At 42.4% G+C, this 72,089-nt stretch overlaps 1 protein-coding gene across 1 annotated transcript; it reads left to right on the top strand.

Annotated features, from left to right (window-relative positions):
* Positions 1 to 16,052: 16,052 nt before the first annotated feature.
* On the top strand, positions 16,053 to 49,511 carry LOC124805541. The gene is made up of 4 exons (XM_047266109.1): positions 16,053 to 16,135; positions 28,850 to 29,102; positions 38,550 to 38,661; positions 49,441 to 49,511. Exons 1-4 carry the CDS (start codon positions 16,053 to 16,055, stop codon positions 49,509 to 49,511), a joined length of 519 nt encoding a protein of 172 aa, XP_047122065.1.
* The last annotated feature ends 22,578 nt before the right edge of the window (positions 49,512 to 72,089 follow it).

Raw genomic sequence — 72,089 nt, 5'->3', positions numbered from 1 at the left:
TTTACCCTCCATGCTGCCATCAAATACTAAATTGGTGATCCCTTGATGCCTCAGAACATGTCCTACCAACCGATCCCTTCTTCTAGTCAAATTGTGCCACAAATTTCTGTTCTCCCTAGTTCTATTCAATACCTCCTCATTAGTTATGTGATCTACCCATCTTATCCTCAGCATACTTCTGTAGCACCACATTTCGAAAGCTTCTATTCTCTCCTTGTCTAAACTATTTATCGTCCACGTTTCACTTGCATACATGGCTACACTCCATATAAATACTTTCAGAAAGGACTTCCTGACACTTAAATCTATACTCGATGTTAACATATTTCTCTTCTTCAGAAACGCTTTCCTTGCCATTGCCAGTCTACATTTTATATCCTCTCTGCTTCGACCAATATGAGTTATTTTGCTCCCCAAATAGCAAAACTCCTTTACTACTTTAAGCGTCTCATTTTCTAATCTAATTCCCTCAGCATCACCCGATTTAATTCGACTACATTCCATTATCCTCGTTTTGCTTTTGTTGATGTTCATCTTATATCCTCAAGACACTGTCAATTCCGTTAATCTGCTCTTCCAGGTCCTTTGCTGTCTCTGACAGAATTACAATGTCATCGGCGAACCTCAAAGTTTTTATTTCTTCTCCATGGATTTTAATACCTACTCCGAATTTTTCTTTTACTTCCTTTACTGCTTGCTCAATATACAGATTGAATAACATCGGGGAGAGGCTACAACCCTGTCTCACTCCCTTCCCAACCACGGCTTCCCTTTCATGCCCCTCGACTGTTGTTAACTGCCATCTGGTTTCTGTACAAATTGTAGATAGCCTTTCGCTCCCTGTGTTTTACACCTGCCACCTTCAGAATTTGAAAGAGAGTATTCCAGTTAACATTGGGTAAATAAAATAACTCATAATGGTCGAAGCAGAGAGGATATAAAATGTAGACTGGCAATGGCAAGGAAAGCGTTTCTGAAGAAGAGAAATATGTTAACATCGAGTATAGATTTAAGTGTCAGGAAGTCGTTTCTGAAAGTATTTATATGGAGTGTAGCCATGTATGGAAGTGAAACGTGGACGATAAATAGTTTAGACAAGGAGAGAACAGAAGAGATATTGAATTTAATTGATGAAAGAAGAAAATACAAAAATGCAGTAAATGAAGCAGGCAAAAAGGAATACAAACATCTCAAGGATGAGATCGACAGGAAGTGCAAAATGTCTAAGCAGGGACCTTCCTTTAGTCCTAGATCACTAAAGGGGGGAACACGTTTCATTCCTGCTAAACCATCGTAAAGTTTCCTACTCCACATTTTTTTTCAGAGAAAGTCATAATTTATAGGTTATGCATCAGTTAATTTAAATCGCTTATGATCTGTTACATTACAAATTAAGTACAGAAGTCCTGTTTTTTACCCTACTGGAATCCAAAATTTTACGAGAGTTCAGTTATCTAGCGTTAAAGGCACTAAACAATTTCTTAGCTGCGTTCAGGAGTTATTAGTGTACGTTGAGTCCACGGTACGCCAGCAGCGTCTACAGTTTCCTGTGCTCTAACTTTTGACGGCTCACGCTAGAACACATTACTTTAGAATACATACCTGAACGCACCGGCTACTGCAACTGCTTTAGAATTGCGTTAAATCGAAACAACTGCCTTTAGTTTTCTATTGGTAAAACACGTACTTTAAAAACTCTAGCACGTCGAAATAGAATTTCTCTTAATGCTAAAGCATGGCCATAACCTACTTTTATCAGAATGTTCAGGTTTTATAGTCACGACTCACCCACTTTTCTTACCGTATTTATTGGAAGCATCAGTCTTAAATCTCTCCGACTTTTGCCCTCGTAATCTTTTGACTTCACTTTTATTCAGTACAATGTAAGCTATACGTTTCTTTTTTCTGTGCTAATACTGTACGTGAGTAGACTTAATGCTTTTTCATGTCGAAACTTCTCCATTCCTGTTATGTAAATTATTTAAACACTGGTTACTTCATTACGTCCAAAGTTTGCTTGCATTTACAATGACGGTTTCAGATTCCACCAGAAAATGGCTGCAACATAAAAGCTGAAGCCGGCAGAAAAATAACGAACTTTTTAGCAACAGAAGCGGCTATTCATCAGCTCTGGAAGTGACACATTCCGCAGCAACGTGGTTTACTGAGAAGATGGCCACGGTCAGTGTAAATTAACTTACGCTCGGTGGTCCCGCAGCAAGTTGCACAGCAGGCAGGAGGCGGCATTTCAGTCATCCACAGGTAAACAGCAACGTCTCGAATGGTGTATGAGATAATCACGTCGTTGTCTTCATATACGCTACAGCCCTGTTGTGGTGCCGTGTGCAACCTGCACTTGCAGACTTACGTCACACAGTTGCGTGATGCAGCAGTCGCCACTTTTGCAGCCGCACTTGCACTGATATCGTGCGTTGTGGAACGTTCGAGGCGCGTAGGGAAGTATAGGTGTCGCGTATCAGGGAGAGGCTGTTTCCTTACGCGACATTGTCGTTAGCGAATCTATTATGCAATACAGAATCATGTTCTTTTGTTTACTTTTGTAAAAACTCTTGAACGATGGGCTAACGTATGAGTATCTTGAGAAAAATAAAAGGACTCGTTTTAATCACTGTTAGTAGTAGTAGTAGTAGTAGCAGCTTTATTCATCCGTAGATCTCTTTTTACAAGGATAGAGGACCTGTCAAAGTATTTACAAATTTAGATCAATGTAAAATAAGCTAATTCGTATACACATATACTTCTAGACTTCTAGTTAGAGACAATTATTAGGTTTGCTCCTGGTATACAATACTTTTTTACAAATAACTTATTGAATAATGTAATGCCACATTGTTCACTCGTATCCAACTATCAGTCACTGCACACCTATACACACATATTTTCAGAACACTACACACACACACACACACACACACACACACACACACACATACACACTAGTGATCTCTGGGCCATTTTCTGTACCGCAACTTCCCATTTGCTGTCCTGAAAAACTGAGTCAGTATCCCTCGATAATGAGTGAGATGTTGAGCTGAGAAAGAGGAAGAGGTGTTAGTACTGTGCCATGCATAGCTTGGGGGTAGGTATTTCTAGAAAGGAAAAAAAGAAGGAAAAACATAAAGTGAAGGTGTTATGTGGAATGTTGGATATGTTATAATCATTATTACTATTATTTATTTGTATAACATTTTTTATCAAACCCCTACTCTGTTTTAGCTAAGTAATCATTCAATGTATAAAATGTATTGCATAACAGGTACTTTTTAGCTGTCTTTTTAAATAAGTGTATTTTTGCAATTTCTTTAATCTCTTTTGGTAATTTATTGTACAGTTTTATTCCTTGGTAGAAAATGCCGTTTTGAGTTTTATGTTTATTTTTTCTTGGTAAATGTAAGTTGAGTCTATTTCTTATTGCACGGCCATGGACAGAGCTGTTTGTGCAGTAATTACCAATGCTATTTTTGATGTGTACAACTGACTGGTAAATGTATTCACATGGAGCAGTTAAAATCCCGTGTTCTGAACAGATCTTTACAATGAGCTCGACCATTATTTTTGGTTATTATTCTTATGGCTCTTTTATGGAGTTTGAAAATTGTGTTCATATTTTGTGCATTTGTTCATATCACAGTTCATATGATGACAAACCTAAAGATTGAAAAGTCGAAACCTGAGCAGTTCTGTAAAGTGCAGCGTTGTATTTCGTTGACTGTGTTCGGTATAACGATTCATGTGCAGCAGTCTAGATACAGAACGACTACCAGAAGTCAGAAAGTCATACAAAGTGATAGAAAGTTTTCAGTTCATCTGGGATTAGAGCCTGGAAAATTTGGATTGTACCTCGCTACGAATCAACAAATAGCAGCCTCCCCAGTTATGTCGGTGGTGGCTAGAGATGGGCAAACTCGTTCATCCTTGGGAACTAGTTCACTGCTGATCGTTCTTTTTTGGGAACCGCTCATTTTTTACTCGTTCACCGTTCATTTGTGCTTGGTATACGGTTCTTAAGAAAAACTGAAACCTAGTAGTGTAGGTGACTGAAGGATGGAGGGCACCAAGAGGGGGCACTTGCCTCCCCCCTGGAGTATAGAGTTTTTATTCATTACAGAATTCTTACACACTTTTAGAAGTAATTTCTGTGATTCTGCAGAACCTCTCGTTTAGCCAACCGTAGCCTTATGTGGCTGATCGCAGGGAAATAATATAGGGTGGCGCACGGAAAACCGGGCCCGAATACAGACTGCTCGCCAATTCCGGACGATGTGTTGCCCGTTACGAGCAGATATAACAAACAGACAAACGTGTCATAGCTAGGCAGTGAAGAAATAACAATCTAATGCAAGCAACAATTTCGAAACAATCGATGACGATGTGTAGAGAGCTGGAGAAGAGAACACGAAAATCTCACGCGACGAGCGTGGGCTATAGCACATGTAGTCTTGTAAACCTGTTGGTGGCTGTTTCCAACTTAGACCACAATTGTCTTGTATAAAATTCTTCGTTTCGACTTCCACTACATAGCTATGCCACGTTGTAAATAATAATCGTTTACACCCTATATATACTTCACGTTGTCTCTGAGTTCGTAGGCGAAGTAGAGAGTTTATGGAAGCATAAAATAAAATGTGGTTTTCTCACACTTGCGTCACACGCTTAGTAAAAATTAAGTTTTTATGTTGCATTATTAAAGTTAATGCAGCAATAATAATAATAATTAAGTTCGCAGTAATAAAGTTTTTGGTTTGAAAGCTCCTTCTGAACAAATGTTTTTGAGATAATAAGTAAATACGATTTTTGGCAATCTATCTCTTTTCAGTCCGCCGCTCGTGGTCTCGCGGTAGCGTTCTCGCTTCCCGAGCACGGGGTCCCGGGTTCGATTCCCGGCGGGGTCAGGGATTTTCACCTGCCTCGACATGACTGGGTGTTTGTGTTGTTCTCATCATTTCATCATCATCCAGGAAAGTGGCGAAATTGGACTGAGCAAAGATTGGATAATTGTACGGGCGCTGATAACCACGCAGTTGAGCGCCCCACAAACCAAACATCATCATCTATCTCTTTTCAAATGGAGAGGCACCGCTTTTTCTACTGAGCCAAAATGACTCACAACCAACTTTTTTTTTCTTCAAAGAAACCTAACTAGCAGCTTATGCAAATTGTAAACAACCAAACTTAAAAATAATTAGAGCCTTCCTAAATGTTATGTTTTGTATATGAAAGATACACGAAAATCGTTTTATACGAATTATCTTACACTAAAAATTAAGCAAATTATTGAAAGTTAGCTGCTAAATCAAGTCGATGAAACCAAACAAATATATGAATAACAAAAAAACTTGCCTTGTTATAAGTATGTCTTCTGCTGTTCATCGATATAATGAAGTGAGCTGATATGCCCTTTCGTTACCTGAAAAGACGTACCTATTACATACAACGTAATTTTTATGTAATTCACGTAACTATAAAATACTTTTTGTTTACTGGTCGTGGACGCTGAATAGCCAGAACAAAGTGCAAGAACAGTTTGGAACACATGTAAAATGGGCGAGCGCAGTGAACGAAACGAACAACTGGATACTGAACTAACTAGGAGCAGTCGGTGTGGAACTGAGACAGGTGGTCATGCGAAGAACGACGAGTGCGGCCGAGGGAGACCGAGATTGAGACGAGCACGCGTCCGAGGCTGGAACGAGAACTGCCGAAGTGACCGCCGCGACCGAAGTGCACTAGTGAACTATGAACCGATCGTTCATCGTTCCCGGGAACTATAAGTAGACCGCCGGCACCGAAGTGAACTATGAACCGATCGTTCCTCGTTCCCGGGAACTATAAGTAGACCGCCGGCACCGAAGTGAACTATGAACCGATCGTTCCTCGTTCCCGGGAACTATAAGTAGACCGCCACGACCGAAGTGAACTATGAACCGATCGTTCCTTGGAATTCGTTCCTCGGTCCTTTCGTTCATCTTGGTGAACCGTTCCTTTGCACCCGTTCGTTCGCGAACTACCCATCTTTAATGGTGACTGTTTTGGAATCTAGAATATGGCAGAGGGAGCAAGGAGGGCTGGTAAAAGGTTACTGATTATCACGTGTTCTGCCGAGATCCTCGACAGCGAGTGTTCATCAGAGAGAGGGGTGTCGTCAGGAGTGCCCCAGGGAAGTGTGATAGCACCGCTATTATTTTCTACACACATAAATGATTTGGCGGACAGGGTAGGCAGCAATCTGCAGTTGTTTGCTGTGGCGTACGGGAAGATTTCGAAGTTGAGTGACTGAAGTAGGGTACAAGATGATTTAGACAAAATTTCTAATTGGTGTGATGAATGGCAACTAGCCGTAAAATAGAAAACGTAAGTTAGCGCGGATGAATAGGAAAAACATATGCGTAATGTTCAAATAAATCGTTACTAGCGCGCTGCTTGATAACCCACGTCATTTAAATATCTGGGTATAATGTTGCAGTGCGAAATAAAATGAATCGAGGATGTGAGGATTGTGGAAGGGAATGCGAATGGTCGACTACGGTTTATTGGGAGAATTTTGGGAAAGCGTGGTTCATCTGTAAAGGAGATCGCATATAAGACGCTAGTGCGACCTATTCTTGAGTATTGCTGGAGTGTTTGGGATCCGCAACAGGTCGGATTAAAGGAACATAGCGAAGCAACTCAGATGCGGGCTGCTAGATTTGTTACTGGTACTTTCGACCAACATGCAAGTGTTACGGAGATGCTTCAGGATCTGAAACAGGAATCGATAGAGGGAAGCCGACGTTCTTTTCGAGGAACACTGCTGAGAGAATTTAAAGAACCGGCATTTGAAGCTGGCTGCAGATTGATTCTATTGCCGCCAACATACATTTCTCGTAAGGGCCACCAAAAATTTCCTTTTAGGTGCCAATGCCATCTACAAAGAATAAATACAATAATCAGATACACTTCGTAAAGGACTTCAACTTCTATGATTTTATTTGTTACATTATTTTTTATAAGTACTCTGAACGGAGTACTTTGGATTTGGAGTAATATTGATCAACTTCTGAGAAAAATACTGCCTTGAAAGAAAGTTCCAGAAAACATTCCAGTTTCTGGTTATATGAATAGTCAAAGTAATCCCTGTTTATGATAATTTAATCGAATTAAAATAAACGCAGTTGCCAAAATTGTACTACAATAAATGATAAAATATTGTTATCTCATGATAGTATTGCGTAAATTACATATAACAAATCGTGGGAGAACGAGTTCCCCCAATATGCGGTAGGTATCGTAATATGCGACACAATGTCGCGTATTTGGATCCCCATATTATCGCATATTAGGAATTTCGCCATCTTACACAAAGAATCACGCACTTGCTAACAACGTTCGTTGGAAAATGAACCTAATTGTCAGTAATTACAGGTAATACCGTCACAAATAACAACAAGAAAAGAGTGCAGTAATATCCACTTACCCTTAAGCTGAAATATTGTCTTAACATCGATGTCGCAAAAACTCCAAATACAAGAAATTACGTACAGTGTCCGGCTCAACTATGGCGTCCTACTCGCTGTGTCGTCGTCTGGCACGCAGTAGACGTGTTTAAGAAACTGTCCACCAGAGAGCAACCCCTAACATGAACACAGTTGGGGTGTCTCATATTAGGGAACTATCGCATAATAGGCACCCTCCGTCGAGCACCGTACTGTGGTTTGCAGAGTATGTAAGTAGACGTAGGCGTAGAATGTGATGTGTTAAATCCTGTACCGACCAACACTGTCTTAGAAGTGAGAGGATTGGAGCCTATACAGCTGTTGATGAAATGTGTATGAGATTCAGTATTAAGTTTGCCAGTTCTCTTATACTTGCGGGAAGTAATTATCTATGAGGTGTTGGGAGTGGGTTTGTCTTTTTCTTTCTTTTCATTCCATACAAGAACTCAGTCGCACTACCGTGTTTCACGATCAATAAGGTCAACCACATTATTATGTTCCAAATCATACAGATAACCCAAAGTACGAAGTATGGTGATGGTAAAATATATCTGCTGAGGTCTTACAAAGAAAACAAAACACGATTTGTTCATTTGTTCCTAAGGCTCGTTATCGACTACTGGACTTTCTCTTAAAGAGTGTCGTTCTTTAAATACGAATAATAGTGTGTAACGTGAAAAAACTCAATTAAGCATTATCAGAAACAACGAGAAAGAATATAGAACCACATCTTCGTGTTTTTTCTCTGATCACCAAGCCTGATCGAAGTAAATTTACTCAAGTTTTATTATATGAAGGAAGATTCACAAAAAAAATTATAAAGCGATTAGTCCCTTGTCAAGAAAATTAAGCAACGTGTACGACATATAAATGAAAGAGGAAAAGACAGTTCAATAAAAATAATTTGTGTCCACATGTAGAGTATTTCAAACTGCGGAAAATGGGTGTGTAGTGTGCACACAAGTGCGAACAATATGAGGTGTGATTACCCAGTGGGCATTACAGCTATGGCGTCCGAAAGGGGAAAGGGGGGGGGGGGGGCAAGAAGGCGCATTTGCTCTCACCCACTCTGGAATCTGGAATAAGGTGTTTTTATTTATATACTGAGGGCATAATCATCAATTTTCTGGGGCATAAGTTTCTTGTGTCACCTATAAAATGTAGTTCTTATAGCACGACATGTCTCGAAACTGACGAAGCCATTTATATGAAAAATGACAATTTTTGAGCATCCCCCCCCCCGTCTCTTCCCGGATAAATCTCTGCGGATGCCCATGATCAGAGCCTAGTGACAGGAAAACGGGAGTGTGTCAAACAGATATTTGTATCACCTTTAGCCAGTTACAGTTTCAGGAATTAGCAGAAGCCTCAAGAAAAACTAAAGGATGAATAATTACAAGTATGGGTAACTTGGGGTTTCTAAACGTTCTCCAGTAGAAGAGAAACATAGATTTCAAGATATTGGGTTGGTGTATGAGTTCTTAGCGTTTTCCATAAATTTAAAGACACAACAGATACACGTAACAGAGACTTCAGTCTTCAATAATATACTTTACTTCGTTATTTAATAGTCTGCCAATGCTGGGGTAACTTTTCTATTCCGCGACTGTAGAGATCACGTGGTTCTGAGGCGAAGAACTCGTTCAGCCATGCTCGGAACGCATTTTCATCCGGAAAGGAAGTCCCTTGGAGGTTGTGCGATAGTGAGCCGGAAAGATGAAAGTCCTAGAGCACAAGATCAGATAAATACGGTGGATGCGGAATGACTTCCCAACCCAACTCCTGTATAGTGTTTTTTGTCAGTGTAGCCGAATGGGGGCTGGCGTTATCGCGGAGTAGCATCACAGCCTTCCCGATTGTTACTCTTGCCGGCCACTGTGACTGAGCGGTTCTAGGCGCTTCAGTCCGGAACCGCGTGACTGCTACGGTCGCAGGTTCGAATGCTGCCTCGGGCATGGATGTGTGTGATGTCCTTAGGTTAGTTAGGTTTAAGTAGTTCTAAGTTATAGGAGACTGATGACCTCAGGTGTTAAGTCCCATAGTGCTCAGAGGCATTTGAACCATTTTTGAACCATTTTCTAGCGTCCGCAACTCCAAATGACAAAATGAAAATATGTAAACTCAGACAGTAACAGTGAACCACAAATAAAAGATGACAATCCGTAAATAACCCCATAGCGTAAAAAAAGACAAAAGAAAACCGCTATGAACTTCTGAACTAACCTAATACTATGAACCAACGACAGTTCTTGAGACAGTGCTTATTCGCATCTCTGAGGAAGACGACAGAGAGTTGTCTGATAACTGCAGTGAAATAAGTGTACAAAATATGCAGTATAAAATGTATGTCAAGATGGTAAAAGGAAGATTAAGAAATATCGTAGCTCGTAGACTGTAATGTTAGGCAAGGGTGATGTTTCACAGAAAATGTTTTATTCCAGGACAGACCACTGAAGGGCCTGACGAGTCTTTGGTTTCAGAGCAGTTGAAGATAACTGTTGTGTGGAGAGGAGAAGAAACACACAGATGGAGTGCTTTTGGTACACGAAGATCCCAAATGTCTGCAGTTTATTATCAGTGTGTAATATGCTTTGATTTTTGTCAATGATATGTGAACTTTCAATGTTAAAACTATACCAAAACTGGGGGTTGCTCAGAAAGCAATAACAGTCGCACGGGGTAGCCGACCGGCTCCCCCCGTCCGAGGTTCGAGTCCTCCCTTGGGCATGTGTGTGTGTGTGTGTGTGTGTGTGTTAGTTTAAGTTAGAGTAAGTAGTGTGTAAGCCTAGCGAACCGATGATCTCCGCAGTTTGGTCCCATAGGAACTTACCACCACTTCAGGATGCAACAGAAAGATTGCGGTGTTACACCAAACCTGCTCCCCACTTCCACTAGCTAGTGGAACCCGTAGCGATTATGTTGTGTCGTGTGGTCGTGGTTGCATGTGGCTCGATTCTACAAACAGGCATAAATCTAGCAGTCAATTTGAACATCGATTAAAGAAGAGGAAGGGACTTACCACAATCATGGGAAGTCCCTATACTGACTTATTAACTAAAACGTATTCTACATTCACGATTTACAAACGAACAGTCAATAAAATAAACTCTGGATCATGCACGCAAAAAAACTGTTATTGTGACGCTGCCGGTATGCCGATTCGTTTTTTTTTGTTTTATTGACTGGACGAATGATGTGGAAGCGCAAAGACACTGTTACAGGGGAAGTGACGACGAAATTTTAATATTTATATTTTTGTCTTTATCACATTTAAGATGCTTGTGCAATAATTCTGCTGACGAAGGCTTGCGCCTTGGAAACGCGTCAAAAGATTTAGTGCTTGTGCTCTGAGACGGGTGGTTGAGCCTACATTTTAACATCATATGTCATTTATGTGTAACACGATAGGTGTTTCACCAGTATTAGTTCGGCCGAAGATGTCTCCATCTCACTTTTCAAACAGCCCATTGTTTTATCCAGATGAGTTGTAGCCTCTGTAGGTGTAATTATGTCTTCATAATGAGCGCCAACTTAGTCCGATAATCCATCATCACTATCGTCACTGCCTACAGATGAACAAATGGCGGTAATTTCGTAAGAAAGCAGCACTTTAAAACAAAAGTCTCCAATTATTTCCGGTTATTCTTCCAATCGGACACCATTGAAGTTCCAATTTAAATTCAGAAACATTTTTTTCCAATAATACACCTTTATTTATGCAATGCATCAACTTTTTGCCCTAGACACAACCACCTTCTTTATTTTTTATGTAATTTCATACAGGCCACAGACGGGGCAATTCCTGGATAGCTGTGCGAATGAACGCACTGCTTCCGGCATTCGGAGAGGTGAGGCTGCCAGTCTGGTTGTCTCTTTTAGACGCTTTTACACATGCAACTTGGTGAATACTGGGCCAGTACCTAAGTCCTCCACAAAAAACGTTCTCACACTTGAGATTTACTCTAGACGCAGACAGGTGAGGCACGCAAATTCCGCCACGGGTAGGGTTGCCATATCTAATTGGGACCTTGTCGGGACACAGTGAGATGAGCATGTAGAAATGAAATAAAAAATTATTTAATATAATTACTTTTCACATGGCAGACGCTCTATCCATCTGAGCCACCGAGGACACAGAGGATAGCAGGAGATCCCGGGTTCGAGTCCCAGTCGGGGCACTCATTTTCACCTGTCCCCGTTGACGTATGTCAACGCCTGTAAGCAGCTAAGGGTGTTCATTTCATTGTAATTTCATTCCAACGAGCTGTATGGTCACCGATGATATCTATTCTTTCGGACATGTCCGAAAGAACAGATACCTTCTTAGTATATATATAGTTCAGGCTCACCGGCCACTTGACCATCTTCTTCTTCTGTGCGAATGCACAAACAGTGCCCGAACTCTTACGGGAATCGGCAACGCGCCGCGAGTAATGAGTATAATGGGCGGGGGCACTACGAATGTAGTGCGGGACAACACGTTGAGAATGTGGGTTTCGCGGGAGGCGTGCCAGAGATAAATCCCTGCAGTCACGCTATCGTCTGTGCCCTCGGTGGCTCAGATGGATGAGCAAAATTTTCTCAGCGTGCTCGGTCAGAGGGTTAGCTACCCTCTGTAATAAAAAACTGAGTGAACGGATCGACAAAGAACTTGAACGGGTTTCATCGGACGTCCGCCACGAACAAATCCAACGAATAATATAGAACAAAATGAGATTTAAAAAAAATTAAAAATTAAAAAAAAAGATGAATAGAGCGTCTGCCACGTAAGCAGGAGATCCCGGGTTGGAGTCCCGGTCGGGGCACACATTTTTATCTGTCCCCGTTGACATATGTCAACGCCTGTAAGCAGCTAAGGGCGTTCATTTCATTGTAATTTCATTCCAACGAGCTGCATGGTCACCGATGATATCTGTTCTTTCGGACACTTTCGGACATGTCCGAAAGAACAGATACCATCTTAGTATATATATATAATTACTTTTTATTTAGAACACAATGAAATGGAAAATGATGAGGCAGAAGCAGCTGGTATACAACTTTTTCTGAATATTTCGCTTTTTCCAGCAAGTGTTTTTCGCTTTTTCATGTTTATAAAAATCCGTGCAAGTCAGCTCGTAGTTAAACTGGCAACGTAAGTGTTGTAACCTGTTGTGACCGCGACCGGAACGGTGACGGGGTGGCCGAGAAAGCGCGGCGGGGCCAAACGGAGAGCGGCCCGGGAACAAACAAACCAACGGAAAGGACGGACACAAAACAACGATGGGCGATGGAGGGAGCCCTTACGACGACAACACGAAAGAAGCAACGGAGTGACAGAGACAACCAAACGAACCCCAGACGTCGACGAGTAATGAAAACAAAGAACGGTAAACACGTTGTCTGATGTCGAGACGATGTGTCGAGACCCACGCAACGATTAGACTCGCTGGCTGAGCGGGTAAAGGTAAAGTAAAGGATGGGGCCTCTCCACGCCCACACCAACGTGGTGACCAAACCAAAAGTTCTACTGTCACCTCCGTATAACATATTAGTTTTTGAATCAGGAGTCACAGGATGCGGGCTGTGACGTTGTCCATGCGTCTGGGTAAGACTACTCATTAACGTGATCCATCAGGAGAGGGTTGCCATATCTAATTGGGACCTTCTCGGGACACAGTGAGATGAGCATGTAGAAATGAAATAAAAAATTATTTAATATCATTACTTTTCACATGGCAGACGCTCTATCCATCTGAACGCTTCACGCATAGTCCTCCTTACGCTAACTTTGACATCGTTTAGCTTCTGTTTGTCTGAGAGGTTTTGGCTGCGTTTACACTTGGCGTGAAGCTCTCTTTGCTTTCGCAGTAGTTTCCTAACTTTGTTGTTGAACCACGGTGGGTTTTTTCCCGTTCCTCACAGTTTTACTCGACACGTACCTGTCTAAAACGCATTTTACGATTGCCTTGAACTTTTTCCATAAACACTCAACATTGTCAGTGTCGGAACAGAAATTTTCGTTTTGATCTGTCAGGTAGTCTGAAATCTGCCTTCTATTACTCTTGCTAAACAGATAAACCTTCCTCCATTTTTTTGTATTCCTATTAACTTCCATATTCAGGGATGCTGCAACGGCCTTATGATCACTGATTCTCTGTTCTGCACTTACAGAGTCGAAAAGTTCGGGTCTGTTTGTTATCAGTAGGTCCAAGATGTTATCTCCACGAGTTGGTTCTCTGTTTAATTGCTCGAAGTAATTTTCGGACAGTGCACTCAGTATAATGTCACTCGATGCTCTGTCCCTACCACCCGTCCTAAACATCTGAGTGTCCCAGTCTATATCTGGTAAATTGAAATCTCCACCTAAGACTATAACATGCTGAGAAAATTTATGTGAAATGTATTCCAAATTTCCTCTCAGTTGTTCTGCCACTAATGCTGCTGAGTCGGGAGGTCGGTAAAAGGAGCCAACTATTAACCTAGCCCGGTTGTTGAGTGTAACCTCCACCCATAATAATTCACAGGAAAAACACGCCACCACCGGTTGCATGCAATCTATCCTTTCTAAACACCGTCTGTGCCTTAGTAAAAATTTCGGCAGAATTTATCTCTGGTTTCAGCCAGCTTTCTGTACCTATAACGATTTCAGCTTCGGTGCTTTCTATCAGCGCTTGAAGTTCCGGTACTTTACCAATGCAGCTTCGACAGTTTACAATTACAATACCGATTGCTGCTTGGCCCCCGCATGTCCTGACTTTGCCCCGCACCCTTTGAGGCTGCTGCCCTTTCTGTACTTGCCTGAGGCCATCTAACCTAAAAAACCGCCCAGTCCACGCCACACAACCCCTGCTACCCGTGTAGCCGCTTGCTGCGTGTAGTGGACTCCTGACTTATCCAGCGGAACCCGAAACCGCACCACCCTATGGCGCAAGTCGAGGAATCTGCAGCCCACACGGTCGCAGAACCGTCTCAGCCTCTGATTCAGACCCTCCACTCGGCTCTGTACCAAAGGTCCGCAGTCAGTCCTGTCGACGATGCTGCAGATGGTGAACTCTGCTTTCATCCCGCTAGCGAGACTGGCTGTCTTCATCAAATCAGATAGCCGCCGGAAGCCAGAGAGGATTTCCTCCGATCCATAGCGACACACATCATTGGTGCCGACATGAGCGACCACCTGCAGATGGGTGCACCCTGTAACCCTTCATGGCATCCAGAAGGACCCTTTCCACATCTGGAATGACTCCCCCCGGTATGCACACGGAGTGCACATTGGTTTTCTTCCCCTCTCTTGCTGCCATATCTCTAAGGGGCCCCATTACGCGCCTGACGTTGGAGCTCCCAACTACCAGTAAGTCCACCCTCTGCGACCACCCGGATCTTGCAGACTGAGGGGCAACCTCTGGAACAGGACAAGCAGCCATGTCAGGCCGAAGATCAGTATCAGCCTGAGACAGAGCCTGAAACCGGTTCGTCAGACAAACTGGAGAGGCCTTCCGTTCAGCCCTCTGGAATGTCTTTCGCCCCCTGCCGCACCTTGAGACGACCTCCCACTCTACCACAGGTGAGGGATCAGCCTCAATGCGGGCAGTATCCCGGGCAACCACAGTCGTAGTCCGATCAGGGGATGCGTGGGACGAGCTGGCCGTCCCCGACAAACCCCCATCCGGACCCCCACAGTGATGCCCATTGGCAACAGCCTCAAGCTGTGTGACCAAAGCCAACACTGCCTGAAGCTGGGAGCGAAGGGATGCCAACTCAGCCTGCATCCGAACACAGGAGTTGCAGTCCCTATCCGTGCTAAAAACTGTTGTGCAAAGAACGTCTGACCTAATCTACAGAGAGCAAAAAAATTCGACACAAAATTTAAACGGTTATTAAAATAGAAGATTGCCTAGTAAATGCAGTAATGCTGCTACTTGAGCACTGCTGACACACTGCTCGGCGGCGGAAGGAGACTACGCGATTTTACACAATTCAGGTACCAAAACGCGATGCTACAACTCTCAAATACTACAAAACGCCCGAAATATATGAATTAAACAATGCAAATACCAAAAACACGCAAAGAAATTAGGAATTAAACTATGTAACAAATAAGTGAGCTAAGAGTATACGACTTGCTGCTGCAGCTGCTTATCCAACGGCGGCAGGGAGATGAGGGAAAGAAAGTGGGGAGGAGAGTCCACTGGGCCGACATCAGCAAAAATACTCTTTCCACAGTGGCGTTGTGTGCGGGAATAAAAAGCAAATACATGATTTTAACAGTTGGTATTTGCATTCAGGATTTTTGGTTTCCTTAAGAACTTAAAGCCGCCTTTCTTCCACGGAGTGTATAGACTTCCATCCATTCTTCCAAGTCATGCTTAGTTTTTAAAAAGCTGTTCAGATACGTATATATCTGAAAACAATTGTCTCCTGAAAAGAAACTAGCTGAGGCTGTTTTCACATATTGCGCTGACAGGTGACGTTACTTCAATACTTGAGCCAAGCTCGTAAAAGTATTTTGCAAAATCAGGACAAAATTTGGTCTTATCGGAATGTCGGGACAAGAAGGTCCATAACGGTGTCGGTCCCGATATGTCGGTACGGATGGCAACCCTAGTCATAGGGGAAGTGGTGGAGTCAGGCCACCAACTGTCACTAAAATTGTCTCAACACATGTAACAATGGCGACACCGTAGTGAAACGGAAAAAGGCAGAACCAGAAGAATAACAACAAATGGGGCAATACACTACTGCTGTATAACTCAATGTTAACTTGTTAGCTGACATCGTGCCAGGAACGATGTACGGCGGTTGGTCGAATTTAATGGTTGTCGCCTTCCGTTGTTGCTGCTATTACACCCAGCGTATCGGTACGCATGCGATAGCGTGAGCTACCTTATACAGTGAAGGAAAAAGAAATCGCAACACCAAGTAGAGCTTGTGCGACGTAAACTAAAAATGGTAGGCGTGTTCGTATACCTGAACGAAGATATACAGGGCGGTCCATTGATAGTGACCGGGCGAAATATCTCACGAAATAAGCAGCAAACGAAAAAACTACAAAGAACGAAACTCGTCTAGCTTGAAGGGGGAAACCAAATGGCGCTATGGTTGGCCCGTTAGATGGGGCTGCCATAGGTTAAACGGAAATCAACTGTTTTTTTTTTAATAGGAACCCCCATTTTTCATTACATATTCGTGTAGTACGTAAAGAAACATGAATGTTTTAGTTGGACCACTTTTTTCGCTTTGTGATAGATGGCGCTGTACTAGTCACAAACGTATAAGTACGTGGTATCACGTAACATTCCGCCAGTGCGGATGGTATTTGCTTCGTGATAGATTACCCGTGTTAAATGGACCGTTTGCCAATCGCGGATAAATGTCGACATCGTGTTGATGTATGGCTATTGTGATCAAAATGCCCAACGGGCGTGTGCCATGTATGCTGCTCGGGCGTGTGCTATGTATGCTGCTAGGTATTCTGGTAGACATCATCCAACTGTCCGGACCGTTCGCCGGATAGATAAGTTATTTAAGGAAACAGGAAGTGTTCAGCCACATGTGAAACAACAACCACCCAGGTAGGTGTGTTAGCTGCTGTCGCAGCTAATCCGCACGTTAGTAGCAGACAAATTGCGCGAGAATCGGGAATCTCAAAAGCGTCGGTGTTGAGAATGCTACATCAACATCGATTGCACCCGTACTATATTTCTATGCATCAGGAATTGCATGGCGACGACTTTGAACGTCGTGTACAGTTCTGATAATGAGCACAAGAGAAATTACGGGACGATGACAGATTTTTTGCACGCGTTCTATTTAGCGAAGAAGCGTGATTCACCAACAGCGGTAACGTAAACCGGCATAATATGCACTATTGGGCAACGGAAAATCCACGATGGTTGCGACAAGTGGAACATCAGCGACCTTGGAAGGTTAATGTATGGTGCGGCATTATGGGAGGAAGGATAATTGGCCCCCATTTTATCGATGGCAATCTAAATGGTGCAATGTATGCTGATTTCCTACGTAATGTTCTACTGGTGTTACTACAGGATGTTTCATCGCATGACAGAATGGCGATGTACTTCCAACATGATGGATGTCCGGCACATAGCTCGCGTGCGGTTGAAGCGGTATTGAATAGCATATTTCATGACAGAGGGATTGGTCGTCGGAGCACCATACCATGGCCCGCACGTTCACCGGATCTGACGTCCCCGAATTTCTTTCTGTGGGGAAAGTTGAAGGATATTTGCCATCGTGATCCGCCGACAATGCCTGACAACATGCGTCAGCGCATTGTCAGTGCATGTGATGTGCGAACATTACGGAAGGCGAACTACTCGCTGTTGAGAGGAATGTCATTACACGTATTGCCAAATGCATTGAGGTTGACGGACGTCATTTTGAGCATTTATTGCATTAATGTGCTTTTTACAGGTAATCACGCTGTAACAGAAATGATAAGTTCACAAAGGTACATGTATCACATTGGAACAACCGAAATAAAATGTTCAAACGTACCTACGTTTTGAAACTTCCTGGCAGATTAAAATTGTGTGCCGGACCGAGACTCGAACTCAGGACATTTGCGTTTCGCGGGCGAGTGCTCTGCAAGGTTCGCAGGAGAGTTTCCGTAAAGTTTGGAAGGTAGGAGACGAGATACTGGCAGAAGTACAGCTGTGAGGACGGGGCGCGAGTCGTGCTTGGGTAGCTTTGTTGGCAGAGCACTTGCCTGCGAACGGCAAGGTCTCGAGTTCGAGCCTCGGTCCGGTACACAGTTTTGATCTGCCAGGAAGTTTCATATCAGCGCACACTCCGCTGCAGAGTGAAAATCTCATTTTGGTACCTACGTTTTGTATTTTAATTTTAAAAACCTACCTGTTACCAACTGTTCGTCTAAAATTGTGAGCCATATGTTTGTGACTATTACAGCGCCATCTATCACAAAGCGAAAAAAGTGGTCCAACTAAAACATTCATATTTCTTTATGTACTAAACGAATATGTAATAAAATGGGTGTTCCTATTTTAAAAAATGCAGTTAATATCCTTTTGACCTATGGCAGCACCATCTAGCGGGTCAACCATAGCGCCATCTGGTTTCCCCCTTGAAGCTAGACGAGTTTCGTTCTTTGTAGTATTTTCGTTTGGCGCTTATTTCGTCAGATATGTGTCCCGGTCACGATCAGTGGACCACCCTGTATATTCAAATTTCGCGCCAGTGGCGTGAGAGTGGCGCTAGTAGCTCTGCGCCACTATGAGGACGCAAATCCGGTCTGCATTAAATACCCGCTCTAACGGCCGTGAGGGTTAGTTACCTCTGAGACTGGACGTGGCGAGTTGATGTCAAGAAAGTTTTTAAGGCGACAAAGGCGTCATTATCAACACGTCACTGAGTTTGATCGAGGTCATGTAACAGGGTTACGAGAAACTGGATGTTCCGTCTACGATATTGCAGAAATACTTGGCAGGAATGTAACCACTATACATGATTGCTGGCAGCGGTGGTCACGAGAGTGTACGGTCGCAAGTATTGGGAAGACCATCGTGTTCGGCGTGTGGCTCTGGCGCGTCGTACTACGAGGGCCTCTCCAAAAGAAATTCACACTATTTTTTTAATTCCATCTTTTATTCTACATGTTTGAAGTTTTACAGCGTGTAGATATATCCTTTAGGAACAGTATTTTCATTTCTCCACATAATTTCCATCCCTCTCAACTGCCTTACGCCATCTTGGGACCAGCGACTGTATACCTGCACGGTAAAATTCTGGACCAACCTGTTGGAGCCACTGTTTGGCAGCGTGCACAAGGGAGTCATCATCTTCAAACCTTGTTCCACGAAGAGAGTCTTTCAGTTCCCCAAAGAGATGATAGTCACATGGAGCCAGGTCAGGACTGTAATGTGGGTGTTTCAGTGTTCCCCATCCGACTTTTGTGATCGCTTCCATGGTTTTTTGACTGACATGTGGCCGTGCATTGCCGGGCAACAGCAAAACATCCTGCTTTTGCCGATGTGGTCGAACACGACTCAGTCGAGCTTGAAGTTTCTTCAGTGTCGTCACATATGCATCAGAGTTTATGGTTGTTCCACTTGGCATGATGTCCACAAGCAATAGTCCTTCAGAATCGAAAAACACCGTAGCCATAACTTTTCCAGCAGAAGGTGTAGTTTCGATTTTTTTTTTCTTGGATGAATTTGCATGATACCACTCCATTGATTGCCTCTTCGTCTCTGGTGAAAAATGGTGGAGTCATGTTTCATCACCTGTCACAATTCTTCCTAGAAATTCATTTCCACCATTCTCGTACTGTTCCAAAAGTTTGCTGCATACCGGAACCGTTTTTCTTGTTTTTTTTGTGAGCCATTGTCAACATCCTGGGAACCCACCTGGCACAAACCTTTTTTAACGTCAACACTTTCAGTATTCTGGGAACACTTCCTACCCCTGTACCAACGTAGCGTGACAATTCGATCACTGTGATGTGCCTGTCAGCAGTCATCAATTCGTTAACTCTCTGCACATTGTCTGGAGTGTGTGCAGTACGCGGCCTGCCGCTGCGAGGATAATCCTCGATATTGCCGTGCCCGCTTTCATCTCGTAACCTGCTTGCCCACCGACTAACTGTACTGCGATCGACAGCAGCATCACCATACACCCTTTTCAACCTCTTGTGGATGTTTCTCACTGTCTAGTTTTCACAGCACAGGAATTCTATGACAGCACGTTGCTTCTGACGAACGTCTAGTGTAGCAGCCATCTTGAAGACATGCTGTGACGGACCACTCACGGGAACAGGTTGCACTAAGTTTGAAAACAGGCGGGAAGGATGTATCTACACACTGTAAAAGTTTCACACATGCAGAATGAAAACTGTATTTTTACAAAAATAGTGTGCATTTCTTTTGGAGTGACCCTCGTACATCTGCTGCAGCAATCTGAGCTGCAGTTGGCACCACAGTGACACAACGAACTGTTACAAGTCGGTATTCAAGGACAGATCCTAACCAGTCGCCTTGTAGCGTGCATTCTGCTGACTCTAAACCACCGCCATTTGCGACTTCATTGGTGTCAAGTGAGAGCTCATTGAGAGGCAGGGTGGAGGTCTGCTGCGTTTTCTGATGAAAGTTGGTTCTGTCTCGGTGCCAGTAATGGTCCTGTTGGTTAGGAAGAGGCCAGTTGAGGGCCTACAACCAACATATCTGCGTGCTAGACACACTGGTCCGGGGTGCGATTTCGTATGATAGTAGGAGCAGTTTCGTGGTTATCCCACGTGCTCTGACTGCAAATTTGTTCGTCAATCTGCCGATTCGATCAGTTGGGCTGCCATTCGTGAACAGCATTCCAGGGGGTGTTTTTCAACAGGATATCGCTCGCCCACATACTGCTGTTGTAAACCAACATGCTGTGCAGCGTGTCGACATGCTTTCTTGTCCTGCTCGATCACTAGGTCTGTCTCCAATCGAGAACATATGGGACATCATCGGACGACGACTCCAACGTCATCCACAAAGAGCATTATCCGTCGCTCTTCAATACAGAGGAAGTCCTTAATAATGACGTTGAAATACTATACAATTATTTCAAGAAATGGAGACTCAAGCCAAATCCTAACAAAACTGAAGTATCTACATTTCATCTTAATAACAAAATGGCAAATGAAATTATTAACATAAAACTCGGAAACACCAACCTCAAACATTATAAGTTTCCAAAGTACTTAGGTATAACATTGGACCGCACTCTTTCTTACCGAAAACATCTGGAGAACACCACTGCAAAAATTGGAACACGGAATAACATCATCCAAAAACTTAGTAGCGGTACTACTTGTGGAGCTAACGCAAAAACATTACGCACCTCATCTATCGCCTTAGTGTTCTCTGTGGCTGAGCACTGCACTCCAGTCTGGATTAATAGCTGTCACACCAAACTTATTGACAGGCAATTAAATAACACAATGAGGTTGATTTCTGGAACTGTTAAATCAACGCCCACGTACTGGTTACCGGTGCTATGTAATATCCTGCCCCCGGACCTGCGTAGAAAAGCGGCCCTACTGCACGAATTCAGAAAGATTGAGACAAAACCAGAACTACCAATTAAAGAAGAATTCTCACAACTGCGACACACTCGATTGAAATCAAGAAAGCCACCAATACGCACAGCTGAGCAGCTTCAAAATAATAACTATGACCACATGAAACAATGGAGACTAGATTGGAACCAAAAGACAAATGACCAACTACAGACCTGGTTTGAGAGCTATAACTGCAACATCTCTGGAATGGAACTAACACGGAAAACATGGTCCGCATTAAATCGAATACGTACTGGACATGGCAGGTGTGCGGATTCACTACACAAATGGGGAAGAGCGATGTCACCAGAATGCGACTGCGGTGCCCCTAGACAGACGATCCAACACATCCATGGTGAATGCTCCTTGCGAGCATATGCAGGGAACTGGTCCGACTTCCTGGAGGCATCCCCACCGGCGCTAGAATGGATCTAAAACCTCGATATAACCTTTTAACTGACCAATATAAACATAAATTATATTTATGATTGTTATAAGATTTTAATGTCTAACACTTGATGTATTAATGTTGCATGTATAGCCATACGCTAAATAAATAAATAAAATTGACCGGCCAAGCGCAACCGGAATGTAACTCCATCCCACAAACTGACATGCGACACCTTACAACAAAATGCATGCACTTTTGCTTCCTTGCATTCAAATTCTGGCTTTTACACCGGTTATTGGTGTATCAGCATTTCACATTTGCAATGGCGTATCTAGTGCTTAAATTAACCTGTGATCTTGCAAGTTTATCGCTCAAATATGTTACCTAGACAAATGTACTCACGAAATTTCAGTACGCTACATTAATTATTTTATGGTGTTGTGGTTTTTTTCCGGCAGTGAATGTCCCAAAACGCTGCTCATAAAAACAGGTGTATTTCGGTACTCATACTTCAGTTTCTAATGGTGATGGAAAGGTGGGGTTACGTGTTTTGGATTACCACTGGGGTAGGGGTCATTTGTATACCCACAGATGGATCGTCTTACTGTAACTATTGTGGAATACGTTGTCAGGTTTTGAATATTACACACTTCATCCAACTTGAACAAATGGATACGCAAATAGAGTAAGTCGATTGGTTCTTTCTGCTTTATATGTCTTCCATGGTGTGCCTTGGGGGGCTGTTTAAGCACCATTTAGTTCATGGGCGGTTCTAGAGAAAATTCGAAGAAACTTGGTTTTTGGGGTACTTAAACCGAGGATGAAACTTTTACGATATATTCCTAAGCTCCTGATCTCGAACAAGCTTGAAAATTTCTTGATATCGTTATCCGTTCGAAGTTATCCTATTTGCACACGTAAAATACGCACGTAAATTGCGGTGTGAGGCGAAATCTAAATAATAAACAACCGCATTAAATTGTTCAAATTCTAGGCGTTTATCTAGAAGTGCCATCTTATTGTTTTAAAAGAAATATTTATCCGTTATAGAGAAACACTTCAAAAGCACGGTTTTTGGTTATCAAAACCGAGCCGCGGATTCCAAGATGGCTATGTTGTAATTTTACGATGTTTTCCTAATACCTCGATCTCGAACAGCCTTGAAAATTTTGTTGATATCTTTATCCGTTTCTCAGATACGGAGATGCAAATTTGCCCTACTTGTAATGTGAGCACGTATTATTCAGTGTGAGGCGAGATTGTAGTTTATAAATTAGTACCGAGTTTATAAAGTAGTACCGAGAAATATCCTATGAAGTTGGTCCATCATATTTCGGGCTTGCAGCCGGATCACGTTGACATCTTGGCACGATATTTCGGCTAACAAACATGCAGCCATCTTCAGGTGAGTACGCGACTGAAGATTACTGGTGCGCGTCGTACTATATATACCGAAAATTGGCGCGGCGGCTCCTGCACAGTGGAGAAGGCTAATACCGCGCCCCCTATCTAATTTGGCGCGCTCTGCAGCAGAAGCGGGCCGCGCATGCGTAGTGGTGTGCCTACAATTGCGCTATCTGTCGTAAAGCGCCTTCGCGCAGATGAGGCGCGGTAGTCGAAAGTATAATATCAATTTTCGTCAGCCGTCGCACTAGATGCAGACCCATGTCTCTGCGAAGCGATTAAAGAAATTACAGGATCCCATGCTTTATCCATCTGAAAGCCACCGTCTCGATTAATAAGATCTTTTGCCAATCGTATCTCTACGGACTCCTTGATAATGGATTCCCAAAAAGATCTAGTTGTCGCTAAAATTTTTGTTCCACAATAATCCATGGAGTGTCCCGTCGAAATACAGTGTTCTGCTATGGCTGATTTGTTGGGCTGTAGTAGACGTGTGTGGCGCTCATGCTCCACGCATCTTTCCCGTACTGTGCGAGTAGTTTGGCCAATGTAGGATTTGCCACATTGACAAGGGATCTTATAAATACCCGCCTTCTTCAGACCCAGATCGTCCTTCACAGAGCCAAGCAAAGCCGATATTTTCGTAGGTGGTCGGAAGATCACTTTAACACAATGCTTCTTTAAAAGCCCGAAATACACTCCTGGAAATGGAAAAAAGAACACATTGACACCGGTGTGTCAGACCCACCATACTTGCTCCGGACACTGCGAGAGGGCTGTACAAGCAATGATCACACGCACGGCACAGCGGACACACCAGGAACCGCGGTGTTGGCCGTCGAATGGTGCTAGCTGCGCAGCATTTGTGCGCCGCCGCCGTCAGTGTCAGCCAGTTTGCCGTGGCATACGGAGCTTTAACACTGGTAGCATGCCGCGACAGCGTGGACGTGAACCGTATGTGCAGTTGACGGACTTTGAGCGAGGGCGTATAGTGGGCATGCGGGAGGCCGGGTGGACGTACCGCCGAATTGCTCAACACGTGGGGCGTGAGGTCTCCACAGTACATCGATGTTGTCGCCAGTGGTCGGCGGAAGGTGCACGTGCCCGTCGACCTGGGACCGGACCGCAGCGACGCACGGATGCACGCCAAGACCGTAGGATCCTACGCAGTGCCGTAGGGGACCGCACCGCCACTTCCCAGCAAATTAGGGACACTGTTGCTCCTGGGGTATCGGCGAGGACCATTCGCAACCGTCTCCATGACGCTGGGCTACGGTCCCGCACACCGTTAGGCCGTCTTCCGCTCACGCCCCAACATCGTGCAGCCCGCCTCCAGTGGTGTCGCGACAGGCGTGAATGGAGGGACGAATGGAGACGTGTCGTCTTCAGCGATGAGAGTCGCTTCTGCCTTGGTGCCAATGATGGTCGTATGCGTGTTTGGCGCCGTGCAGGTGAGCGCCACAATCAGGACTGCATACGACCGAGGCACACGGGGCCAACACCCGGCATCATGGTGTGGGGAGCGATCTCCTACACTGGCCGTACACCACTGGTGATCGTCGAGGGGACACTGAATAGTGCACGGTACATCCAAACCGTCATCGAACCCATCGTTCTACCATTCCTAGACCGGCAAGGGAACTTGCTGTTCCAACAGGACAATGCACGTCCGCATGTATCCCGTGCCACCCAACGTGCTCTAGAAGGTGTAAGTCAACTACCCTGGCCAGCAAGATCTCCGGATCTGTCCCCCATTGAGCATGTTTGGGACTGGATGAAGCGTCGTCTCACGCGGTCTGCACGTCCAGCACGAACGCTGGTCCAACTGAGGCGCCAGGTGGAAATGGCATGGCAAGCCGTTCCACAGGACTACATCCAGCATCTCTACGATCGTCTCCATGGGAGAATAGCAGCCTGCATTGCTGCGAAAGGTGGATATACACTGTACTAGTGCCGACATTGTGCATGCTCTGTTGCCTGTGTCTATGTGCCTGTGGTTCTGTCAGTGTGATCATGTGATGTATCTGACCCCAGGAATGTGTCAATAAAGTTTCCCCTTCCTGGGACAATGAATTCACGGTGTTCTTATTTCAATTTCCAGGAGTGTATGATGGACCAATCAATACGCCGGGAAAACTTCAAGATACACATCCTATGAAGTGTTTCCGTTATCATCAGAAGGGTCCTGGTATCCCCAAGTTGTAGTACTGAAGCACGTAAAATCTGTTCTGGGGTGTAAAATTATTATTTTTTTTCAATATCAGATAAGTAAACCATCAAAATTTTCCTGACCGATGAAGTTCTTTTCATATGACTGACATGCCTTGCTGTAGCAAGGAAAAGAAAGGAACCAGCGGAAAAATGCACCTATCGGAGCACAGAGAAGGGCAATATGCTCCTGTTTTAAAAGACTGACTGTAAATTGGGGTACCAAGTGCCTCATTCTATTTCCTCAGTACCTTTCAAAATTTTGGCATATTTGCGCTTTTTTATGCTGAGAGAGGAGACAGCAGTGGGAGGGAGACGGAAAAGTAAAAATACTGGAAGATAGCAGACAGTGACTATGGAGTAGAAAGAACGAAGGAGACAAGGGTAATGTGAGAGAAAGAGAGGAACACAGTGTCAGCGGAACATGCAGGGGGACAATTATTTAACCATATGAAATAAAATCGTCATAGCTTCTGAATGGTTTACATTAGGACCTTCAAACTGCACAGTTTGCCGCGATACACGATGGAAATCAGCATGCGCATGCATGGTTTGGTTTAGCGACGAAGCCCACTTTCATTTGGATGGATTCGTCAAAAAACAAAATTGGCGCATTTGTGGGACTGAGAATACGCATTTCGCGAGCGAGAAGTCTCTTCACCCTCAACGGACGACGTTGTGGTGTGCGTGTCGGATCATAGAATAATCGGTGCGATATTCTCCTATTATCTAAAATTACCCTAGTTTCGACAAGATGTTGTTTGTGTAAGACGGAGCTCGACCCCATCGGAGCAGGAGTGTGTTTGATGTCCTGGAGGAGCACTTTGGGGACCGCATTCTGAATCTGGGGTACCCAGAGGCCACTGGTACGGGTCTCGATTGGCCGCCATATTCTCCGGACTTGAACACATGCGACTCCTTTTTGTGGGAGTATGTTGAAGACAAGGTGTACAGCAGTAACCCCAAAACCATCGCTGAGCTGTAAACATCCATTCAGGGGGTCATCGACAGCATCGATGTTCCGACACTTAAGCGGGTCATGCAAAACTTCGCCATTCGTCTGCGCCACATCATCACCAACGATGGCAGGCACATCAAACATGTCATAACCTACATCCGAGTATCTGTAGTGACGTTTACGTATTGAATAAAGTGTGTGCACGCCGTAGTTTGTAACTAATTTTCGTTTTTTTATGTAGTTCAATAATTCTCACCCTGTAGTTGACAGTGACAGAACAGCGCCACGAAAAGATGATGACAATGAGTTGGCTGAATGTGTGAGTGACAAAGGGCAAGTTGGATTGGATGGACGAACGAATTAATAGCGATGGACAAGGCGGCGTGATTGAGTTACAGTTAGGGGTTCGTGTGCGAGTGAAATGTGACTTGCACGTTAAAAAGAGCGCGAACATATTGGCATGCCAAATTTTTTGGGAAAATTTTTAAAGGTGCTGAGGAAGGTAGAATGAGGCAACTGGTACCTCACTTTCCAGTCAGAGTCTTGTAAAACGGGAGTGAATTAGCGTTTTTTGTGCCCCAATAGAGGTATCTATCCACTGGTCGAATACTACACTTAAAAAAAAACTTTCCGGACAACCGGAGATCTGGGTTAATGAGGGCCTTATAAGCAAGGTTTCACTCTAGTATCCTGTATTCGACCCTCAGTAATATGTTGCGAGTTCATCTTTGCATCAGTACCAATACACAAGTTAATCGTTTTAAGTTTCTATCTTGTTGGACATAATACATTCAAGAAGTAGATAGTCATTGTTATCTGGATGATTTCAACCGCAATCCTTAGAAGAACAACGGACGAAATAATTAAGAAAGATGCAATAACGAAAGCCTAATAAACATTCGATGTAACTAGTTGTTTATATGACAGATTTTTTTACGTGGGGTTTGTGGAAGACTCTATCTACGACCCTTCCCTTCCAACTTTGGGTGGAATACAACCCAGCTTAGCAACAGCAGTGAATGCAGTTAATTCTATACATGTTTGCAAAATTAGTGGATATTGATGTGTAGCCTGTAGCTCGTCCAGAGGTATATGTTCCACCTATTCCTCGATGTTAGAAAAAAAATAAAATCGTATGCAGCTCAGTAGTAGGTAGGAGCATCCCACCGTTGGAAGTTGTTAAAATTTGTAGGTAAAATCTGTGAAACGGGACGCATACAGAATGTCTACAAGGCGCGGCGGCACGCTAACAGATCTACTTGCTGTGTGGGTCTTTAATTATGCCGTGCCGTCCCTACATGGAGTATTTTGGACGTCTCAGAGAAGAAGTGCCGCCAATAACTGAAAAACAAAGGAGGACAGAAAAACGATTTGTTCATTCATCACTAAGTTGAACTGTCGCTGGACGTGACCGATATATTTAGATATGTATTGGTGTAATGACTTGGAAATTCGAGACAGGTTACACTGTATTGTAAGATTATTCAAGATGACTTAAAACACAACAGTTGTGTGAGAGAATGTTGAGCTATAATTTTTCGTAGCTTTTGGACGTATTTAGAAGTCTCTTACAGAATCGTAAAAGAACCGTGCATGGTAACGAGTAGCTTTGATTAGCAAGTCCACAACATCAAGAAATCATCAGAAAACGAATGTAATTGAGAATAATTCGAAGTAAAACTTGCGCAAGCTACCTAAAAAGAGACAGAACCGTAACACCATTATCAGCATTAATATTATACGTTGCAAAGAGAAACAACACACTAACGTCTGGAGGTTTGTCATGCTTCCGGTGGAGGGCACATTAAACTTTTGAGAAGGGCAAATGAAGACTTTTATCGTAACGAAACTGTAAAAGTTACCCAATCGTTGAACTTACATGCATGTAAAAGATATATCCTTATAAAATCGTATGGTTCTTTTGAAAATAAAAACTTCTAATCCTGAGCGTAAGTTGAAACTTACCCCAAGCTTCTATCTTCATTCGTGTAGAACAGTCTTCTGAAATCGAGTGAATCTTTTTGTAACACCTTTGGTCCCAGACATTTTTACTCTCTCCCCTCAAACAAAGCACCCCAGATGTCGCCTAAGTCTTAAGTGATTTAATGAAACGACACGTAGGCCTAATCTCAATTTGCACATCCCGCCAATAGTTTGAACCTCGTCCATCGCAAATGGAATTGCAGTGCCTTGACTACTGTACACTCTCGTTCGATCTTGAGCCTGAAGTCAGAAGTTAAGTTAAACATTGAATCTTCAGATATCGATGAGATTGCAATATTAAGCACATGTCTTTAGGTGTGGATATACTAGTGGTGATAAAGTGTTTTTCCCTTTAGCACTGTTGTGTCAGAATCATTGGAAAACGTCAGAGTGGTACTGAGTGCAACCGTGCAACGTGACGACCGGTTAGGCTGGGCTGCACACGGCACCACAGCTGGGCTGTGCCATATATCAAGACTGAAGGCGGCGCCTATCATCGACACATCAAGAGTCGCTATTATCGATCTGTCGCAGATAACCAGAGTCCCTTCCAAACAGGAGACATGCCTCCTCCGTCGTGCTGCGCCAGTTGCTGCGGAACTACCGAACGTGAGTCACTTACCTGAACCATCAAACTTTCGGTATACTGTGAACGTGTAAACTGAGCCGTATTCATACGAGACTCATATTTAATTTGTGTATTTAACGAAATATGAGAGCTGTCGACCTCGGTAGCTGCGTGGTCAGCGCGTCAGATTGCTAACCGACTTGGCCCGGGTTCGTTTCCCGGCTGGGTCGGATATTTTCTCCTCTCCTGGACTGGGTGTTGTGTTGTCCTTACGTTCATATCGTCTAATTGACTATCCACTATTGACACGGCTATATGGACGTGTACTGAAATCCAATACATTAAAAAGTGTGATCATTTAATTCTCTCAGCGCCAAGCCCGTAGATTCTATGGGCCGCGCTCCCTTCCAAAAACGCCAAGCCCGTAGGTTCTACGGGCCAACATATTTTGTTGATTACAAAGCGCTACGCTTTGTTTTTGCACCCCTGACTATCGATGCACGATGTTCATACCGTTATTTATCAGCTGCACTGATAGATTGCGTGAATGTGCGTCTTGTTTTCGTTCGTTATGAGTCATTGTTATCGCCTGCGGATCGAGCACGTTATTCGTATTTTGTGTAAGAGAAATGGTGCACCGTGTTTTACCTGAATAAGAAACTGTCGATCTACCGAATTTTGGAGACATCGTGTAGAATAGTCTTCTGAAATCGAATGAAACTTTTCGTAACATCTTTGTTTCCAAACATTTTTACTCTCTCCCCTCAAACAAAGCACCCTAGATGTCGTCTAAGTCTTAAGTGATGCTCTAGATAATGAAGATGATTTGGACGCCACAGGTGTCTTTGAAGACGACTACAGTACAATGAGTTCAGACACGGAACTGTAAAATGGTGGAGGAAACTTTTTTCATTTGTCTTAGTACAAGTATCGAATGCATTTTGGTCACACGGTTCCCTTCAGACCAAGAAAGTGACAATAACTGATTTCACTGTCAATCTTGCCGACAGTTCCAAAAAACCAAAACGGACCTGCAGGCTGACTGACACACAGACATTTCCTGCAATATTTACCACCCACAAGCAAAGAATATGCCTCCCATATATGTTATGTTTATTCTTCAAAATCAAAGAAAGAAAGTGAGGAAGCATCTCGCAAGGAGACATGTTATCAGTGCGATCAGTGCTGTGTGCCTTTGTATATGCAAGCCTGTTTTAAAATATTTCATACGAAAATGCAGTATAAATCCACGTAGAAAGTGCTATTGTATTTAAAAACGATATTCAGCATTTTAATTATGTATTTATGAACGCATTTTCTCTCCCTATAGGAATTTATGACTTTTTTAATTTTACGAAAGCGATGTCATGTATAATAATATAATTTGTCCATGTTTTATCAGACAGGATTCTGTTCATACCTGCTTCTTAAAGAAGACAAAATGCCTTAAATTGGTGTCGATCTTTGGACACAGCTGAAATTGTCTGGATTCTTCGGACATGGACAAGTATTGCGCCGGTACTGACAGCGTTAACATAGTAATGTTTGATAAGTGCTGATTTTGTCCCCAAAGCGATTCATAACAAAATGGATTGAAATGAATGTATATGAGGATACCACGTTCAGTCAAAAAATAATGTTTTGTGATTCGTGCATTCTTCCATTTCACCCACTAGGTATCCATTGTCAGGTTTTTCTTTTTGCAGCGTCAACACTTACCCTTTTAAATGGTTTGGTAAATTTGGATATTATTACACTGAGGTGGCACAAGTCATGGGATGCCTCTTAATATCGTATTGCGCCTTCTTGTGCCGGCATAGTGCAGCAGCTCGACTGGGCATAGACCCAACAAGTCGTTGCCTCTACAGCGATCCACAACTGCGAAAGTGTTGCTGGTGCAGTATTTCGTGTACGAAATGACCTCTCGATTAAGTCCTATAAATGTCCAACAGGATCCACGTCAGGCGAACTTGGTGACCAAATCATTCGCTCGAAATGTCCAGAATGTTCTTCAAACCAGTCGCGAACAACTGTGGCTCGGTGATGTGGCGAATTGTCATCCATAAAAATACTATCGTTGTTTGGGAACATGAAGTCCATGGATGGCTGCAAATGGTCACCAAGTAGTTAAACAATCATCGGTTCAGTTGGACCAGAGGACCCAGCCCACTCTACATCTACATCTATATCTATATCTACATCTACATCCATACTCCGCAAGCCACCTGACGGTGTGTGGCGGAGGGTACGTTGAGTACCTCTATCGGTTCTCCCTTCTATTCCAGTCTCGTATTGTTCATGGAAAGAAAGGTTGTCGGTATGCCTCTGTGTGGGCTCTAATCTCTCTGATTTTATCCGCATGGTCTCTTCGCGAGATATACGTAGGAGGGAGCAATATACTGCTTGACTCTTCGGTGAAGGTATGTTCTCGAAACTTCACCAAAAGCCCGTACCGAGCTACTGAGCGTCTCTCTTGCAGAGTCTTCCACTGGAGTTCATCTGTCATCCCCGTAACGCTTTCGCGATTACTAAATGATCCTATAACGAAGCGCGCTGCTCTCCGTTGGATCTTCTCTATCTCTTCTATCAACCCTATCTGGTACGGATCCCACACTGGTGAGCAATATTCAAGCAGTTGGCGAACAAGTGAACTGTAACCTACTTCTTTTTCTCCAGACTGCATTTCCTTAGGATTCTTTCAATGAATCTCAGTCTGGCATCTGCTTTACCGACGATTAAGTTTATATGGTCATTTCATTTTAAATCACTCTTAATGCCTACTTCCAGATAATTATTGGAATTAACTGCTTCCAGTTGCTGACCTGCTGTATTGTAGCTAAATGGTAAAGGATCTTTCTTTCTTTGTATTCGCAACACATTACACTTGTCTACATTGAGATTCAATTGCCATTCCCTGCACCATGCATGAATTCGTTGCAGATCCTCTTGCATTTCAGTACAATTTTCCGTTGTTACACCCTCTCGATATACTACAGCATCATCCGCAAAGAGCCTCAGTGAACTTCCGATGTTATCCACAAGGTCATTTATATACACTCCTGGAAATTGAAATAAGAACACCGTGAATTCATTGTCCCAGGAAGGGGAAACTTTATTGACACATTCCTGGGGTCATATACATCACATGATCACACTGACAGACCCACAGGCACATAGACACAGGCAACAGAGCATGCACAATGTCGGCACTAGTACAGTGTATATCCACCTTTCGCAGCAATGCAGGCTGCTATTCTCCCATGGAGACGATCGTAGAGATGCTGGATGTAGTCCTGTGGAACGGCTTGCCATGCCATTTCCACCTGGCGCCTCAGTTGGACCAGCGTTCGTGCTGGACGTGCAGACCGCGTGAGACGACGCTTCATCCAGTCTCAAACATGCTCAATGGGGGACAGATCCGGAGATCTTGCTGGCCAGGGTAGTTGACTTACACCTTCTAGAACACGTTGGGTGGCACGGGATACATGCGGACGTGCATTGTCCTGTTGGAACAGCAATTTCCCTTGCCGGTCTAGGAATGGTAGAACGATGGGTTCGATGACGGTTTGGATGCACCGTGCACTATTCAGTGTCCCCTCGACGATCATCAGTGGTGTACGGCCAGTGTAGGAGATCGCTCCCCACACCATGATGCCGGGTGTTGGCCCTGTGTGCCTCGGTCGTATGCAGTCCTGATTGTGGCGCTCACCTACACGGCGCCAAACACGCATACGGCCATCATTGGCACCAAGGCAGAAGCGACTCTCATCGCTGAAGACGACACGTCTCCATTCGTCCCTCCATTCACGCCTGTCGCGACACCACTGGAGGCGGGCTGCACGATGTTGGGGCGTGAGCGGAAGACGGCCTAACGGTGTGCGGGACCGTAGCCCAGCTTCATGGAGACGGTTGCGAATGGTCCTCGCCGATACCCCAGGAGCAACAGTGTCCCTAATTTGCTGGGAAGTGGTGGTGCGGTCCCCTACGGCACTGCGTAGGATCCTACGGTCTTGGCGTGCATCCGTGCGTCGCTGCGGTCCGGTCCCAGGTCGACGGGCACGTGCACCTTCCGCCGACCACTGGCGACAACATCAATGTACTGTGGAGACCTCACGCCCCACGTGTTGAGCAATTCGGCGGTACGTCCACCCGGCCTCCCGCATGCCCACTATACGCCCTCGCTCAAAGTCCGTCAACTGCACATACGGTTCACGTCCACGCTGTCGCGGCATGCTACCAGTGTTAAAGACTGCGATGGAGCTCCGTATGCCACGGCAAACTGGCTGACACTGACGGCGGCGGTGCACAAATGCTGCGCAGCTAGCGCCATTCGACGGCCAACACCGCGGTTCCTGGTGTGTCCGCTGTGCCGTGCGTGTGATCATTGCTTGTACAGCCCTCTCGCAGTGTCCGGAGCAAGTATGGTGGGTCTGACACACCGGTGTCAATGTGTTCTTTTTTCCATTTCCAGGAGTGTATATTGTGAATAGCAACGGTCCTACGACACTCCCCTGCGGAACACTTGAAATTACTCTTACTTCGGAAGACTTCTCTCCATTGAGAATGACATGCTGCGTTCTGTTATCTAGGAACTCTTCAATCCAATCACACAATTGGTCTGATAGTCCATATGCTCTTACTTTGTTCATTAAACGACTGTGGGGAACTGTATCAAACGCCTTGCGGGAGGCCGGCCGGAGTGGCCGAGCGGTTCTAGGCGCTTCAGTCTGGAACCGCTCGACCGCTACCGTCGCAGCTTCGAATCCTGCCTCGGGCATGGCTGTGTGATGTCCTTAGATTAATTAAGTTTAAGTAGTTCTAAGTTCTAGGGGACTGATGACCTCAGATGTTAAGTCCCATAGTGCGCAGAGCCATTTGAACCTTGTGGAAGTCAAAAACACGGCATCTACCTGGGAATCCGTGTCTTCCATTTCACACACTATGTATCCATTGTCAGATTTTTCTTATTGCAGTGTCAAGATATTGCCCACACCATTATGGAGCTACCACAGTTTGCATAGTGCCTTGGTAACAAATTTGGACGCTGGCTTCGTGGGGTCTACACCACACTCGAACCCTACCATTTGTTCTTACTAACTGAAATCGGGAGTTATCTGACCAGGCCATGGTTTTCCAGCCGTTTAGGTTCCTACCGATATCACGAGTCCAGGAAAGGGGCTGCAGGCGATGTCGTGTTGTTAGCGTAGCACTCGCGTCGGTCAACTGTTGCCATAGTTCATTAAGGCTAAAATTCGCCGAACTGTGTTAACAGGTACCTTCATCGTACGTCCCACATTGATTTCTGCCATTATTTCACTGAGTTTTGCTTGTCTTTTAGCTCTGACAACTCTACGTGAATGCCGCTGCAATCGGTCGTTAAGTGAAGGCCGCTGGAAACTCCGTTGTTCGTAGTGAGAGTTAATGCCTGAAACGTGGTATTCTCGGCACACTCTCGACACTGTGGATCTCGGAATATTGAATTCCTTGACGATTTCCGAAATGGAATGTCCCATGCGTCTAGCTCCAACTGTCATATCTCGTTTAAAGTCTGTTAATTCCCGTCGTGCAACCATAATCACGTCAGAAACCTCTTCACGTGAAACACCTAAGTACAAATGAAAGCTCCGCCAGTGCACTTTCCTTTTATACCTTGTCTACGCGATACTATTACCACCTATATACATACTTATATGCATATTGCCCTCCCACGACTTTTTGTCACCTCAGTGTATGATAAAAATAGCTTATTGTTACATATATGTACTATCACATCAGTTTTTGTCAACTCTAGGGTAAAAATGTATTTACATAAGAGACATGTTGGCAAATGTAAGAAAAGATGTATCATGAGGTGAATTTAAAGGATCTAAAGTGGAATGGCGCATGGTTTAAATAGTGATTTTTGACTGAACATGGTATCTACATATTCAGGTGGATTACTAGTCGCGATCTTTTGCATCCAAATGAATCAGATTAAGTTACAAACGGATTGACGGCAAAATAAAAAATGTGTTGAAAAGATAGTTGTTTTTCTCCAGGTAACTTAGTCTTTGTATTTTAGTCTTCAATATACATCTGTACTGTCATACCAAATGCAACGGAGTAGTAGTTCAACGACTGAAAAGATTTTGCCAAACTATTTTGTGAATATGCATTCATCTGCTGTGTCAATTGATTGAATATTTGGAATCGTTATCTCCTTAATATACGTCGTGATTATTTTGACATGAAAAAAGATCCGCTAGTGAGAAATTGGATACTGAGGTTGGATGGGAGAAAAATTATATAGCCATACAACTCGTTCACATCAACCTGCTTAACCCATAGTGGTACAGAATCTCACTATGCAAGTCTAAGCAAATACAAATGATTACAGACAACAGAAGCAGAATGTAATGGACACACCCTGAAGGAGGATCCATGTGTGAAGATCCTAGACATCTAGATGGAAAGTAAACTGAAGTGCCACCACCATGTGGATAAGTTAATGGCAAAGCTCAGTTCAGCATGATTTGCTCTTATTTTTGTCCTGCTTACTTCTACTCAGATCTGTCCTGTGGTATAATCACCCACAGCCGTAACCGAGCTCACTAACGCACGCCTGTGCCATGGTACTGGGCTTAAAGGTGTTGTTGTTGTGGTCTTCAGTCCAGAGACTGGTTTGATGCAGTTCTCCATGCTCTTCTATCCCGTGCAAGCTACTTAATCTCCCAGTAGCTACTGCTTAGTGTATTCATCTCTTGGTCTCCCTCTACGATTTTTACCCTCCACGTTGCCCTCCAATACTAAATTGGTGATCCCTTGATGACTCAGAATATGTGCTACCAAGCGATCCCTTCTCCTAGTCAAGTTGTGCCACAAATTTCTCTTCTCCCCAATTCTATTCAATACCTCCTCATTAGTTACGTGATCTACCCATATAATCTTCAGTATTCTTCTGTAGCACCACATTTCGAAAGCTTATATTCTCTTCTTGTCTAAACTATTTATCGTCCACGTTTCACTTCCATACATGGCTACTTTCCATACAAATACTTTCAGAAACGACTTCCTGACACTTAAATCTATACTCGATGTTAACAAATTTCTCTTCTTCAGAAACACTTTCCTTGCCATTGCCGGTCTACATTTTATATCCGCTCTACTTCGACCATCATCAGTTATTTTGCTCCCCAAATGGCAAAACCCATTTACTACATTAAGCGTCTCATTTCCTAATCTAATTCCCTCAGCATCACCCGACTCAATCCTACTACATTCCGTTATCCTCGTTTTTCTTTTGTTGATATTCCTCTTATATCCTCCTTTCAAGACACTGTCCATTCCGTTCAACTGCTCTTCCAGGCCCTTTGCTGCCTCTGACACAATTACAATGTCATCGGCGAACCTCAAAGTTTTAATTTCTTTTCTATCGATTTTAATTCCTACTCCGAATTTTTCTTTTGTTTCCTTTACTGCTTGCTCAGTATACAGATTGAATAACATCGGGGATAGGCTACAAACCTGACTCACTCCCTTCCCAACCACTACTTCCCTTTCATGTCCCTGGACTCTTATAACTGCCATCTGCTTTCTATGCAAATGGTAAATAGTCTTTCACTCCCTGTATTTTACCCCTGCCACCTTTAGAATTTGAAAGAGAGTATTCCAGTCAACATTGTCAAAGGCTTTCTCTAAGTCTACAAATGTTAGAAACGTAGGTTTGCCTTTCCTTAATCTATTTTCTAAGATAAGTCGTAAGGTCAGTATTGCCTCACGTGTTCCAACACTTCTACGGAATCCAAAATAATCTTCCCCAAGGTCGGCTTCTACCAGTTTTTCCATTTGTCTGTAAAGAATTCGTGTTAGTATTTTGCAGCCGAGGCTTATTAAACTGATAGTTCGGTAGTTTTCACATCTGTCAACACCTGCATTTTGAACTTCCTGTCGATCTCATTTTTGAGACGTTTGCCTGCTTCATTTACTGCATTTTTGTATTTTCTCCTTTCATCAATTAAATTCAATATCTCTTCTGTTACTCAAGGATTTATATTAGCCCTCGTCTTTATACCTACTTGATCCTCTGCTGCCTTCACTATTTCATCTCTGAAAGCTACCCATTCTTCTTTTATTGTATTTCTTTCCCCAGTCTTGTCAATCGTTCCCTAATGCTCTCCCTGAAACTCTCTACAACCTCTGGTTGTGTCAGTTTATCCAGGTACCATCTCCTTAAATTCCCACCTTTTTGCAGTTTCTTTAGTTTTGATCTACAGTTCATAAGCCATAGATTGTGGTCAGATTCCACATCTGCCCCTCGTGATGTCTTACAATTTAAAACCTGGTTCCTAAATCTCTGTCTTACCATTATACAACCTATCTGAAACCTTCTAGTATCTCCAGGCTTCTTCCATGTATACAACCTTCTTTCATGATTCTTGAACCAAGTGTTAGCTATGATTAAGTTGTGCTCTGTGCAAAATTCTACCAGGCGGATTCCTCTTTCATTCCTTACCCCCATTCCATATTCGCTTACTATGGTTCCTTCTCTTCCTTTTCCTACTATCGAATTCCAGTCACCCATGACTATTAAATTTTCGTCTCCCTTCACTATCTGAATAATTTCTTTTATCTCATCATACATTTCATCAATTTCTTCGTCATCTGCGGAGCTAGTTGGCATATATACTTGTACTTCTGTGGTAGGTGTGAGCTTCGTGTCTATCTTGGCCACAATAATGCGTTCACTATGCTGTTGGTAGTAGCTTACCTGCATTCCTATTTTTTATTCATTATTAAACCTACTCCTGCATTACCCCTATTTGATTTTGTATTTATAACCCTGTATTCACCTGACCAGAAATCTTGTTCCACCTGCCACCGAACTTCACTAATCCCCACTATGTGTAACTTAACCTATCCATTCCCTATTTAGATTTCCTAACCTACCTGCCCGACTAAGGGATCTGACATTCCACGCTCCGACCTGTAGAACGCGTTTTCTTTCTTCTGATAACGGCGTCCTCTTGAGTAGTTCCCGCCCGGAGATCCGAATGGAGGACTATTTTACCTCCGGAATATTTTACCCTAGAGGACGCCATCATCATTTAACCATACAGTAAAGCTGTATGCCCTCAGGAAAAATTACGGCTGTAGTTTCCCCTTGCTTTCAGCCGTTCGCAGTACCAGCACAGCAAGGCCGTTTTGGTTAGTGTTACAAGGCCAGATCAGTCAATCATCCAAACTGCTGCCCCTGCAACTACTGAAAAGGAACCACACGTTTGTCTGGCCTCTCAACAGATACCCCTACGTTGTGGTTGCACCTACGGTACGGCTGTCTGTTATCTCTGAAGCACGCAAGCGTCCCCGCCAACGGTAAGGTCCATGGTTCATAAGGGGGGGGGGGGGGGGATTTGGGGGATTTTATGTGTAACACTTAAAAACAGAGTACAAGTATGCTGACATATAGAGCAACTGCACAACTACACGCAGATTCTTTGTTTGTGTTTCAGCTTGTACAGCCAACTGTAAATGCAGCTCTTCCTGCAATTGTACGAAGTGTCCGTGTGGCAGCAAAGATTCGTCAGGTACCAAGTGAGCTGTTGGCACTGCACGCAGAAATGGGTAAGCATCGCTCTAACTCATCAGCTTTTGTCACACTGTAGACATTTCTTGACAGTCTATAAAAAAGAATTCTAAAGAAACGAAACAATGACACAACCCGGCTCGAGATAGGCGAATGAAAGACGGCCATGTACGTAAAGGGGGAGCTAAGTAAATAGAGCTGAAATTGCTTAGGGCTGCCAAGAGACGTTCCAGGCAAGATGAGGGCAAGGAATTAACCCGTACTGCAAGACCTATAGCGTGATGTCTAGAATAAGCAAATACACAAAAATTTGGCGTAACTATCTGATCTGTAAGTCAGTTCAAATTTCGGAGGAAGGCAAGAGCATTGCTACTATAGGCTTATGTCTAGTAATCACTATGATGTCAAAACCAACCTTCGAGTAGAGTGCAGTCTTTTCTTACGTCACTGAATCGGCTTACAGTGAAAGCTTGGAAAGGGTTATAAGGAAGGTATACGTCCTCGAAGGAAGGATGAGAGTTGAGAGGAATGTTCCGATAAAACGAAGTCATCCACGTATCAAGCGGCGATGCTGTAAATCATATCCTATTGCCAGTGACATCGAACAGGAATACCTCAGGAGTTAGTATAGCGTACAGCCATGTACGTAAAGGGGGAGCTAAGTAAATAGAGCTGAAATTGCTTAGGGCTGCCAAGAGACGTTCCAGGCAAGATGAGGGCAAGGAATTAACCCGTACTGCAAGACCTATAGCGTGATGTCTAGAATAAGCAAATACACAAAAATTTGGCGTAACTATCTGATCTGTAAGTCAGTTCAAATTTCGGAGGAAGGCAAGAGCATTGCTACTATAGGCTTATGTCTAGTAATCACTATGATGTCAAAACCAACCTTCGAGTAGAGTGCAGTCTTTTCTTACGTCACTGAATCGGCTTACAGTGAAAGCTTGGAAAGGGTTATAAGGAAGGTATACGTCCTCGAAGGAAGGATGAGAGTTGAGAGGAATGTTCCGATAAAACGAAGTCATCCACGTATCAAGCGGCGATGCTGTAAATCATATCCTATTGCCAGTGACATCGAACAGGAATACCTCAGGAGTTAGTATAGCGTACAGCCATGTACGTAAAGGGGGAGCTAAGTGAATAGAGCTGAAATTGCTTAGGGCTGCTAAGAGACGTTCCAGGCAAGATGAGGGCAAGGAATTAACCCGTACTGCAAGACCTATAGCGTGATGTCTAGAATAAGCAAATACACAAAAATTTGGCGTAACTATCTGATCTGTAAGTCAGTTCAAATTTCGGAGGAAGGCAAGAGCATTGCTACTATAGGCTTATGTCTAGTAATCACTACGATGTCAAAACCAACCTTCGAGTAGAGTGCAGTCTTTTCTTACGTCACTGAATCGGCTTACAGTGAAAGCTTGGAAAGGGTTATAAGGAAGGTATACGTCCTCGAAGGAAGGATGAGAGTTGAGAGGAATGTTCCGATAAAACGAAGTCATCCACGTATCAAACGGCGATGCTGTAAATCATATCCTATTGCCAGTGACATCGAACAGGAATACCTCAGGAGTTAGTATAGCGTACAGCCATGTACGTAAAGGGGGAGCTAAATAAACAGAGCTGAAATTGCTTAGGGCTGCCAAGAGACGTTACAGGCAAAATGAGGCCAAGGAATTAGCCCGTACTACAATATATATATATATATATATATATATATATATATATATAATCTGTGTGTGTGTTCTGCAAGTCAGTTCAAATTTTGGAGGAATGCAAGAGAATTCCTATTATAGGATTATGTCTAATAATCACAGCGCGCCAGTATTAAACCGGAATTGTCGCGTGACTTCCACAGCCGCTCTGTTTGTTGGAAATACTATCCACAGTGCATTCAAGAGCTAAAATCGTGGGGGCAATTTTTGTCACTGTAAGACTATAGTTGTGAGACAAGTGCTGGATACGGTAAATTAGTTAATGTGGGAGTTTAATCTAGTCGATCTGTTGAATGTACACATATGTCGGGCAGTTTTCATGTGCAGATAATATTTACGTACGCCATTCTGGATCATTACCACGCGATTACACAGATCTCCAAGTCATTGTGTTTGTTTTTTGAAGTAGCCCCAATAGGAATCCGAAGTATTGGTACCTATGTCACCGATACCAGTACGATGTTTTCACTGTGACGTAAGAAAACACTGTACTCAATCCGAAGGTTGGTTTGAACACCACAAAGATTTACTGGTCACAGTCCTATAGTAGATAGGACTTGCATTCATCCGAAATTTGATTTGACTTAGAGACCAGATAATTGTTTTAAATTTTGCTGTACTCGCTTACTTTAGACATCATGATTAGTAAATCATTTCCAGTAAAACGAACGAAGATTGATGCTCACAAACTACAGTTCAACTCGTTCCCACCTACATCGGATAGGCACCGAAGAGAACCTGTTTAGGACTGCCCGAAGAAAGGAGTGTAAATCACTTGATGTTATCCTGAAGTTTCTTCGAAGCATAGCAAAACCGTTTACTGCAAATCTTTGTGAAATTGAGAGTGGCACTTACAACAAGGGCTCCTATTTTATTGTGCCATGAAGATACGCAAATACACAAAGTCCTTTTTTTCTACGAGACTGTAGTCTGTATTTGTAATTCAATGTTCTGTCTGTGCTTGCATGACCACTCTCATCTCCAATCACTGTTGAGTTCTACTTTTACGATTCCATACCTCAATCGGTTAAAAAGGAACCCTTATGGGACCACTTTGTTGTTCGTCTGTGTGGCTGCTGTCTGTCCGAGTGTTAAAAACAATTTTTTTTCTCAGAAACGGATCAATGTATCACGTAGAAATTTATGCACGTACTAAAGTGTATGGGCCCTTTGTGTTGTAAAAAAATCTAAGTTTCCAAGTCAGTACAATCAAAAGATACGGTCATTTATGTTACATATTTTGAGACTAGCAAACTTACTCATCAAAACCTGTAGGGTACTTCCCGTTGACCCAGAATCATGAAATTTGGCAAGAAGCAAGGTTTCGCAGCACAAATAAAGGAAAAAATCCGAAAAGTGTTAGTTCTCTATTACACTACACGAAAAAATATTGCATTTTCTATATCGCTCTGTCTATCCATCATTCTCAGGAACAGTAAGACATATTAAGTTGAAATTTGTATCAAAGACTGAAAACTATGGCCCCTTGGCAATATGAAACATTGAAGCTTCTAAGTCAATAAAAGCAAAAGATATGGCCGTTTATGTCATATTTTGATATTCGAAAACGCACTCAGCAAAACTTATAGCTAGTTACATTTGGCCTTGAACCATGAAATTTGGAAAGAAACAAGGTTTCCCAATACGAGTAAAGGAAAAATCCAAGAATTGTGAATTTGTTATTATATTGCACAAAAATGCCCCCTGCGGGTCCGGAGTAAGAATAGGCCCGAGGTATTCCTGCCTGTCGCAAGAGGCGACTAAAAGGAGTCCCTCCCCCTCAAGGAGGTAGTTTGCGCCTGCGTCCGGAGACGGACGGTTCAACGACTTATATTTGTGGTCATTTTGGTTTTTCGCTTATTCTGGTTTCTTCCTTCCTTTGTTTGTTTCCTTTCTTTGTCCTTCTCCATCTCCCACTGTTCTCCTTACTTTTTACCTTGCCTTCTTCTCCTTGCCTTCTTGTCCACCCTATGGTCTCCGCCTCGGCGTTTGAGACAGTCTGCCCTTTCTCTCCCTCTCTCCCTTTTTTTTTCCTATTCTTCTTTCCTCCCTGTGCGTGCCTGAAGGCCTACCCACGCGTTCACAGGCGTAGCCGGTGACGGGGTAAAGCGTAATTCCCCGCCCTGGGTAGACAAGTAGGGCCCGTGTGTACTCCCTCGTAAAGGCCAGGCCCAGGGAGGGGTGATTGACTGAGCTGACACCTTCCGACCATGCCGATTGGTCCCTCCGACCGTTTCTCGGGAGGTGTGACATGGGGTGTCAACATTCACCTAAGGCGGGAGCGCCCTCTGAGAGGGTCCCCAAAAGGAAGGAGCGCGCCATCGGAGACGCTGGCAATCATGGATTTCTCTTCTTCTTTTCTCTCGATTTCTGCCCAAAAACGGAAACTTGACCAGCCACCAGTCACGAAAGTACTACCGCCTGCCCCAAAGTTCCTCGTAGTTTCTAGATCTGAGAACGGAAAGGATTTTTCATCTGTCAACCCTTTCGTTATTCAGAAGGGCGTAGATGCCATAGCCGGACCTGTCAAGTCTTGTACCAGGATGCGTAACGGTACCTTGTTGTTGGAAACTGAGAGCGCCTTTCAGGCACAAAAACTCGTTCGGGCCACATTCCCTGTACACATTCCCTGTCCGGGTGGAGGCTCACCGCACTTCGAATTCGTCGCGTGGTGTGGTATTTACTAGATTACTCGACGGATTGACTGACGAGGAGATTCAGTCTTTCCTCGCTGAGCAGGGCGTGACGGCTGTCCGTAGGATCATGAAAAAGGTCGACAATGACCTTGTACCGACCCGGACACTTTTCTTGACCTCTGATAGTGTTCAGCTGCCGTCGCGCATCAAAGCGGGCTATGAGGTTATTTCTGTTCGCCCCTATGTCCCGACACCTACGCGCTGCTACCAGTGTCAGCGTTTTAACCACATCCGCCAGTTTTGTTCTAATGCGGCTAAATACGTCACTTGTGGCAGGGACGCCCATGAGGGTGACTGTCCACCTCCGTCTCCTCGTTGCGTGAACTGTCAGGGTGACCATGCAGCGTCCTCTCGCGACTGTCCCATCTACAAGGATGAACGCTGTATACAGGAAATTCGGGTCAAGGAGAAAGTGTCCACCTCGGCTGCTCGCAAGCTTTTTGCTAGTAGGAAGCCCACGCTGCTCCCAGCGGGGAAATACAGTACCGTCCTCGCCTCTCCTCGGCCTACCAGGGAGGTATCGACGCAGACATACGATCTGACCTTTAGCGCTACGGTCGTCCGTTCGGCCAGTGCTAAGAATGCCCGGTCGACGTCTCCTCTTCCTCCCGTCACCCCTAAGACATTCAAGCATCTTCCTCAGCTTCTGCCAAGGCTAATACCCAGAAGTCAGATGCACGGGCCTTCCAGAAGGAACCGTCCCGTGAAGACTTCTTATGTATCCTGTACTCCCAGCCATCGACCAGTACTTCGACTAAACGACCTTCCAAGAAGGCTCATAGGAAGAAAAGTTCTCCTTCTCCGCCACGGCGCGTTTCTTCTCCTGCGCCACCCAGCGGTTGCCGCCCCAGGCCGTCATCCGTTTCGCCTGGCCGCACCGCTGGTAGCCGAACATCTGGCCGTTCACCGGCGGAGGAAGCTCCCCCTCCCGACCATCTTAACATAGTGGCCGACGAACCTATTGAAAAAATGGACGATTACTCTCCGCCTATTGATAGCGGGCAGCAGTGCTCGCTCGAAGCCAGGCCCTCAGTGGCCTTTGAGGTGACCCCTTCTTCATTCTCCCTTTTTCTTTTTCTTCTCACGATGGCACTTCTTCGTTGGAATATTCGCGGCATTCGCTCCAACCGAGAGGACTTAAAGTTGCTGCTCCGCTTGCACCGTCCGCTCGTTGTAGCTCTCCAGGAAACGAAGCTACGCCCATGCGATCGTATTGACTTGGCACACTATACCTCTGTGCGTTTTGACCTACCCCCTGTTCCAGGTATTCCGGCTCATGGAGGGGTTATGTTGCTGGTCCGGGATGATATCTACTACGATCCCATCACATTGCAAACTGATCTGCAGGCAATTTCCGTCCGAATTACTGTCCCCACTTTCACATTTTCCATTTGTACTGTTTACGCTCCATCGTCGTCTGCCGTTACCAGGGCAGACATGATGTAAATTATTGCTCAGTGCCCACCATCCTCTTTCGGGTTCTCCAGCATCCTGAGAGGCTCCCTGTTAGCAGACCTTTTCAACCACCTCAATCTTGTCTGCCTCAATACTGGCGCCCCTACTTTTCTTTCGGACACAACTCACACCTATTCCCATTTAGACCTCTCTATATGTAGTACCCAACTTGTACGACGGTTTGAGTGGTACGCTCTTTCTGATACGTATTCGAATTACCACTTCCCTTGTGTTATCCATCTCCTGCATCATACCCCATCTCCATGCTGAACTAGTTGGAACATCTCCAAAGCAGATTGGGGGCTCTTCTCTTCCAGGGCGACATTTCAGGATCAAAATTTCGCAAGCTGCGATAGCCAGGTCGCACACCTTACGGAAGTCATTCTCAGTGCTGCTGAATATTCCATCCCTCATACTACTTCTTCTCCACGTCGCGTACCGGTCCCCTGGTGGACCGCAGCATGTAGAGTCGCTTTACGTGCTCGTCGACGTGCTTTAAGCACCTTTAAACGCCACCCTACGATGGCGAATTGTATTAATTATAAACGATTACGTGCGCAGTGTCGTCGTGTTATTAAAGAAAGCAAGAAAGCCAGCTGGGGTGCTTTCACAAGCACCTTCAACAGTTTTACTCCTTCTTCTGTTGTCTGGGGTAGGCTGCGTCGGCTATCTGGCTCTAAGGTCCACTCACCAGTTCCTGGCTTGACAGTCGCGAATGACGTCTTTGTGGCCCCTGAGGATGTCTCCAGTGCCTTCAGCCGATCTTTCGCAGAGGTTTCAAGCTCCGCTCTTTACCACCCTGCCTTTCTCCCCCGAAAACTGGCAGAGGAGGCAAGGCCACCTAACTTCCGCTCCTCGAATCGTGAAAGTTACAATGCCTCATTCACCATACGGGAACTCGAAAGTACACTTGCCCAGTCACTGACCTCCGCTCTGGGGCCTGATTCTATTCATATTCAGATCCTGAAGAACCTTTCTCCTGCGGGTAAAGGTTTTCTTCTTCGTATTATAATCGCATCTGGACTGAGGGTCATGTTCCCACATGCTGGCGCGAATCTATTGTTGTCCCGGTTCTTAAGCCGGGAAAGGACAAGCACTTGCCTTCCAGTTATCGACCCATTTCCCTTACCAGCTGTGTCTGTAAGATGATGGAACGAATGGTTAACTCTCGTTTGGTTTGGCTGCTCGAATCTCGATGCCTACTTACCAATGTACAATGTGGATTTCGTAGACGCCGCTCTGCTGTTGGCCATCTGGTTACCTTGTCGACCTTCATTATGAATAACTTTTTGCGGAAGCGCCAGACAGTGGCTATGTTCTTTGATTTGGAGAATGCTTACGACACCTGTTGGAGGGCGGGCATTCTCCGCACCATGCATACATGGGGCCTTCGCGGTCGCCTCCCTCTTTTTATTCGTGCATTTTTAATGGATCGAAAATTCAGGGTACGTGTGGGTTCTGTCCTGTCCGACGCCTTTCGCCAGGAGAATGGGGTGCCACGGGGCTCAGTTTTGAGCGGCGCTCTCTTCGCCATAGCGATCAATCCAATAATGGATTGCCTCCCAGCTGATGTATCAGGCTCCCTTTTTGTGGACGATTTTACCATCTACTGCAGAGAGCAACGTACCTGTTTCCTGGAGCGCTGTCTTCAGCCTTGTCTTGACCGTCTTTACTCCTGGAGTGTCGCCAATGGCTTCCGTTTTTCTGCCGAGAAGACGGTCTGTTTTAACTCCTGGCGCTACAAAGAGTCTCTCCCACCGTCCTTACATCTCGGTCCCGTTGCTCTCCCATTCGTGGAGACAACAAAATTCTTAGGTCTTACATTTGACAGAAAACTTAGCTGGTCTCCACATGTGTCATATTTGGCTACCCGTTGTACCCGCTCCCTAAATGTCCTCCGTGTTCTCAGCGGTACGTCTTGGGGAGCGGATCGAACCGTCCTACTTCGCCTGTATCGGTCGATCGTCCGCTCAAAGCTGGATTATGGGGGCTTTGTATACTCCTCTGCACGGCCGTCCATCTTACGCCGCCTCAACTCTATACAACATCGGGGGTTACGTCTTGCGATTGAAGCGTTCTATAGTAGTCCCGTCGAGAGTCTTCATGCTAAAGCCGGTGAATTGCCACTAACCTACCGGCGCGATATACTGCTTTGTCGGTATGCCTGTCGGCTATTGTCAACGCCCGACCACCCGCCTTATCGTTCCTTTTTTGACGACTCTCTCGACCGTCAATACGGGTTGTATGTATCTGCCCTGCTACCTCCTGGAGTTCGCTTTCGTCGCCTCCTTCAGCAACTTGATTTTCCACTCCCTGCAACCTTTAGAGTGAGCGAGAGCCAAACGCCACCTTGGCTCCAAGCTCAGGTTCACGTTCACCTTGACCTCAGCTCGCTCCCATAGGAGGTTATCCCAGCTTCGGTATACCGCTCTAGGTTTGTCGAACTTCGTTCGATGTTCATTAATACGATCTTCATTTATACAGATGGCTCTAAGACCAAAGACGGTGTCGGGTGTTCTTTTTATTGTCGGGGCACACAGTTTCAAATATCGGCTCCATGGCCATTGTTCGGTCTTCACAGCTGAGCTATTTGCCCTCTATCAGGCTGTTCTTTACATCCGCCCCCACAGACATTCTGCTTATGTCATCTGCTCTGATTCCCTGAGTGTTCCGTATCCGGTCCACCCTTTCGTGCACCGGATCCAACGCTCTCTTCAGCAGCTGGCGTACGACGGTTCTCCGGTTACCTTTATGTGGGTTCCTTGCCATGTCGGTATCCCTGGGAACGAAGCTGCAGATGCCGCGGCCAAGGCTGCGGTCCTCCAGCCTCGGACAGCTTCTTGTTGTGTGCCTTCATCTGATTTTAGCAGGGTCATTTGTCAGCGCATTTTACCGCTGTGGCATGCCGATTGGTCTACACTTACTGAAAACAAGCTTCGGGCCTTGAAACCTCTCCCCACGGCTCGGACGACCTCTTCACGCCCTTCTCGGAGGGAGGAGGTTGTTTTGGCCCGGTTACGGATTGGACACAGCCGGTTCAGCCACCGCCATCTGCTGACGGCTGCGCCGGCACCGTTCTGCCCATGTGGGCAATTGCTGACGGTACGCCACATTTTAACGTCCTGTCCGAATTTTAATACACTGCGAATTGATCTTGGCCTGCCATGTACTCTGGATGAAATTTTAGCGGATGACCCAGGAGCAGCTGCTCGCGTTCTTCGTTTTATCCACTTGACAAACCTGTCTAAGGACATTTGATTATGCTGTTTTCTTTTACTCCCTTGCCTGTTAATGTGCCTTTTATAGTGTTGTCCTTTTTAGTTGCTGTTTTAACCTTGTGCCTCGCAGTGCATTCATAACTTAGTCTGGGCGCTAATGACCACTGTAGTTGTGCGCCCTAAAACCATAAAAACAAATATTGCACAAAAATAGTTTGTCGTTTGTTTTCCGACACTGTGTCTATCCACCGGTCTGTCTATTAAGACCCCTTTTACTCGGGAAAGGGTTGACGTATGAAGTTGAAATTCATGTCAAATACTAAGGTCTATATTTCCTTGGTGATCTAATAAATGTAAGCTTCTAGGTCAAAGCAGTCAAAAGATACGGCGATCTATGTAGCACATTTTGATGGTCGCAAACTCACTTACCAAAACCTGCAGGGTTCTTGCCGCTGACCTAGAATCACGAAAGTTGGTAAGAAGCAGGATAAGTAAAGCGAAAAAATCGAGAGAATGTTAATTTGTAATTATATAAACCGAAAAAAGTGTTGTTAGACTACAAACTTAAAATTAAAACAGTCTGGAAAGTCTTCGAACTTTAGGGACCGATATCTTGCCAGTATTGGTGTTCGTAACAGGCAAAAATCGTCGAGATTATTGATTTCCTGGGTGAGTGAACTGACTATGTACATAATTAACTTTCTACAGAACCCACAGAACGCGAGTCGTACTCTCACCTGGTCAACTGTTTATACTCTATTTCCTCTATAGTTGGTATGACAAGATTCCTTGGCTACAAATAGTCAGACTATGTGGGAATTCTAAAATAATCTAAATTCATTGTTGAAATTATTTATACTACGATTTCTCTGTATACATGATTTAGTATTTGTACCAAACGGTTGTAATAGACTTCAATAAACCCAAGCGAAATACTAAAAAAAAAAAAAAAAAAAAAAAAGACAGATAGCAGCAGATAAAAATGTAAGACTTCCGTCCTTAAAAATATTTCAGTGTGTGATAAATCATTAATTTGCTGCATTTCATAGTTCAGAATTCGATGTTTTTCGAGGACGCTCACTTTGGCGAGTTAGGAAGCTATTTGGCAATGCCACCTGTGCACAATTTATTAAACTAGAGATTCGGCTGTACTGACGAGCGCAGTGCAGAGCTGAAATGTAGCGATTGGTCTTCCTTTAATAACAAATAACAAAAAGAAACTACATCTGAGCTGTGACACTAATCGAAAACAAGCTAAGTGACCTTGCATTTCTCTCTCCAAAGCTTTTAAGCCTAGTTCATTACAGACATCTAATGAAAATTGTTGACTATGAGAAGGATGTACAAAATTCACAGAGCTTCTGAACGATGTCTATCTGCAGTAGTTCAAAATCTGCCGTGCACTTATGGACAGACCACAGCTACCACGTCACTTTTGGAGGCAGTATGTTCAGTCCATAAGTGTTCACAGTCTTTGACTAGAAGTAATGTTTGCAACGGTACACATGTATGAGTATTCATAAATGTCAAGCCAAAGATACGATCATGAGTGCATTGTCGAAGGAGATTGCTTCATTTTCGAATTCCTTCATGCAATGGTAAAAATGGCTCCTTATTTTTAAGGTTGAATTACACATGGAACATTCAGGACTAAATTCCACTTTATTTATATTTTCAACACTTGTGCCTAGAAATGATACTTTTATCCATGAATGTTTCTTTGTTCCTTGTTCCAGGTGTAACGACATGGTTGTTGCCTTCGACAAGGATGATGACCACCTCTGCTATGATTAAAAACTTTGCATAGCCTATGTTTAAGAAAAATAAAGTTTTTGAAATGTAACAACGCTGTCTCTGCTTATTTATCTCGCATAGACATATAAAAAAGCACACTAATTCTTTGATAATTTAAATGCACACTTCTACAATAGTAGATACTGTACTGGAACTGGGACCAATGACTACTGGAATTTCTTTTCCACCTGTAAAAATTTTCGCAAATGGGTGCAGCCATACTATCCTTGTCCGCCCTGATAGTGTGACGGATTGCCGTCCTATGGGCCTGTGTTCGATTCCCGGCTGGGTCGGGGATTTTCTCCTCTCAGGGATTGGATGTTGTGTTGCCTTCCATCCAGTGCGCAGGTCGCCCAATGTGGCGTCGAATCTAATAAGACCTGCACTAAGGCAGCCAGACCTGCCCCCGCAAGGGACCTCCCGGCCAATGATGCCAAACACTCAGAGAACACCCTGAAAACTTTATTGATATTATAAAGCAACTAAAGAGATAAAATAAACAAACCATAGATACTCACACACATCCATAGTAACAGCAGAAACACCATACAACGAAGGTATGCCATCCAGAAAACATCACAGATCATATACTATTACAAAATTGTTACGTAAAAATAAGAAATTAAAATAAAATATAATAATCTTAACACAAACCAGACAATATTTCAGTTAAAAACATAATCAGAACCAAACTTAAGAAAACAATCAAAACATTAACGTATTTCCACACATCACCTACTTCTAGTGGTAACTATGTAGACATGTAATATCACTGATCCACTGTCATCCATGCTGTCAAGAGAGAAAATAGAGCACAAAAAATGACAAATCTATATCTTGCAAACGAATAGATTGTATCAATAAATAGAGTGTGCAGAATACAAATTGGAATTAATCTGTTACTGTTTGTTTTAAACAGACAAAATAGATTAACAACTTCAGTTAATTAGCCATAGATTGTATCTTGAAGAAGCTCATTGTGATGCATTTAAATAATATTCTGAATCATTCGTCAGTGGCACAACTATTTAAATACTATTACAGAACAATTATACTGCGTATTTCATTCACATATCGGGACAACGTAAGTAAGTTTGCATGAAAACGTGTTGATAACTGTGCTGACCAATATATTAATAAACCAAAAGAATCTGCAAAATTATCATCAAACGTATAACAAAACAAAATAAAACCTGTCACATTGCTACAATTAGTTATCATGGGAAGAACGTAAATATACACACGAAACATGGGGTAAGCATCGTGAAGATAGGTTACATGATGAATATATAGGCAAACTTATAACGAATACCAGAGGACATAAAGTCAAAGAAAATCACAGTGCAGAAACAGCGAAAAAAGTCTTTTAGACTTCTTCTGTGATATCATTCGAGTGTCCTACATTTGGAGGCCATTATTTACAGTGAACAAGGATCTGTTTCTGTAGCATTCCCTAGCAAACACGTCAATAAGATTTCATCTGATCATACACGAAAATTCCAATATCCTAAATGATATACAGTGTTAGTATATTCTGCTGACCGATTTTCGACTTACGAATCCCTCATCAAACTTGAAATGACTATCACGTCAAAGAGGGTACAATATGTGTGAACACCTTGAAAAATTTGTTACACTTCAAGAGTGAGGGGAAAATACAGAGTAAATGTCATCCTTAAGAGTACAGTGGTAACGTAACTGAAAATGTTAAACAGTAAACAAGTACAAAGGGAACAAACCAGAAAACATTAACACTAACCTTCAGGAAACAGTGAGTGAGTATGTGTGTGTGTGTGTGTGTGTGTGTGTGTGTGTGTGTGTGTGTAAGCAGATGATGATGAAGTGAGTAGGTGGTCATAAAACGAAACTGTTTTTATTATAATGAAATATCAGTTATACTACTCTTTATGCGAGTTTTATTGCGCAAATCACAGACAGCTCATTTCGTCCCATTGCCATCATCAGGTATTCGGTAAATACGTTAATAGGTGATAGTCTTGATATTGAAAACAGTGACTATGATCGTAATGGTATTATACATTCGATTGGTGTTTTTATCTTTAGATACTGCCAATTTGTTGGAATTTGTATTTAGACTTTGTTTGGACGTTCCTTATAGAATTACTGTTACATATGATTGCTAGATATAGATTTGTCAGTTTTTGTGCTCTATTTTCTCTCTTGACAGCATGGATGACAGTGGAGCAGTGATATTACATGTCTACATAGTTACCACTAGAAATAGGCGATGTGTGGAAATACGTTAATGTTTTGATTGTTTTCTTAGGTTTGGTTCTGATTATGTTTATAACTGAAATATTGTCTGGTTTGTGCTAAGATTATTATATTTTATTTTAATTTCTTATTTTTACATAACAATTTTGTAATAGTATATGATCTGTGATGTTTTCTGGATGGCATACCTTCGTTGTATGGTGTTTCTGCTGTTACTATGGATGTGTGTGAGTATCTATGGTTTGTTTATTTTATCTCTTTAGTTGCTTTATAATATCAATAAAGTTTTCAGTGTGTTCTCTGTGCTTGAGGTCGGTTTGTTCTTAAAGTAAATTTAGAAGACTATTGTGTGCATGTGAATGTATCTCCGTTTCTTCAAGGATAGTCATGGAAAATGGAAATGAGTGTTTGGCATCATTGGCTGGGAGGCCCCTTACGGGGCAGGTCTGGCCACCTTGGTGCAGGTCTTATTACATTCGACGCCACATTGGGCGACCTGCGCGCTGGATGGAAGGCAACACAACATCCAATCCCTGAGAGGAGAAAATCCCCGACCCAGCAGGGAATCGAACCCGGGCCCATAGAACGGCAATCCGTCACGCTATCAGGGCGGACAAGGATAGTATGGCTGCACCCATTTGGGAAAAAAAGATATTTGTGTTCAAACACAAACTTTTGAACCACCCAGAAGTTCTGGCAGCGATGTCGTCCAATCCATCGACCAGGGAAGACACAACTGAGATGCATCCGGATGTTAACAGTGAAGTGGACTGGAGCACCACCATGTAGCAGCCACATAACTTTCGGATCATCAATTGCACTTCTTCCAGCAGGGGAGGCAAACTCACCTGCAAGAAACGACTATAGTTTCCGGGCTGTTAGGCGACATGGAACTAAGACTGGGCCCAAAATACGGCCGCCAATTACCCCTGCTCAATGCTGATGATTCGTTGTCACCACACCATGGTGGCTCTGCACACTACCCACGCATGACTTTTGAAAGCTGAATGTATCACTTTGCGCAAAGGTGACCTCATCTGTGAATAGGATGGATGGCACAAATCCCGGAACTGTGGTTGCCTGTTGGTGAAACCAGTGACAAAACTGCTCCCAATGTTGAATGTCTGTCGCTAGTAAGCCCTGCACACACTGTAAGTGGTAAGAGTAGTAATAAATCTCATGGAGAATGTTCCATTCGGTCGTCTGGCTCACCCTGTACTGGCGTACCAACAGCCTGGTACAGACACGGCGGTCGCTTTCCACAGTGTTAACCACATTATCCCCAAGTCAGTTTTCAAACATATCGGGTATGTCCTTCATGATTTCCTACTTCCTGAAACGATCCTGTCTCAGACAAATGGTGAAACACTGTGCAAACATTGAATGCTGTGACTGTTGTTGGCGACCACAAGTCTCCTGATACAACCTTGCTGCCAGCCGCCCGTTGCCCTTTGCCTTTTTGTAAGTAAACTCCGTGTCGAAAAGCTCTCAAGTCGACTACGGAACCATTTTTTATAACGCTGTATCACATCCACTATGGGGTGAGTCAGCAAGAGAAGTGAATCGGACATAACATTACCAGTTACTATGACTGGAGAAGGCGCCAGAACATCACGTATGAGGAACAGTACCACCCTCTAGGAGGAAACCATGCATACTGTAACTGTGGATGTTTGGCACAGTGCGTATTAAACTGCAGTCTCTTTAACAGAGTATAGTTGAATAAATGGTCTCTAGCATGGAAATTATGAATTTCCGAACATAAGTTCATTAGACCTTTCTTGTTCCATGTGTGTAAAAACTCACCCGGTATAATTTGAAATCTATAGATCTTATTTGCAATACCTCGATTTTATTACTCCACAGAGACTTGATCTGCTGGGGTTATTATAAAAATAGATTTTTGTTCTTACTAGTAATTTCTATTAGTCACACCAAATCATAATCCTTGCCAAGATGGTGATTTCACTTTAGCACATTTTCCATAGTTCCTTGATTTGAGTTTAATGCTAGAATGCAGTATGAATTAGATGTTTAGAATAAAGGTTGCAGCTAAGTGTTTTGCAATATAAAGCTTAAAATTTTATTTATAAATAAACATTCAAATGTTTTATGACATACAAGTCACCAGATAATATATTAATGTGAACAATATTAGTTCATAGTTTAATACTTAAAATCGAATCTGTACATAAACATTTATGTATTTAATGAAATACAAATGTATAGGTAATGTATTAACATGATTTAAAATATTTAATATTTCCACTCAATATAAAAATGTGCAAAGTCAACTGATTGTTCAAGTTTTAGATTATTTCTGAAATTATTCATGCCACCAATAAGAGAGCTCACAGTTACTGCAAATGGATTACATACCATAATATGTGAGAAATTAACTCCTTACTGTATTATAATGATATTTTAACTTATCTGTGTTCATCAGGATTACACCATTTGCCGTGACTATGATAGATTTTCTAACCTGCGTAGTACTCAGCAAGCAAAGAGATACTATATCATTGTGTTGGGCTGAAGACAGTAGTTGTATCTTATTTTAATTTTTTTTCTTCTCCGTTAACCTATGGAATCATCTTTATAACTCTCACAGCTAAAATAAATACAATATTTATTCCACTAAGATGAACAATGTGTATACTGTTTTAAGTAGATAGCTGTGCATGTTGCAGAAGCCTCTTTAAGATAATTGAATTCCTACAATCACTTTCCAAAGCATTTATCTAAAATGTTATTTGTGATTAGTAATGCAATTCAATTTCAGACAATGTGCAGTTTACAGAAACCCATTACGAAACTAAAAAGAAATACCAAATATCTTTAGGAATTGACATTAAATGTAAAATTAAAAATTTTCCAGTTCTATCATCAGTTGCCTTATTAGCTACCTCTTCCACAAATTGTCTGAGTATCAGAATGCAAGGAGTGAAACCTCTTGTTAGCTACATGACAAACAACAATGAGTAGACTAGATTTACATGTTCTTCTGTAGGTGTGTAGTAAGGAAATCATCAAAGATGTAGAACATGTCATAAAACAAGAACATATACTAAACATTCAGAAGAAAGAGATATGTTAAACTTCTGTTCTACGAGTTCTGCTCGTACAGGTCTCACAAACCACTTAAATACACACTGCACTAAGATACATTTAATTCTTAGGGTATTATTACCATGAATCATTTTGCAACACTTATTTATATTGACCCTGTTACTGCATTGAAGATGTGTAAAAGTCATATTTTATGTAACACTCAAATTAGCCATTGCATAAATCTTGGTACTAACAATAAGAAAGTACAAATGGATATCATTGCTAGAAGGTCATGGAGTGACATTATTTTTCTAAGAATCAGTCAGCATAAAGCTGTATTTAAGATATCTGAAGACAGCAGTCCACTTGCTTGTATGAATGTGTGGTATGTGTGTGTGTGTGGTGTGTGTGTGTGTGTGTGTGTGTGTGTGTGTGTGTGTGTGTGTGAGTGTGTTTGTTTGTGTGTGTGTGTGTGTGTGTGTGTTTTAGTGTATATTTAAGGATTGGCTTTGGTAGTTGGCATTGTATGTTGGAAGCTATAGAAACTTAGTAGGATATGTAATTTTTTTTACATTTACTTATTGAATATGGATGCAACCATGGGAAAAATAGAAAATATGATGTGTATAGGAAAAATATTGGGAAAATATTGAAAAATATGTATACAAAGCGGGGTTACAGGATATTTTGTATTTATGCAGCAAGAGTAATCAAAATTTGCATCTTTTAATACAAGGTGAGCGAGATGTTATGTAACCGTAAATTTAAAAAGACAGTATGGTTGGAATCTGAGTTCCTCACAGGTGGGGATGTTTGTGTTGGCAACAAATGACCTGATAGGAGATGCTTATCACATGATAATCAAACAGTTTCCCTTCCTTTTGATTCCAGTTTTAGCTGTGTCTGTGTTTCTCCAAGGCTGAACGTGTATTCATTCTTTGAAGTTACTTCAAATCGCAGTTTTTCTTAAAACGTCAGAAAGACTTTAGGATGCCTTTTCCTAACACAAGGGTGCCTAATAAATCAACGATTTCATGTATAGTTAATAAAGATTTGAATTTATTTGAATTTAGGGTTGCATAACTTCTGGATCAACCTGTATAGCTCCTTGTTAAATATAGGGAAGAGACGCAGGGTGAATAACCTAAACCTTGCGTCTTACACCGTAAATATTGAAAAAAATGGAAAGTACTATCGATATGCTGTTTTCACAGAATGGACAGGTAGTCCAAGGGTCACGTTGTTAGCCAATCAACAGGTTGTAGTAACACTTACAAAGTGTATTCTTTGTGCAAACATATACTTCTTACGTGGAACGATGCCTATTTATATTAACAAACAAAAAGTAGGGTAAATTAGAATGTCAGTAGTATTTGTTGCAGGATTCTAGTGCGGGTCGTTTACGAGAGATCATACTTTGAAAGTTTCCCACATCTACACTTGTACAATACCTGTGGCAGCACACACTAAAGAGCAAGACAAGTGCATACACTAGTTATGTGGATTATGATCAGTAACGTGACAACTGACCATCACAGGTTATGTTCAAAATGACCACTGGGAGCGGCAATGGAAGCTTCCAGTGTGATATGGAATGGCTGCTGCATATGTGCTAACGTTTCAACAGAGATGCCTAAGTAGGCAGCAGTAATACATCGTTACATAACATAGGGTGTAAGTGTTACGTCCTTGTAGAAAGTGTCTTTCCGCCTTCCCCAGAGAAAAAAAAGTCTACAGGCGTCAAATCTGGGGAACAGACTGACCAAGGGACAGGTCTTCCATGTCCAATCCAACGATTTGGAAACAATTTGTGAAGATATGCTATAGTACATCTTCCACTACGGGCTAGACAGATCATCACGTTCGTACCACAGATTCCTCCCAGTTTGCAGAGGGACATCTTCTGTTGGAAGAAAGTGTGTTAGGAGGCTGTGATACTCGTGCGTGTTCAGTGTATTGTCTATGAAAAATGGGCATACGAGTTGTTGATTCACTATCCCACACCACACGTTTACACTCCAACGGAGCTGACGTTCCACCTGGTGAAGTCAATGGGGATTGTCAACAGACCAATCCTGTTGACGTTAACGAACTTAAAATAGAGCAAATTAAAATGTCCTTAATGTTTGTTGCAGGATTCTACTGCGAGTCCTTAAAGAGATATTGTGTTTTGAAAAGTTCTGACAGTGACACATGTAAAATATTTCGCCAGTTTACCAGGCCATAATTGGTAAACGTGGTTTCATCACTAAACAAAATACGTGATAAATCTGGAGTATCCTATCTTAATACCCATTAAAAAAGTTAACACAATTCTCATAATCGTTTCCATGCAGCTCTTGATGGAGAGATATGCGATAGGGACAGAACCTATGTTGATGGAGAATGTGTAGGACACTTGCCTGAAGAGGGGGGGGGGAGTTAATGTTATTTTTGCTGTTGCATTTGATCCTCACATAAGCTCCACACAATCGCATGAGGAAGTGGCATGAGACTTCCTCATTCGATTGCGTGGAGCTAACATGAGGATCAAATGCAACAGCAAAAATAACATTAACTCCCCCCCCCCCTCTTCTGTCATCACTTGTTTCCTTCTGTTACGCTGTCTAGGTCTTACACTACCACTTGCACGTAATTGGTTGAAGAGTTTGCTAAATAAGTGCCGGGATGGTTGACATCATTTGGGATATCTTGCAGCATACATTTTTCAAGAATGAACTGCTTTCTTCCTACATGCTACACACACAATGAGCATGTCGGCCTTTTTTATATTGATAAATCCCATCTTGCACTCACAACATACTCCTTTGACTGTCAAACACTAGGTGACTAACAAGCTGCAGTGCACTCAAGGAACACAGAAGCACGCTGTAAGCAAATCTAACAACGTCATACCTAACAACTATGCAGTTTCAATGGCACAATAAGTGTCTGCGCAGAAATTTTTCGAAATACGTTATCTCGTAAACGACTCACTCTAGAATCCTGCAACAAATATAACTGACATTCTGATTTACCCTACTTTTCGTTTGTTAATGACAATAGGCATCGTTTTTTTTGTAGAAAAAGACCCTCAAGCCCCCAACATGAGATGTCAACCAATGGTCCATAAAGAAAATTATCCAGTCCATCCAATAGTAAATTTCAGAGCAGCTCCTACATACCTACTAGCAAAAAAAGTGCAGTTACAGCTCACCCACTATTATAAACGAGAAAATGATAGAACAATCAGAAATACCTCTCAACTGGTAGAACGTATAATAGACACTAAAATCACTGGCACAGAAACATTGCTCTCCTTTGATGTAGAAAGTATGTACAGTTGCATCCCCGTTAATGAACCCATAAAAACAGTTGAAGAAAACCTGAAAACACACAACCAGTTACCTCATGAACACACAGATAAAGCAAAAAAATTATTACAGTTAATAATATACCAAAATTATTTTGAATTCAATCAAGAATACTACATACAAGAAGAAGGTCTGTGCATGGGTTCACCTATTTCAGGAGCATTAGCTAACATTTTCATGAATGGTATGGAAAACTTAATATTTGAAGACATTATAACAAAGAGAAGCTACAACGCCATCTATTGGTACAGGCACATGGATTACATTATATGCATGGTAGATGGACGTAGAAACAGTATACAGCAAATACACAAAGACATGAATACTTACACAAATACATAAAGTTCACTATAGAAGAAGAACAAGAAAACTCACTCAACTTCCTGGAGATAACCACAAGAAAAGACAATAATAAACACACATTTCACACATACAGAAGACCCACAAGTGACATTATCTTAAATGCAACTTCAAACCACCCACAGAACCACAAACAAGCAGAAATCAGATACTTATTAAACAGGCTGTACTGGAGCCCCTAAACACTTCTGATTATGAGAAAGAGCTAGCTATTATAAAACAAATAGCATTAAAATGGACACAAAGAAACAATGGTAGGCAAACTAAACAAAAAATAATGAGCAAATAATGAAAAAACTAACCAAACCACACCAACTCATACAAATTGCACTACAACAAAAAACTGCATACAATGACCTACCACAACAAATTCACACATAAAATAGGCAAGATATCTAAAAAACAAGACATAAATATTGCTTACAAAACAAACAATTCCATACAAAGCACATCCCAAAACTAAAATCAAAATCAGACAGATACCAACAATCTGGTATCTATCAGCTCAGTTGCAGATATTGTGAGAAGATATCCATTGGAATGATTGACAGGATATTCGACGCATCAGAGCATTTAAATATGGTACAAATCATTCAACATCTGCAGATCATCTAAAACAAAAACACTATAGACCAAGCAACAGTGAAAAAGATAAGTATATCACAAAAATCAGTAAAGCCATACACGATCACGATCAGTAATACTGCTAGGAAGGGGGAGGTTACATACTTACAAAGGGACTGTCCAACACGATGTCTTGAAACCTACCCTCGGTTATTTTATACAGGATGAATACACCAGAAGAAACACAATGTCATAATTTTAGCTGAGAAGACACATTGCAAGTATTTCTTTAAAAATCTTGGACTTGCCAAATTCCCTTTTCGCCACGGAGCTGGGGAAATATGCAGCTCTGCCGTAGCTGTAGCCGACAGCACATGCACAACACTGTGGACACATATCCTTGATTGACGGGACGTCAGTAAACAGATAACACGACACAACGTGATCGTAATTTATAAAGCGAATTTCAGTAACCATTCATAGTTTCTTAGACAATCGTTCACAATTACTACTCGCTCGTACTTGCAACTCATCTAATGTCCACAATAATTAGTACTTGCCTTTGCAGTATCGCTAAGTTTTAACAATGGAGATGAAACTGAATTCATATTCTTCGTTACTTCTTGGCATATGTTTGCTGGTAACATCGGTCTTTGTACAAGTTCCAGGGTTTCACAGTAAAATGGAATCCAGTTACTGTTTTCAACCTTACAGAGATGAAATATGAAGAACTTGGTGTGCAGTCGAAATTACCTGCTTCTCAACAGGACCTGCATATGTGTTATTTATTAATTTATTTCTTGGACCTTCGCTCAAATGATGTGAACATTTCCTTAGAAATTGTGGTAACTTCATAAGAAACAGGAATTATGAAATACTCACCAACACGAAATTCGCTGAAGTGTTAAAGAAAAAAATGTTGGAGAAGTTTAGAACTGATCATGAGAGTCAGCACACCGTTACCAAGGGAGATCTAGGAGAGTGGGTGCTCTGAATTGCAAGTGACATGAACATTACTGATTTCCAGGATTCTTCAACCGGGTTGAGCGGATTCAGAACATCATATGGAAAACGAAGTTGCAGAATCACGAAGTCTAATTCTACACAGAAAAGCTGCATAGAAAGCCAATCAGTCAGCTGTCGTGCAAAACCCACATTGTCATTTCGGGCAAAAGAAAGACAGAGTCGCTTGTGCAGTCGAAGAGTGCTATGAGAAATACGTATATAACAGTGCCAGTGATAAGTATCGGTGGATTACTGTTTTCGCATCTATATCGCTGTCTTCATGAACATCAAGGCAAATAAGGACCAAAAATTTAAAAAAGCACTGTTTACTGTCATATGTCTAGTAATCGACGTAGCAAAATGTGGAAAAAAAGGGAGCTAATAATTTTCAGTGTTTCATCTAAAACGTACTCTTACCGTTTACGGAGAATAATTCAATTGCCTAGACGTAATGATACCTCTGTCGTTATGACAACGAATAAAAGACCGTTCACAGAAATCGTATTCCACTCGGAACCAGTAGTGTGATTTAGCCCATCAACAAAAAAGTTTTCAACAGTGTAAAGCATTTTTCAGATAATTGGCGCACAATATACACTGATGGAAAAAATCACGACACCAAGAAAGAATTGTGTGATATAAACGATAGTTGGTAGGCATGTTTCCACATCTGAGACGTGATGTCTACTCAGATTTCACGCCAGTTGCATAAGAGTGGTGCTTGAACGCCAATATGAGAATGCAAACTACCTTTGCTTTAAATACATGCTGAAACTTTCGTGAGCGTTAGTTACCTTTGAAATTGGCGAGTTGATGTTAATTAATAATACCTTTACAGCGACAAAAGACACCATTATCAACATCTCACTGAGTTGAACGAGATCGCGTAACAGGGCTACGAGAAGTTGGATGTTCCTTTGTGATACTGCAGTAAGGTTTGGCAGGAATGTGGGTAGCCCAGCGTACATGATTGCTGGCAGTGGTGGTTACGAGAATGTCTGGTCGCAAAATCACCAGGCTGTGGACGGCTACGTGGTTCTATTGAGAGGGTAGACCATTGCATTCGATGTTTAGCTGTGGCCCATCCTACTGCATCTGCAGCAGGAATTTGAACAGCAGTTGGCACCACAGTGACACAACGACCTGTTACAAATCGACTACTGCAAGGACAGCTCCAAGCCAGACGCCCTGTAGTGTACATTTCACTGACACCAAACCGCCGCCATCTGCGAGTTCAATCAACACCGACTCAGAGGAAGGCCTCGGCACTTGTTCGTGACGTCACGTCAGCTAGGCACGGCGAACGCCAGGTCTGCGCAGGCATACTCATAATGGTGACGTCTCCCTCTCGGACAGGAAAATGTGAAACTATTAGCGGTAGTTGACCAACACACATTGTTCTGAGAGATTTCTGCAATCAATTAATTGTGCAATTCATTACACTTCGTAACAAATACTGTACTCCTGAACTTAAATTTCCACCTGTTTTAAGGATTGACACACAAAAACAACTTCATGTACTTATTTGTACATCTGAGGAAGTTACGTTTGTACTGGGTTGCTTTTACAAGAAACTGAACATATTGGTGCTCTTCCTTAAGTATCATGGTTGACTATGGGGTGAGGAGCACTGAATGTTAGTGAAATATCTTGCGATTGTACACGTTGGGGGAGGGGGTGGGGGACAGAATAAGAAGCAAAAGAGATACTTGTTTTATGAAATAATTTTTTTTTCTTATAGAGTTTCTCCTTTCAGTTGCAAAAGGGGAATATTTATCTTTTCTAATGTGCATGTTTAAAATAGTTTAAGCTCAGCAGTATTTTCGATGTATGAAGCTATTTTGTTTCCTGTTTAGAATTCCTTTCGTTGAAAACGACTGTAATCTAATGACTGGCAACAGTTGGACATTTACACATGTAATTTAATTCACATTTCCAGTGACGATGTCAAACGAAAATAAATAAATAAAAGAAACGAGTTCATTGTAAGGGGGTTGGGGTAAGTTTCGATAACAAAATGGATCAAGTAAATATAGTTGCTTGAATGTAAAATTTCCGAAGCTTGCAATGGGGCAAAGCATCTTCTCATATAGATCACGTTTGTTTCGACAGGATTCAGTAATACAGAACTATAATCTTCATCTGTAGCTTTACGATAGTAAGAAAGTCATCTAAATAAAACTGCAGAATCCAAAACAATACCAAACATTTTGTCCAAAAATAAGAGATTTATAAGTGATAAGCGCGCCCAGGCTTTCTGCCTGCAACAGACCTGTCCTGATATGTGTTTAACCAGCATTTTAGCCTTATTTGAGGTTTGTGTAATCTCTACGCTTTGCACCATCTCTTGGCTCATTCACACCATTTCAGCTGGGAATTAAAATACAGGGTGTTTATAAATGATTATCGGGGTTTTAACGCTTTATAATATTAATTATATTAAACTTACAGTTATAAATGATATGTCAAATGAAAGAGCAACTCAAACAGTTTTGCGAAGAACCTTATGTTCAATGTGAGCACCATTTGTCACACGGCATACATCAAGTCTATAGCCGAGTTCTTCTCAAACATTGATAAGTGTGAAGCAACAGCTGCTTCAGTCTGGTTTCTTAATTCAAGGAGGTCTGCTGGTAGCGGAGGCACGTACACACGATCCTTGATGAAGCCCCAAAGGAAAAAAATCGCATGGCGTTAGGTCGGGTGAACATGGAGGCCATGCAAAGCAAGCCCTGTCATTGGGTCCCAGCACTTGGGTACAGGGAAGTTCTACCAATTGCGTACTGCGCTATGCCAGAGAGGTGGCGCACCGTCTTGCTGGGAAATGAAGTTCTCTGGCTCATCTTCTTCCAACTGAGCGAAGAGCCATTGCTCTAGTGTATCAAGGTAAGCAATGCCAGTTACAGTAGGTTCACCAAAAAAGAAAGGCCCATGAACCTTCTGCCGGGATACGCCACAAAAGACAGTTTAGGGGAATCTCGTTGCAGTTGTACGACCTGATGAGGATTTTCTCAGCCCCAGATGCGCACATTGTGTGTGTTAACATGTCCACTAAGGTGGAAGGTCGATTCATCACTGAAGACAATGTGATCCAGAAAATCTTCATCGTCATGAAACAACATTTCGTTTGTGGAGAGTTTACACAATGTCACTACACTAACTAACACACTGTGCAGACATAATTGCGAGAGAATTCTGAAACAGTGATTCATTAAGTTTATGAAGTGAGGAACTAAGCACATATAGGATTAGTAGCTTACAAATAAACATCCGCATTACATAAATAAACATGTAGTGTCTTCACTTATGTTGTTCCAAAACCTACTACATTTCTTGTTCCACCAGCTACTGATGGCCATTTAAAATCAAGTTGCTTTATCGAAATGTACGTAGTTTGTGAAATAACGCAGAGGGTAATGAAGTTGCACATAATAACTAGATGGCAAAATACTCTCCTCTCTGTCATTTGCCAAAATCTCGTTTCGATATCTAAACTGTTTATGAAGTACTAGCTTTATCGTGATCGCTTATGAGTGTGCAACATAACATCAATTTCCTTGAGGCTGGTGACAGTGAACCCTGCCCAAGCCTAAAGAGAAATTGCAAATGTTAGCTAAATTTCATACGCAGCAACTTATTACGAGGGTGACTCAAATGAAAACCTTAAATGTTTTGTAAATATTATTTATTGTGCAGAAGTGGTACAAAGCTGTATCACTTTTCAACATTATCTCCTCTACGCTCAATGCAAGTCCTCCAGCACTTACAAACAGCACAAATTCCTTTAAAAAAATTCTTTTCGTAGTCAGCACAATCACTCATGCAGCGCGTGGTGTACCTCTTCATCCGAACGGAACTTCTTTCCTCCCATTGCATATTTGAGTGGTCCAAACATATGGAAATCACTTGGAGCATGGTCTGGTAAGTATGGTGGATGAGGAAGACACTCAAAATGCAGGTTTGTTATTGTTGCAACTGTTGTATGGGCAGTATGGGGCCTTGCTTTGTCATATTGCAAAAGGACACCTGCTTACAGCAATCCACGTCGCTTTGATTTGATTGCGGACCGCAGATGATTTTTTTGGAGATCTGTGAATCATGCACTGGTGTCAGTAGTCCCTCTAGGCATGTAATGTTCCAAAATGACGCCTTTTTCGTCCCAAAAGAGAGTCAGCATAACCTTCCCTGCTGATGGTTCTGTTCGAAACTTCTTTGGTTTTGGTGATGAGGAATGTCGCCATTCCTTGCTCGCTATCTTAGTTCTCGGTTGGTGGAAGTGAACTCAGGTTTCGTCCCCAGTAACGATTCTTGCAAGGAAGCCTTCACCCTCTCGTTCAAAACGCCTAAGAAGTTCTTCACAAGCATCAACACTTCGTTCTCTCATTTCAGGTGACAGCTGCCGTGGCACCCATCTCGCAGACACTTTGTGAAACTGGAGCACATCGTGCACAATGTGGTGTGCTGACCCATGACTAATCTGTAGACATGCTGCAATGTTATTCAGTGTCACTCGGCGGTTTTCCTTCACTATGGCTTCAACTGCTGCAATGTTCTGTGGAGTCACAACACGTTGTACCTAACCAGGACGAGGAGCATCTTCCACTGAAGTCACACCATTTGCGAACTTCCTACTCCATTCGTAGACTTGCTGTTGTGACAAACATGCATCACCGTACTGAACCTTCATTAGTCGATGAATTTCAATAGGTTTCATACCTTCACTACGCAAAAGCCGAATAACAGAACGCTGTTCTTCCCTGGTGCAAGTCGCAAGTGGGGTGGCCATCTTTATACTGATACTGCGACGGTATGTGTGCATCCGCACTATGCTGCCACCTAGAGGCCATTCTGCGCGCTGTTTGTAGGACGCTTACCAACTTACAGGATAACGGCGCGAAATTTCGATATGTTATTACTAATTTTAGGTTTTCATTTGACTCACCCTCATATACAGGGTGTTACAAAAAGGTACGGCCAAACTTTCAGGAAACATTCCTCACACACAAAGAAAGAAAATATGTTATGTGGACATGTGTCCAGAAACGCTTACTTTCCATGTTAGAGCTCATTTTATTACTTCTCTTCAAATCACGTTAATCATGGAATGGAAACACACAGCAACAGAACGTACCAGCGTGACTTCAAACACTTTGTTACAGGAAATGTTCAAAATGTCCTCCGTTAGCGAGGATACATGCATCCACCCTCCGTCGTATGGAATCCCTGATGCGCTGGTGCAGCCCTGGAGAATGGCGTATTGTATCACAGTCGTCCACAATACGAGCACGAAGAGTCTCTAGATTTGGTACCAGGGTTGCGTAGAGAAGAGCTTTCAAATGCCCCCATAAATGAAAGTCAAGAGTGTTGAGGTGAGGAAAGCGTGGAGGCCATGGAATCGGTCCGCCTCTACCAATCCATCGGTCACAGAATCTGTTGTTGAGAAGCGTACGAACACTTCGACTGGAATGTGAAGGAGCTCCATCGTGCATGAACCACATGTTGTGTCGTACTTGTAAAGGCACATGTTCTAGCAGCACAGGTAGAGTATCCCGTATGAAATCATGATAACGTGCTCCACTGAGCGTAGGTGGGAGAAACTAAAATGAGCTCTAACATGGAAATTAATCGTTTCCGGACACCTGCACACATAACATCTTTTCTTTATTTGTGTGTGAGGAATGTTTCCTGAAAGTTTGGCCGTACCTTTTTGTAACACCCTGTATATAAATCAAAATGATAGCCAGTCTTATTTTTCATTGCAAAATTTTACGTCTTTCATGCAAATATAACAGTAACTACGAATATTAACGAAATTATCAGTATGTAATCATGAAACTGACATATAATGCTGTAAGTAATGAAAAAATGAGTTTTTCCCCAAATAGTTTGTATAAAATCCTCTGAGAAAGATAGAAAAGCATGCCTCTCGATTCTGGCAGTGTAGTGCGTCCCGAACCGACGGAAAGCGGGCAAACAGTGTCGGTCTCCCGTTTCGAAGTAATGATAGAACCCTCCCAGCGCTTCGGAGGAAACTGCTCACTGCGCCTATCCTGTGCGGACTAATTCGTACGAAACTGATAGAGGAGTACGCTGTAGGTGGCGATTACGCTGCCCACCGAGACGAACAATGACCTGTCAACAGAGAAGAACCCGGCCGCAGAGAAGTGTAGTGGTGGCACCTGCTGTGACCACTCTGCGAGAAGCCAACGGACCTCCTGGGCGCGTTGGGAAGTTGCTGCGCACGCCTCCACCATCACCACCAGCCGCAGCAGCGACTGCATCGCGTACGCCATACTCAGCCCAAAAAAGACGCCTGTAATAGACACTGTGTAGTCGTCCGGGCTAACAGACAGGACGAGGTCCAGGCCGTCTAGCAGGCGCAGGACGTCTGCAGCCACAATGCAGGCGACGCTGAGTCCGAAGTGGTCCTGCAGGAGATGCGCCGCTTGCAGGAGTCGCACGTACTGGCGGCGCACGCTGCCCGTGTCCAGGGTACACCAGGCATCGTCAGCACCTGTAAACAAAGGCACTTACCATCACAGCCTTCTTACCATACCTCAGCAGTCTTTCTTCAAGAATGGGAAGGACACTTAAGGGGAGCCGGAGGTGGTCAAATCCAAAAAAATTACAATTTTTTTTTGCTACCGAAAATTAATTGGAACATTCCTCTTTAATGTAAACTTTGAATTATTGTTCAACTCGCCCTAGAAGTGGAGTTATTACCATTTTCCCCCACGCCTGCAGAGGAAATGGGCGGCCGCTGAATGCATCTAACACCCTCTCGTGACTTCCTGAAGAACTCCTTGGGATTTTCTCGGCCTATTACGCATACAGCTCCTTATGTTACGCATACAGCGAGTGTGCAAGGGTTGGCTACATTGTTTTCTGTGACAAATGAAGCGCTAAGAGCGCGGAACATCGTCTCTTTGCTGTTTCCCGTTTCGAATTAGTTCAGTGTTGCGCCTGTTGTTGGTAGTATTATACTTCTTGTGTAAAGCGGGTAATATGCAGTATGTACAAGAATCAGAAGGGAACAATAAAACCAATTTTTCATGACTCAGGACAGCCAGAATTGTTACACAAATGTCTACACGGGAAGACGCAGAATCCTAATGAGAGCGTAAACAATTTGATTTGGAAAGTGATTCCTAAAAGGGTGTTTGTAAGCATAAAAACACTGCACTTTGGCATTTATGATGCAATAGCAACCTACAACCAAGGGAACAGTGTGAAGGCATTAGGATTTACAGCTGGGGTGAACACTGTACGAGCACTAAGAAATATTGACAGAGAAAGGATAAGAGGAGCAGAAAGAAGAGAAAGGCATTTGAAGTATGATGGAACAACAGGCCAGAAAAGAAGACAGAGGAGGAAGCTTTTGGAGGATGAAGAAGAAGACCCTGATAATCCATCCTATAGTGCAGGAATGTATTGAGAAACTTTGATAGCCATTTCCCGTAAATTAGAATTTTTCGAATATAAGGAACATTTTCTCAAAATCCACTCAAGCTAGAGAGATGAAATTTTTATACAGCACTCCTAGTGGTCAAACTTACATTGTAACACAGCCATTTGGCAATATGTTCAGTAGTTTCATTTCAGTTTAATTATGAAGCAATTATTTGTAAAATAATTTGGGTCATTAATAAAAAAAATAATTGGAAGGAAACTAGAAAAGATACTCCAAAATCCCTCTGTCATAACTGCAATACTAAACCACTCTATATGTAAAAAAAATTCAAATTTTTCTATTTGTAAGTTTATTCATAAATGTTCCTCAAACTTAGTGATTTTAACACGGGCAGCATAGGCACCTCCGGCTCCCCTTAAGGTGTATTTCACACTGCCAAGGAGAAGTTCCCCGTGGTGGAATCGACTTTTTGAAACCATCTGCATGCTGGTGTGCGTTAAGATCCCAGGTATCTGTCACATCATGCAGCAATTCACCCTGGTGGGGCCGTGTTTGCGAGTAATAATAAAAAAAAAGGAACTCGAATTTTACGAGATAATCAATAATGTTAAAAAGGAGTATTTTGTCGACTGCTTGTGTGCTTTCATTTGCTAAGACATTCAAATGCTGTAGTCTGTTGGTTCGAGCTTCATTAGGTACTTTAAATTTTCATCGAAATTACTTTTGATGATTATTTTTCTTCACTTAACTAGTTTAAATGTAATTTTGTATTTCTTTCCCTTTGTCACATCATTTTAATCATCATTCCAAATTCTGTATTTGCCATATTTTGCTTCCTATCTTTCATTTTCTACTCAAAACTTTTGTGACTGTAAATTTAATTATTTTTATCTATTAAAACATTTGAAAATGTCGATCTATCGATTAAAAAACAAAATACGAAATATCCTATTTATATTGACTGTGCAATTACGTCAAAAATGTATTTTTCATTACAATATGTGCATTTTATTTGGATGATATTCGTCATATAAAAATTTGAAACATAGCCTAAATTCCTACTGCACTGTGAACAAAATAACACGGATGAAGATTTAAATGGAAGGAGGGATTATAAGTAAAACAAAATTCAATCAGTATGAGGAATAGAAATAATGAATGCAATAATATGGACGAAAAAAAATAGAATGATAGAACGAAAGAAATTAAATCGACATTAATACACAGAATTAAATAAAATTATATGAACAAAAATTTGAAGTGGGAAAAGAATGATAGGAAGAAAAACGAGAGCAAATAAAGAAGTTTGCATGATGATTTAAATGATGTAGCAAAGCGGTAGGAAAATAAAATTACATTTAAACCAATTAATTGAAGAAAATTAATGATCAAAAGTAATTTCGATAAAAATTTAAATAACCTGACAGAGTGTGGACCCATAACCCTCAGCCTATTCATTACACTATACGAGCAGTCGACAAAATATTCCTTTTTCACACTGCCGACTTTCAAGAAAAATTCTACTTTTTTCCTTCCTGTCATTCTTTTCCCACTTGAAATCATCATTCACATAATTTTAATTAATTCTATGTATAAATTTCGATTTAATTTCTTTCACTCTATCATCCTATTTTTTTCGTCTATGTTATTGCATTCATTATTTCTATCCCTCATATTGACTAAATTTTGTTTTACTTATAATCCCTTCTTTCATTAAATCTTTATCTGTGTTATTTTGTACGTATCGCAGTAGGATTTCACACTATGTTTCAAACTTTTATATGACGATTACCATACAAAAAATACGCACTTTGTAATGAAAAATACGTTTTGACACAATTTCACAGTCAATTATATAATTTATTCTGTCTTTTTGTTTTTTAATCGACAGATCGACATTTTCAAATATTCAAATATTTTAATAGATAAATACAAGGTGATTCACGAAGATATGAAAATATTTTAATACGTTATTCCACAAGTGAAACTAAAGAAAAGAGTTCATATAAACATAGGTCAGCAGATGTGTAGCTACGGAGTTACGGCTAATAAAAGATTTTGCTTGAAATTTAGCAACTTCGCTAATATGAAGCCATCATAAAACTGTACGAAGTTAAAGTAAAGCACAATTTCCATTTATTTTGTTGTTATTGGTCTGGTAAATGTAATAAAACATGACCCAGACGTGTAAATGCAGTAATTTTCCAGAATATCCAGAGAAGCAAAAATTATTATACGAGTAAATTTGTTTACTTTCCAGTAAGAATGTAGAAACGTGTATGTCATTGATGACAATCGTTAGTGAGTTGTTTCAGTTGTTTCCTAACCTTGAAACGAGTTAGTTTTCTGTGTCGTTCAGTGAAAGAACATAATGACAACAATGTATTTAAGTGAAACCACATACTAACTGTTGTAGTTTGTAGATTATTTATGAAACAGGGATGCCTTTCAAATTTACGACGGAAGAATTCGCCGATATGGTGTTTATTTATGGCAAATGTGATGGTAATGCTACGGCTGCAGTTAACGAATATCGCGTACGTTATACAACTCGGAGGATTCCGAAAGAGCGAACAATTAGCGGAGTATTTCTAATGTTACGGGAGACAAGTTCTCTACCTAGCGTTCATAATCAGTACAAGCGCTCGATACGTGAAGACGATGGTGAGGATATTATGGATGCTGTTCGAGGCCCGCGTACCAGTACACAACGTATCTCTCAACGATTAGGCATTTCACAGTCAAAAGATATGACGTACACTGAAGTGCAATAATCTGTACCCTTAACACAAACGGAAAGTGCATCATTTACGTCCGAGAGATCCTGCCCTTCGCTTGGAGTTGTGCAACTGGTTAAATACTAATCGGCAGTTACACAAATATATTTCATTTACTGATGAGGCACAGTTTACTCGAGATGGTATAAACAATTTACATAACGAGCACGTATGGTCTGAAGCAAACCCACATGCAGCAGTGCAACGCAATTTCCAGCAGTGATTTAGCATGAATGTATGGAGTGGTATAATCAACACACACCTTACTGGACCATTCATTTTCCCAGAACGTCTAACTGGCGAGATGTATTTACAATTCCTGCATTAAGAAATGCCCCACTTGCTCGAAGATGTTCCACTTGCTACGCGATTGCAAATGTATTTCCGACAAAACGCCTGGCCTCCACATTTCACCAAAGTCTTTACTACACATTTAAATTAACATTTTCCCCATACATGGATTGTTCGTGGTGCTGCACGTCTATGGCCACCCAGATCGCCCGATTTAATACCAACGGATTTTTGTGCATGGGGATGGATGAAAGACATCGTTTATGAGGACAAAGTCAGTACACGTGAGGCACTACTTGCTCGCATTATGAATACAATAGACGAAATTAGGAATAACCCTGTGATACTGAAACGAGCAGGAGAATCTGTTCATACAGGTGCATCCAAATTCATTGAAATTGGTGAAGACATTTTTGAACATTTGTATTTGTTGTGAATGTATTGTGAAATCGTATGTACAGTGTACAACTTCCTTAACACTGAGCTTTGTTTTTTCCGGTGTAACATGAATTCACGTGTGCTGTGGTATTAATAAAAGTAGATTATGTGACACATTCCTACAGGTCCAGTTAGCGTTATTACCATCTTTTTTCCAAAATTAAATTCTTTACAAATTCTGTTGAAAACTATGTACAATCGTCCGGAATTTAAAAAACAAATTGGGTCAAGTAGTTAATAAATTAAATATATTACGAAATTATGTCTTTACTTCGCTGGTTGCTCTGGAAAACTACTGCAGATACATGTCTGGGACATGTTTTACTAGATTCACCAGATCAATAACAACAAAATAAATGGAAATCATGCTTTACTTTAACTTCGTACGGTTTTGCGATGGCTTCATATTAGCGAAGTTGCTAAATTTTAGACAAAATTTTTTGTTAGCTGTAACTCCGTAACTAAACAATCGCGGACCTATGTTTATATGAAGTTTTTACTTTAGTTTTTCTTGTAGAATAACATATTAAAATATTTTCATATCTTCGTGGATCACCCTGTATAATTAAATTCACATTCACAAAAGTTGCGAGTGCGAAAAGAATAACAGGAAGCAAAATATGAGCAAATGAAGAAGTAGATATGATGGATAGAATAATATGACACAGGAATAGAAATAGAAAATTACAGTTAAACCATTTAACCGAATAAAAATAATAATGAAAGTCATTTTAATAAAGATAAAAATAAAAAATCCTGAATGTCTAACGAGTTTCGAGACCACGACATTCAGCTTGTGAGTGCCTAATCCTATCCACTCCACCACGCAAACAGTTGTAAAACGCTGATTACTTGCCGCTATTGAGAGTAACATAAAATTCATTTTTTTTCGTTGATTATTAGCAAAGCAGGGCCCACTAGGGTGAATGGCTGCATTGTGTGGTACCTCAGATTTCAGCCTTCATCACGGTGTAGATGGTTTTAAAAAGTCAATCCCACGGCTGGGGACCTTCACGATACACTGAAATAAAGACTGTGTGACGCGACGCTTGTCGGATGACAATCTCGTTCCCACTGGGATGATAAGGTATACGATATGATACGAG

The sequence above is a fragment of the Schistocerca piceifrons genome, chromosome 7, assembly GCF_021461385.2.
Source record: "Schistocerca piceifrons isolate TAMUIC-IGC-003096 chromosome 7, iqSchPice1.1, whole genome shotgun sequence".
Taxonomy (NCBI): Eukaryota; Metazoa; Arthropoda; class Insecta; order Orthoptera; family Acrididae; genus Schistocerca; species Schistocerca piceifrons.
Note: the sequence above shows the minus strand (reverse complement) of the source record. Positions and strands in the feature narration are given on the sequence as shown.

Bases quoted from the DNA above. Each gene is read 5' to 3' on its own strand.
- LOC124805541 (XM_047266109.1), top strand. From the start codon at position 16,053: ATGTCGGTACGGATGGCAACCCTAGTCATAGGGGAAGTGGTGGAGTCA. The intron at 16,136-28,849 runs GTAACAATGGCG...TTTTCCCTTTAG, and splicing joins CTAAAATTGTCTCAACACAT to CACTGTTGTGTCAGAATCAT. The intron at 29,103-38,549 runs GTGAGTCACTTA...TTTGTGTTTCAG, and splicing joins TTGCTGCGGAACTACCGAAC to CTTGTACAGCCAACTGTAAA.